This window comes from Chionomys nivalis, chromosome 19 (assembly GCF_950005125.1).
Source record: "Chionomys nivalis chromosome 19, mChiNiv1.1, whole genome shotgun sequence".
Classification (NCBI taxonomy): domain Eukaryota; kingdom Metazoa; phylum Chordata; class Mammalia; order Rodentia; family Cricetidae; genus Chionomys; species Chionomys nivalis.
Genome location: NC_080104.1, coordinates 34209954 through 34281348, shown reverse-complemented (window position 1 = coordinate 34281348; position 71395 = coordinate 34209954). Strand labels below are relative to the sequence as shown.

At 42.2% G+C, this 71395-nt stretch overlaps 2 protein-coding genes and 1 non-coding gene across 7 annotated transcripts; 2 read left to right on the top strand and 1 right to left on the bottom strand.

The window, feature by feature from the left end:
* The first annotated feature begins 14870 nt into the window (after positions 1–14870).
* Rnf149 (ring finger protein 149) lies at positions 14871–44616 on the top strand. 5 transcript variants are annotated; one of them, XR_009055624.1, is made up of 8 exons: positions 14871–15470; positions 26982–27232; positions 28331–28399; positions 31782–31864; positions 33762–33858; positions 36631–36823; positions 39926–42566; positions 42652–44616. XR_009055624.1 is itself a non-coding variant. In XM_057751849.1 (7 exons), the coding sequence occupies exons 1-7, from the start codon at positions 15020–15022 to the stop codon at positions 43314–43316; spliced, it is 1167 nt and encodes a 388-aa protein (XP_057607832.1). In that variant the 5' UTR covers positions 14871–15019; the 3' UTR covers positions 43317–44616. The 5 variants fall into 5 exon arrangements, 2 of the variants coding, with proteins under 2 accessions (XP_057607832.1, XP_057607831.1); XR_009055626.1 differs by having other exon boundaries at positions 39926–42922; positions 43024–44616; XR_009055625.1 differs by having other exon boundaries at positions 39926–43240; positions 44539–44616.
* On the top strand, positions 43312–43426 carry LOC130862496 (small nucleolar RNA SNORD89). The gene has a single exon (XR_009055662.1). It is a non-coding gene; the product is annotated as a small nucleolar RNA SNORD89 (small nucleolar RNA).
* Cnot11 (CCR4-NOT transcription complex subunit 11) lies at positions 44585–57472 on the bottom strand. The gene is made up of 7 exons (XM_057751847.1): positions 56889–57472; positions 55378–55542; positions 52097–52249; positions 51488–51690; positions 49156–49358; positions 47145–47241; positions 44585–47066 (listed from the first exon to the last, which is right to left on the bottom strand). Exons 1-7 carry the CDS (start codon positions 57397–57399, stop codon positions 46869–46871), a joined length of 1530 nt encoding a protein of 509 aa, XP_057607830.1. The 5' UTR covers positions 57400–57472; the 3' UTR covers positions 44585–46868.
* Between the last annotated feature and the right edge of the window lie 13923 nt (positions 57473–71395).

Genomic DNA, 71395 nt, shown 5'->3' with positions numbered 1-71395 from the left:
TTATAACACCCCAAGTGGAAATTTAGCTAGGGACCGGTTTTTGACTTGCCATAAGGCTACCCTCAAGTCAGTAAACTATAATAAACATTCAGAGGTCATTCAAGATGCCTCACTAAAACTATGTTACAATATACTAACTTAGATCCAGAACATGGAAGGCAGACAATTATTCATGACTCATTTTTTTTTTCCTCAGTGCTACCCTGACATTAAGGCTAAACTTAGACATTTGGAGAAAGGCCCCTTGACTCTACAAGTAGAAGTCTTAGGGTCGGCTTTTAAGGTGTACCATGCAAGGAATGACAAAGCCTGCAACCACCACTGTCATGTGCTAGCCATGACCCTCCGACCCGCCAAGATCACAGACCACGCAATCCGTGCTGTCCGTGCTGCTCTCTTGTTCCCCCAGGACTCAAGAACCGCCAGGACCATGTTTCACATGTGGTAAAACTGGGCACTGGGCCCGAGCATACCCTAATCCTCATCTTGGTCCTGGGAGACCTTATTCAAGAAGCCCTAGGAAAGGACTTCTTGGGCAGTCAATTGTCCTTGTGCACATTAGTAGCATGGAGACATCAAACCCAGAAAATTCCCAAGTTGACCTTCTAGTTCTAGCCATGGATGAGCAAGGCTGCCTGAACTCCTTTGACCCAACCACAACCATCATCTGTAACAGGGGGCCATGGGTAAACATCACGGTATCAGAATAGCCCATCTCCTTTCTCTTGGACACCAGAGCTACATACTTGGTACTGAGGGAATTCTGGGGGCTACCTTTCCTTCTAGTTTCCCTATTGTCAAAGTAGGGGGACAGCCTTATCTACCTCAGTCAACCTCACCACTTAACTGTGTTTTTAGGGGTATTTATCTCACTCATTCACTTTTAGTCATGCCAACCTGCCTGATACCTCTTATGGGAAGAGATTTTTTAGCAAAAGTAGGAGCTTCCATTTCATTTGCTCCTTCCATTCACCTTACCCCAGACTCACCAACAGCTCCCCTTCTCGTCCTTCTAGCCTCCCAAGCTCCCAGCTCCAATGTATCTTTTCCTCTACCAACCTCTCAGGTGAACCCCCAAGTCTGGGACACCCAAAACCCCTCTGTTGCTAAACATCATTCTCCCATAATTATTCAATTACAAGATCCTACTAAGTACTTTACCCAAGCTCAGTACCCCCTCTCTCTCTCCAGAGCCTTAGGGGACTTAAGCCTATTATCTCTGACCTTCTAAGAAAAAAGCTACTTCACCCCACCTCTTCTCCCTTTAACACCCCTATACTTGCTGATAAAAAACCTAATGGAAACAGAACCTATCACCTGGTTCAAGACCTCTGGCTCATTAACTCCACAGTGGTCCCTCTTCATCCTGTAGTACCTAATCCTCACACACTTCTTTCCATTATCCCCCCAGGAACCTCCCACTTCTCAGTTCTAGATCTTAAGTATAATTTTTTCTCTATTCCTCCCAGTTCTCAATCTCAAAATATTTTACCTCCACCAGGCTGACCAAGCAGCTAGAACAGCAGCATTCCAGAGCCCAAATCTACCTCCATCACCTCAGAGGGTTCATACAGTACAGCCCACATTCTCACAGATACCTCCTGACACCTGGAAAATTTTGTCCTACCTACATCAGCTCTTTCATCCTAATAGCAAAGCTCTGTTTCATTTTGTCAAGGCTCACCTCCAGCCCATCCCTGAGGACTTAGAGTTTTTAAAAGCCATCATTGCCTCTTGTAAAATCTATCAAAAGTCAGATCCCAAGACCAAAAAACATAGCTTCCCTTTTTCTACCCACCAGGACAGGGGCTCCCAGGAACTGACTGGCAGCTTGATTTTACTCATATGCCCACAGTCAGACAAGTTAAATATCTCCTGGTTTTGGTGGACATCATGTCAGGGTGGATTTAAGTGTTTCCCACCACTAACAAGAGGGCCCAGACAGTTTCCGATGTTCTCTGAGAAATCATCCCCCGGTTTGGAATCCCAACCTCTCTTCAATGAGATAATGGCCCAGGGTTTACCTCCCATATCTCTCAAACTTTATCTAAGGCTTTTAACATTCCCTGGAATTTTCATATGCCATACCATCCTCAGTCTTCAGGGAAGGTAGAATGAACTAACCATTCCTTTTAAAATGTTCTTGTCAAGATGTCACAGGAGCGTCACCTTGACTGGGTAAAACTTTTGCCTCTGGCCCTTCTTAGGCTTAGGGCTCTCCCCAAAAGCCCCCTTTCCATCTTACCCTTTGAACTCATGTATGGGTGGCCGGTTTAAACTCACAGCCTCTCACCAAAAACCTCTCCCCTTCCTGATCACCTGCTTACTCCACTGTTATCCCATCTTCACTCCCTATTAATGGAATTTACCGACTACTCATTACCCCAACCATGTGCCAATTCATGCCCACTGCTGGTTAAAATATGAGATCAGGTACTATTCAGACCAATGCCCGTCACCTTTCCCCTAAATGGCAGGGCCCCTTTAAATCAATTCTTGTAACTCCCACAGCTGCCAAGCTCGAGGGACTCCCTCATTGGATCCACCTGTCTCACCTTAAACCTTTTACTCTTCCAGATCAAGATACCCCCTTGTATACAGTAACTCAAACAGGTCCGTGCTCCCTTAAGTTCCAGAGGACACCAAGATCAGCCACTTTTTCTCCAGTTCCAGAAAAATAAAAGTTTCATCACTGTACTCAACTTTCCTGTGCCAAAAACTTCATATACTCTCCCTCTTCCTCTTTCTCCTATTTGCTTTACTAACTTCTCTATATCTCCAATGTCATACTTAAATTTCCAGTTAACCACTCAGCTGTTATTATAGGGATCATCATTAACATAGAGCTAGAGCTACAAGGATTGCCAAAAAGCCTGGGTGGGAAAAAACAATAACGAGTTTGGGGACATTTACAGCCCCAGACACCAAAACCTCACAAAACAGACTTTAACATAATAGGTTTATCACTGACTGCAGCAGTGTCTCCTGGATGTCAAGGTAAAAACCATGATGCTAAAGAGAACAAGTGCCTTAAGATTTGCTTCAGGCAAAACATTGAGGGGTCTAACAATTCCCTTTTCTAATAATTCCCCCTTTTCCTCCCTTCTCACTACCATCTTCTATTACAACACTATACCATCATAATCAAAAGCTTTTAATATGTCTAAAAATTTTTTTCAAACATTTTTCCATAAGCTCCAGGGAGCAAATTGGACCTATCTAAATGGACCAGACTTGCCCAAAATAAGTATCATTTAATTCTTCCCTTATCATTCCTGGTCTTGGGGACCACTGGGAAATTCCCTCTTCCACCCCCCAAAACCTCTATCTTCCATCTTGGGACTCTCCTCCCTTAATCACCAGGATCTAAATTTTTTTTCAGACATAATTTTCTGCCTTTCCAGCATCTTGCAAGGTTCAAGCTGCCAGCCAGTCAGTTCCACAGAGCCTGGAAAAAAAAAAAACACAAAAGAAATCAGGCACCCTATCTCAACTCTCCAACACCTACAAAATCAGAAAAAAACAGTCTCAAGAGACCTGAAAATGCCCACAAGTCAGCAGGAAGTAGTCACAAGAGACCTTACAATGCTCCATTACCACCCATTAAAGACCCCAAACTCACCAAATTTTTGTACCATTCTAACCCTAAAGACCCTAAACTCCCCCAAATTTTTATAATAAACAAAAGGGTTGAATGTTATGATTTCAATCACAATATGGCCGATACTTCCAGGTTTCAGGGCCACACATGTGCGGACAAGCCCTCGGCATGACCCATGTGTGGCATAGTTGCATCATCTACATATGATGCAGGTGCGTGAGCCCTTGTGTACATGTGTGAGCTCCATCATCTGCGTATAATGCAGCCACGTCGTACCCTGTGCGCATGCACTAGGTGGCCTTTAAAAGCTGGATTGCCACCGTCAGCTTTGTTTCTCCCCTCTGCACACCGACCTACCAGACCTGTACACCCCCACAATAAACTCCTAAGTGGGTTGTTGAGTGTTCCACGTTTCCTTCTCACTCGTGCCAGGTAATTTCACCCACTTTCACAGGTACAATGATAGGACCCAATCATGGGTCCTGCCTGCCTAGGGAGTAGTATTGGGGCGTCAGTACCTTTTGTTTACGGATTTATTCGGGGGCAGTGACATTTGCATCTATTGCCATTCTTAGGTCCTATAGTTCTAATCTTTGAGTACAGCCAATTAGAATCCTAAATGATTTATATAGAAATAATAACAATACCTTTTGGTTTTGCATAAAGAAGGTCAGGTGTCTTATCTTATTGCAGAATTATTTTAGTTAATCCATCCATTGACAGCTCTGGGCCTACTTTCCTGGTAATGGGCATTATATGTAGCCATTTTGTCTCCCATTCCAGGGAGTTCCCTCTTGTCTCAGCATTTCAACCCATTTTGGGCAGGGTGCACAGGACAACGTGTTCTTTTCTGTAACTACTTCAAGCTGACCTTGGGGCATTGGTTTTTTTGGGGGGTTTTTTTGTTTTTTTTGTTTTGTTTTGTTTTGTTTTTTGGTTTTTTCGAGACAGGGTTTCTCTGTAGCTTTGGAACCTGTCCTGGAACTCCCTTTGTAGACCAGGCTGGCCTCGAACTCACAGAGATCCACCTGCCTCTGCCTCCCGAGTGCTGGGATTAAAGGCGTGCGCCACCAACGCCCGGCCTTGGGGCATTGTTATTAGGGCCCAAGAAGGCTGAAAGATTAGTCAAAGGCAAGGAGGGAATTCAGGCAATGGGGCACTCATCAGAAGCATTTGGTTTGCTGACTGCTGAAGGGACAGAACATTCACATAGGTCTATATCAGCCTTCAGCAAGTCCAGGGCTCACAGTCATTTGGAGCAGGTTGTACTCAGCAACTGATGCTTGAATGCATCTGCCAGCCAGGTGGAAACCTGTTGAAACAAGTTCAAACTAGGAACAGAAGTTAAAATTTATAAACTTAAAGGAAAATGTTAAGTTTGAAGCATTCCGGCCCATATTGAAATCCATTAGTAGAAAATGCACATAACAAGTATCTATAAAACAACAGGAATAGACTCATTCCTTTGAGTCGTAGGTAAAAATACAGATTTTGGTTAGAAGCATGTACATTTTTCTTTTGTACAGAAAGCCAGGTATGGATTGGACAGAGATATCTTTGGCCCGATGAGAAGCACCCTAAAGTCTATACCTAGATGACAACCAAAATAAATCTAAAATCTTGAGCTTGTGACTGAACGATCAGTAGTCACCGCTCTGCCAGCTTATCAGAACTACACCATAGAAGGGGAAAGAAATCTGAAACATTTTTAATATCTTAATCATCTATTTATATCTTTGTAACCTGTATTTACATCTTAAATCATTTTCTGAGCCCCTCGAAGCTTATAAACTTTTATATCCTCAGACCTTTATAGATCTTAAAACATTTTTTATCAAGAGACCTAGTAGCTTTACAAAAAGCAAGGCTTGATTTTTATATATAAAATGAGCTAACACTCTGGCTACAGCCTTGTGGGAGGATCTGGTTGTCTGATGCTGCCAAGCTGGCCAAGTTATAGCAAGCCTAATAACCATCAATAGTATCAGAGATCCCAGAAGGATAAATAAATTATACCTGAGTGTAGACCAAGCAGCTTCTGAATCTATTAAAAATGACAGGGACCAATTCATATACAGTTAGCAATACCCAGGTCTCCATGGCACTGGAGGCAGAAGTATCAGAAGAATATCATCAGTCTTTGCCAGGCCCATAAGGTGACTTTTTAAAATTATTCTATGAAAGAAAGACATGACGGGGGGGGGGGGGGGGGCGACTTACTTTGTCTAGGCAAAAGTGGTGCAATCAATTCTCCAGTGTCCTGCTGTTTGTCCCAGTCTGGGCAGGGTCCTGGCAGAAAGTGTTACATAGGGGCATCTTGCTCAGTGACCAGCATTGCCATAATTCAGGTGGAGACTTCATGGTTTTCCATAATCTTCTTTGGAGACTTTGGGTCACTGCTAGGTCTCTGTCTAATATAATAAGCTTTTTAATCATTACTTAAATGCCATATTCTGCAGTCTCTGAAGTATGAGGGCTGTCTAGGAATATCTGATTAGATAAACTTTGTTTAAAGTTACTTGTTTTAAGTTTGACTTTGAAAACATATATAGGAGATTAAATAAGGCCTATCCTAGTAATTAATTATATCGGTACTTTAAGGATGACTGACTTATTTACTTGTATTTCCTAACAGTCTACAATAAGTTAGTAGCTTTCATAAGACTAGGACTTTACATTACATTTCTGTCAGGTTTAGTCTTTAAAATAATGATTTTGAATTGAAACTAAGAAACTAAAATAGTCATTCTGAAGGTAAAAACAGAACAAATTTAAATCCAGCTGCTAATGCAGTCTCCTAGGAAGTCAAGGAAAATGTCCCAAGGTGAAATGGGAACAGGAGAGAGACCAGGGCCTGTCATTGCCCTTGACAAGTTCTCAGGTACCACAGCCAGGCTTTGGGAAGGGCCACAATTTCCTTTTGCCAGAGATAAGGAGGGTGACTCCCTTTTGAGGGAGCAAGAACTTTCTCCAAGCCCCCTGAGGGAATGTGAGCTTTATCTGAATGCCTGACCTTGGGGAAAGGACTTTGTAGTTAAGTACTTAAATGAGTGCATTAAAGAACAACAACTCTGGCCTGGCTACGGTGGCGCACGCCTTTAATCCCAGCACTCGGGAGGCAGAGGCAGGAGGATCTCTGTGAGTTCGAGACCAGCCTGTTCTATATAGAGCTAGTTCCAGGACAGGCTCCAAAGCCACAGAGAAACCCTGTCTCGAAAAACCAAAACCAAACAAAAAGAAGAACAACAACTCTTCAGTTGACGTTCCTTTTAAAATATATGACTCAGTTAATCCAAATAACTTAAGCTTAACAAAGTTAGCAAATACAAGGAGGCTAGATATACATCTTTAAGCCTGAATAGACCTTGAACAAAAAGATACATTTGCAAGCCATTGGTTTTTAATATTTTTAATGCTTTGATCTTTTAATATAGTTTTTCATGTTGCGGTTTCCCCCATTAACAAAATTTTCCTGTAGTTATTTTACAACTGCAGTTATGCCAATGTTGTGAATCTCAATTCAAACTTCTGACAGGCAGGTGGTCCTTGACTACCCCTGTACAACCTCCAAAGGATTGAGACCCATGGGCTTAGAAGCTGTTCCAAGCCCTCTGTCAGACTGCTTAGGTCATTGTCTTGTAGCATCACAAGAAATGAACATCCCAGCTAGTATGGAACCGAGAACAACTTGACCACACTGCTGCCATGACACCTACTAAAAACCAACTGAAAAGTAGGCTTGAGTTTCAATTTACTGGCAGGCAATACTGGGTTCCAGGGAAAGCTATAAATTGTCACCAACCAAGGAGGGCCAGTATCTAAAGGGAAGTACTGGACCACGTTCCAAACCACTATATAAGATTAGATAAGATCACCAGATGTTCCTGAGCTCAGGACTCTCCTGTTCTCCTTTTCTCAAAACCAATCAGGGTCCTGAGTCCTGAAAATCCCCTCACTCCAACCTCTACTTATGATTAAAAAAAAAAAAAAAAAACCTTGCCCCACTATGGCTCAGGGTCTCTCCTACTCCACCCACTGTGTTAGACGAACAGACCAAGGACCCGAGTTAATTCATAATTAAAAAGACTCTTTGCTTTTGCGTTGGACCTGGTCTCTTGGTGATTGTTTGGAGTCCAGACTCTGGGCACAACATACTAAAGCCTGGATCTGAGATCAAGCGTCCTCTTCTGGCACTGATGGACAACAAATGCATGAGATACAAAGGCATATGTGCAGGCAAAACATCATAACATAGAATAAATTGTAAACCTTAAAAATTATGGCAGCCGGGCGGTAGTGGCGCACGCCTTTAATCAGGAAGGAGCCGTTGGAAATGTTTCCTGGTTCCTTGAACAGATTAAGTTTTTGTCAAGAGAAAAATAGAACAGAAGAAAAAGATAGCAGAGTCAATGCAAGAAACCATCACCAGAAACAAAGTGAACGGGGTCGTTGAGGCTAATCAGGCACCTCAACTTGAGCAGACTGCCAGGGAACCGCTGGGGGCCAAGCTCCAGGAAGCACGAGCCCCTCATTTTGAGACGGCCACCACTTAAGAGGCATTTTGTCACACAGGCGAGACAGCCGTGGATGTGGCAGATAAAGGTTGTAAGAGCCAAAGTTGATGGATGACTCCAAGGAAACTTCCAGACACAAGAGAAACAGTGACAGCACACACAAGACCTGCACAGGTCTAACCAGACAAAAATCCCTGGACCAAGAAAAAGATGTAGACACAAAGCCCTACCCTTAAACAAGAAAATACTTGCAACTCAGGCCTGCTGGGAAAGAGAAAACCAGTTTTCCACAAGGGAGTGTCGCTGGGTACATTAACCCCACTTCAGAATAGACCTCATGTCCAGTAGTAGTTGGTCAACACAAAACAGAGTCCATATTTTTGTGTGCTTTTTATTTTGCTTTTTTTTTGTCCTTGTTTTTCAATTTTTTTTTGTTTTTATTTTGAGAGAGAGAGAGATCATGAAGTTGGGTAGGCAGAGAGTTAGGGAGGATCTGGAAGGAGCTGAGGGAAAGAAAGAATATGCTTAAAATATATGTAAAATATTAATAAGTATATAAATATAAATATAATATAAATAGTCTGAAGTCTCTTCTGAAATGCAAATCAATCTCTTAATTATGAACTTCAGTAATTTTTTTTTAAAGAAGTTACTTACTTTCAACATATAATGGCACATAGTAAACAGTCACTCCAAAATGGAAGAATAAGGGCAAAGACAGGACAAAACAAGACTGAAACCAAGCAAAGCAAACACTAAGTCCTGAACATTCATGTCCATTGTCTGGGGCTCATGATGGAATCATCCAGGTTCCAATAGCCTTGGTCATCTTAGTTCCTCTAGTTCTGCCTCCTACAAGCACCCATAGTCTCTCTCTTGATGTAGCTTCACTAAGGGCCTGCAGAATTTTTCTGTTCACATCTCATGTTGTTGACAGTCCCAGCAGCCTAAGTGTGGTGATTTGAAAGAAAATGGCCCACAAAGCCGGGTGGTGGTGGCGCATGCCTTTAATCCCAGCACTCGGGAGGCAGAGGCAGGCAGATCTCTGTGAGTTCGAGGCCAGCCTGGTCTACAAGAGCTAGTTCGAGGACAGGCACCAAAAACTTCAGAGAAACCCTGTCTCAAAAAATCCAAAAAAAACAAAAAAGAAAAGAAAAGAAAAGAAAAGAAAGAAAGAAAGAAAGAAAGAAAGAAAGAAAGAAAGAAAGAAAGAAAGAAAGAAAATGGCCCACAAAAAGAGGAGAGCACATTAGGAGATGTGGCTTGGTTGTAGTAGGTGTGGCCTTCTCGGAGGGAGTGTGTCACTGGGAGGTGGGCTTTGAGGTCTCATATGCTCAAGCTATGCTCAGTGTAGTACAGTTCACTTCCTCTCGCTTATGGATCAAGATGTAACAGCCTTTTCTCCAGCATCACGTCTGCCAGCATGCCACCATGTCCCACCATGTTGATAATGGACTGAACCTCTGAACTGTAAGTGAGTCATCCCGATTCAATGTTTTCCTTTAAAAGAGTTGCTGTGGCCGGGCGGTGGTGGCGCACGCCTTTAATCCCAGCACTTGGGAGGCAGAGGCAGGTGGATCTCTGTGAGTTCGAGACCAGCCTGGTCTACAGAGCTAGTTCCAGGACAGGCTCCAAAACCACAGAGAAACCCTGTCTCGAAAAACCAAAGAAAAAAAAAAGAGTTGCTGTGGTCACAGAGTCTCTTCCCAGAAATAGAAACCTTAAGACACTTGGATTTCATTGCAACTTAGGCTTCCATCTTCTTGGCTTTAAGACTATCAGGTCTTCCTTGCAGGGAATCTAGCCATACTGTACATTGTCTTGTCCCATTGTCTTGTCCAGAACCTTGGTGTAAGCAACTATAGCCCTCTTACTTTGTATATTTCTTGACTATAAAGCAAATACTACATGGACAACATTGCCCAGGTCTGCTATTAGCTTGAGATGTAGCCCATGAGGGGACTCTGGTCAGTCAAGCAGAGCCATGTGACTCTGGCAGGCTTTGCCCTTCACACCCATTCCCTCTGCCTTGCTAAAAATCATTAGATTACATTCTTAAAGCTAACCATCAAGATCTATTCTATTATATGGCCATTTCCTCCTCCTGAAGCTGACTACCAAGCTACAGCTATCAAAGTATTAAAGCCCAACAATCAAAAGTCCCCTTTAGCTCACCTAATTAACGTGCCCAGTTAAAATTAAACACTTTATCCTGACACAGGGGTTTCCCCTTTTACCTTTATTAACCATTTGTCTGTGGGTCACATCTGTCTCTATCCAGAGGCAGTTGCTTGTCTGTACTTCTGGGACAAATACCTCCCCCCCCCTTCCCCTTCTCCCTCATCCTCTATCTCCTGTCTTCGTCTCTTATTCCCTGTGCTCTGTCCCTTTGGGGCAAACAAATCTCCTTGATGCTGAGCACTTGGTCCTGGGGGTCCTGAACCTAAAGGTTCTCTTGCGGCCTGCCACAGCTGTTGTGTCAATCGTGTGTCTTCAGGGCTGGCCCTGGTGAAACACTGTACTAGGTGACCATTTTGAAGCAGGAGACTGCTATGGTGGCATCCTAAGTATAGGGTCTCTTCTTCCTACTAAACTACATTTTCACAAGTTGGAGCTTTCGATGATAAATGTGGTCTTGCCACAGCGCACTTTTCCGATTGTCTCTGTGAAGAATGTGAGGTTTCTTTTTAATGTTGCTAACTTTGTTAACAATTAATAGATGTGTTGTCTGTAACCTCCTTGTCCACAACTCTAAATTTCTTACTTGTTTTTCCTCACCAGACTGCATATTTTTTTTTTATATTGTGCTGCTCTCGCTGTAGCTCTAAATTAAAACACGGTGTGCAGCAGCCCTGCCCCAGCCTGACTTCTTTGCTGTCTTGAAATTTCTTCCACCAAACATTCATTAGTCCATTGCTTTTGAATTCTGCCTCACGTAAATTCAAAGGACTGGGCAGAATGAAGCCAGAGCCTTTGTTGGAGTGTAGCACAAATGGCCTCCAGCCCAATTCCTGATCGTCTTTGTTCCCTTCTGAAACATCTTTTCTCAGCATCCTAGCTCTCCAGACTCCCACAAGCCTGGCCCGTGGAGCTCAGCTTACAGAGTTCCAGGGACTCTGGAATTTTTACTGAGCTCCAAATTCTTCTGCCTTCCTCCCACAAAGCTTCAAAGGCCGTCGGATCACATGGTCAGGCTCATCACAGCAAAGTCCGCACTCTTGGTACCAATCTTCTGGTTCAGACACTTTTCCTTGTTGTTGTGATGAAAGACCTGACAAAGGCTACAAGAGGCACGAAGGGTTTCTTTGGGCCCACAGTTCAAAGGTGCAGTCTGTGGAGGACAGGAAGTAATGATGTCAGCTGCACAGGACAGGTAGTCACACTCCGTCTGCAGACAAGAAGCGGAGAGAGGTGAATTCTACTCTTCAGTTTGCTTCTCCTTTTCCATTCATTCTGGGGTCCCAGATGGTCCCACCCTCAGTCAGTTAGCTCACATCTTCAGTTAGACCTTCCTGGAAATGTCCTAGACAGATCCAGAGGCGTGTTTCCACAGCGAGTCTGAATCCAATCAACTGAACAAAAAGCAATAGTCATGAGTGCATAGTAAAAGTATTACAAAAAAATAATACAATCCTTGGAGTATTCTTCAAAATAATGTAATAGAAGAGAAAGAAAGTTAGCTACATGTCTATCTAAAACTGATGGCCAAGTGCTGGTCATTCTCGAACCTAAGTTAGGAGTGCAGAGAGCTCCATTTGTTAATTTCTCTAGTCTGAGAACTATTTGAAGCGTCCCACACTAAAACGATTAAAAAGTAAGGATAGCGCTGTTCTTTCCCTCCAAAAACAAGTGTTAGTGATAAGTCCTGTTAGCCCTTCTGGGGAAAGGGAGGTGGAGTGGTACTTGGCAGTCAGTACACAAGGAGGGTCTCAGAAGTTTGAGCCAGTGGTAGCGCTTCACAGCAGGGAAAACCAGCTGAGGTGTGGTCTGGTGATGAAAAAGTATAAACCTGCCGGGTAGTGGTGGCGCACGCCTTTAATCCCAGCATTTTGGAGACAGAGGCAGGAGGATCTTTGTGAGTTCGAGGCCAACCTGGTCTAAACGCAAGTTCTAGGACAACCAAAGCTGCACAGAGAAACTTTGTCTCAGAAACAGACAAAATAGAAAGAAAAAGTTAAAAACCAAGAAGTTGTGCTGCCTCATTAGCCAAGTTGACGTTTTTGAGCAAGTGTTTGATTAATCACGAGTCCTTTACTGTGGAATAGTGTTTGACCCACATAAAAAGCTTTCCTATACTCCTAGTTGACAGAGGCGTTGTGGAAAGAGCAACCAAGTAATCCCGGCCCTTGGGAAGACTCTAAACCCTATTTGGAAATCAGCATCAGTAGCATGAAAACAATGTGTGTACATATTGTGCTCAAGTACCATGGGAAACAGAAAGCGCTTCTGCTACCCTATAGGCGACCAAGACAGGTTTTACAGAAGAAACAGCCAAGAGGTTAAAATGTTAAGACCTACGTAGTGTTTGCCAGAACAAAAGGCAGAAGGAGGTCATTCGGGAAGAAGGAAGTAATGTGTCAGACAGCATGAAACCACAATGATGTGGGGACTGCAAGTATTTGCATGGCTGAGACATGTCAGGGGTTCTAGAGCTTGTTCCTCGGGCCACAACATACAACCTTATTCTGGGTCTAAAACACAGGAAAGGTCTTAAGTTTAAAATCCTATTGGCCTCTAAAAATTCCTTCAGCCGGGCAGTGGTGGCACATGCCTTTAATACCAGCACTTGGGAGACAGAGACAGGCAGACTTCTGTGAGTTTGAGGACAGCCTGGTCTACAAGAGCTAGTTCCAGGATAGGCTCCAAAACTATACAGAAATCCTGTCTCTAAAAACCAAAATAAATAAATAATAAATAAAAATTCTTTTACTGGGGCAGGGGAGATGCTCAGAGGTTAAGAGCACTGACTGTTCTCCCAGAAAGCCTAGGGTCAATTCCAAGTACCCACATGTTGGCTTGCAACAGTCTACAGCTCCAGTTTCAGGAATATCCAAGGGCATTGGTGCACAGATAGATATGCAGGCAAAACTCTCATATGCATAAAACAAAAATAAAAGTTACTTTAGTAACGGGAGGGGGAGAAGAAAGTCAACTTCAAAGCTCCTCACAGCTGGAACTCAGGCTGTGTTTTAGACCACAGATGCAATCCAAAAGACAAAAGAGAAGCAAGAGAGGGTTTAAGGTCTGACAGAAAACACATGGTCTGAGCAGCAACAACCAGTCTCCTGTAATCATAGACCCTTGTGCAAAGAAGGAAGAGAAACGAGTCAATCAGAAATCAAAGCTCTAAACTTCATTTTTCAGCTCCTTAGTGGTTTGTTTGGAGGAAATGAAGAGATGAACAAAATATGACTTCGCAAATCTCACAGTTTATTGCCACACAAAGGGAACTTTTGGCCTTTTGCTCACACTACTTAAAATTGGAGAAAAACACGAAAGAATCTCACTGGGAACATACATAGCAGAAGAAGCACAACCACATAGAGTTTTGAAATCTGGAGCTCAGTTGCTCCATCAGGAGAGAAGCAGGCCTCTGCTGGAAGGCCAGTCTAATTAAAGACTTGGGGCACCTTTATGTCAGTGGTTCTCAGGAGAAACTGGTTTAACTCATTCGGCAGAGATCTGTGAGGGTACCTGAGGCCCCTCCGAGCCAGAGGATAGTGTGAGTGTGGCTAAGTCAGGCTTGGGAGATGAGCTGAAGGTCTGTCACAGCATGTTCTTCTCTCCCCCCCCCTCCCCGTGTGTGTGTGTGTGTGTGTGTGTGTTGTCTTCAGAGAAATGACTGACAGTGTATAACTATGCTAAGTTCTTAAAAGTGCCCAATTCTTAGGTTTAAATGTATTTTGATATTCAGTAGCTCGTATATGACCAAGTTTTTCAAACGTATTTTGATATTTGGTAGGTCTTATATGTATGATGGATGTCTCACCTCAGCAGGAAGGAGAAATCTCACATATCCATTGGGGTCCAGTAAGACTTCATATTCTTCAAAGGAAGGAGAAACACTTTCCAATCTCAGGAGATGCTTTACCAGGGAGCGAAACAAACCTCAGTTCTACCCAACCCTCCAAGTTTTTACCAGAGCAAAGAGTTATCATGCATGCGATTAACCATGTTAAGGGTGTTCAGGATCATTTCATGGTACACAAAAAATTACCCACCCTGTTGTCATAGGACTATTTATCAGTCAACATTTATTTTCAAACAGGTCTTCCTCCCTTTTCTCTTTTGATTGATGTGGCACCTTCGTCTTCATGCAAATAGAAGCCTACGCGTTACATATAAACTAACAAAAAGGGGTGACGGGAACCCTTGAGAGAAGAGCAACAAAGAATCAACAAAGTCGGTTAACAAAAAACATCCGGATAACATGCGGGCGGCTTTGTTTCGTTTTGTTTTGAAGTGGTTTAGACAGCCAGGCCTTTGCTGTGTGCCTGGCGCAGGCAACTCCACCCTCTGAGAGATTTTACACAACCGCAGTCCCACGCTTGCCTGCCCGAACCACACAAATTTCCCCAGACTTGGGGACTCTAGACGTCCGGTTACACAAGACGCCTTTAGCTTCGGCAAGCTCCAGCACGGCCGCCCACGGCCCCGGAGGCACAGAAGCCCGCGCCTGCGCACACCTTGAGGGCCGCGGGCGAGCGGGGCCCCACCCCTTCCGTCGCCGCGCCCTCACGCTCACGCCCCTCCAGGTGCGCGTGCGCCGCGGGACCCGCCCCCGCCGCGCAACGGCCGTTTCTTGCGAGCGGCGGCCGCCTCCTCAGAGCTGCGGGTAGGCCCTGGAGCGTGCAGGGCTCTCGGCGCTCGAGCTCTTCTTCTTCGGCAGCCCGGCCGGGCGGCCATGGCGGCGCGGCGATGGCGGCCCGCGGCTGGCGCGGGGGCCCGGGACACGCTGACGTTGCTGGCGCTGGCCTTGTGCGCCCCCGGGGTGGGCGGCGGGGCGCTCGAGTGGTACTCAGCCGTGGTGGGCATCGAGTACGTGGACCCGCTGTCGAACCAGACGGTGTGGAGCGTGTCCGAGAGCGGCCGCTTCGGCGACAGCTCGCCCAGGGAGGACAAGCAGGGCCTGGTGGGCGTCCCGCGTGCCGACGGGGACAAGGAGGGCTGCGCGCCCGACACGCGCTTCGTCGCGCCCGGCCGCCAGGGCGCCGCGCCCTGGGTCGCGCTGGTGGCCCGAGGCGTCTGCACCTTCAAGGACAAGGTGCTCGCGGCGGCGCGGAGGAACGCCTCGGCGGTGGTGGTCTACAACCTGGAGCACTACGGGAACGCCACTGAGCCCATGTCGCACGCGGGTGAGCAGGCCGGGCGCGGGGCCGCGCTCCGGGGCAGGGGCGATCCTGCTGGTTTCCCGGGTGGCGTGGAGAGAGAAGTGCGTGCCCCCACTGGCTCGGAGCTTTCCCCTCGGGGTGGGGGGTGGTGAGAAGGCCGGGAAGCGACCTCGGCAGGGGAGTAGCAAACGGCCTCCGCCGGAGGAAGGTCCTCCCGATTCAAAAGGTCTCCAGATCCCTGATGGCCGGGGTCGCCTAAGGTCGCTTCACCGTCTCCCAAAGTTGGCTGAGTGGTGCCTGTGTGGGAGCGGAGGGAGATTCTTCCCCCGGCGCACTCCAGGGTCGCATCGGCTCCTCACCAGCCTAAAGCGAAGGCTTGCTGGCTCTCTGGTGTCTTCACTTTGACGAGGCGTCTCTGAATATATCAAAACCTCGACTCGGGAAACCTGGGCTTGCTGGGCGCTCCCGACACATGGAGGGCGATCACACGCGCCCATTGTGTTTGGACAGTAATTCGTTCAGATGAAATCGTTTCACCGTATTCATTGTCGGGAGGCCGGACCTTAAGCACACTGTTCCAGGGACAGCAGGTTGCACCTCAGGCAAGGATGAGTTAGCAAAATACCATCCTTGGGACAGAGTTCTCTCCAGGGACCCAAAATTTGATCGGATTTCTGGTGCATCTTCTAAAATCACATTAGTTTTAAGGCCTCACACAGTTGACTCGTTCTGAATTTCCTGTGATTACCGTTTTTTGTTTCTGCTGCTACTAAGTCAGACATCCTTTTCCTGTACTGTGTGCTGTTGTTATTGTTGTTCTGTTTTGGCTTGAATGCAACGCAGAATTTATAAAGTAAAAAGTGACATGGATTTGACCGTTTTTTTTTTACACCTCCACTTGCGGATCAACTCCAGGTTGACTCCAGGTTAGCAGAGAAACGGGTTCAAAGTGTTGGAGCATAGTAGGGTGGAGTAGGAGGAGCAGGTGGGGAGACTTTGAAATTGCATGAAAGTAATCTGCTAGAATGGAGAAATGACTGAAGAAGTTGGGTCTTTGAGAACACAAGGTGTGGTTGGCTGCCAACAGAGGTAGGTAAGAATGAGTACAGATGTCCCCACACATGTCTCCGTGGTGGTGTTGGGTCAAACAGTTTTTGGTGCGGTTAATCCAGCGATTACAAATTGGCTTAATTGTCATTGTCCACACACTCTGTTTCCACAAGACTCCTAACATTATAGATGTGCCCCATCTACAGCGTTCCCAAATTCTGTCAATGAAAAGAGGCCCGGGTGCTGAACCTGATTCCTTGATGTTGGGTGTGTGCACTTCTAGGTGCATACACATCTTCATGCAGACTTTTTCTTTTTAAATGACAGGCTCATCACCCTACAATTTTCTAACTCTACCCTGCTGCATTTTTTGATAATGACATTAACATCCTCCCAAGCAGACAACACTTGTTCTGACCATGGCTCAGCAACCTTTCTTGTTGTTTATATTGTTGACATATAATTTATCCGGTCCCAGAAAACACTTCAGTAATGTTAATTAGAGTCTTCGGTGGAGGGACACTTCTGTTCCCATTATTTGCCTCCTTTCTAGCCTTCTAAGCATGATAATTCTGACGTTTTAAAGGGAAAGTTAGCACCTTTAAAAAAATGTGTGAAAATACACGCATCAAAAAATGTGATGCAGTAAGTGACTGAATCTTCCTGCAGGCCCTTTAAGGTAGATCCCTAACTCCATTCTTCGAGTAAGGAAACATACTCAAAAACCTTTTAAATTTAGCCCAGATTACTTGGTGGCCCTATAGAATGTTTAGCTGTATTCCTGTCTTCCCATATCCTAGATGCTTTCCGCACAATTGTGACAACCAGAAATGCCTTGAGATTTTTGCCAGAACTTACGGGGGCAACAAAATTATCTAGCATTTTGAACCACTGATCTGAAGGAATATAATATTAATTTGGTAGCTGTGCAATTGATAACAGAAAAAGCTAGAAACATTTTAAACTCTGGGTCTGTAGGGACTGCAAAAGTGGGAAGGTTGTGACTCTCATGAAACTTAGCCCATTTGGGCACCAGGGAATGGCAATGGCATCACTTTGTGGCTGGGCAGTGGTGGCGCACACTTTTTTGTTTTTTGAGACAGGGTTTTGGCGCACACTTTTAATCCCACACTCTGGAGGCAGAGGCAAGCAGGTCTCTGTGAGAGGGAGGCTAGCCTGGTCTACAGCGTGAGTTCCAGGACATCTGGGTCTACACAGAGCAACCCTTTCTCAAAAAATAGAAGATGGGAGAAGCCAGCTTTGACAGACTATATTTAAATTTGAGCTGAATATTTAGAGCCACTGAGGCTGTTTGGACTTAGGTTGGTTTCCTCTGTATAGTCAGAATGTAACTGAAGCTAGGAAAATCCTCTGATTCAGCTGTTCTTAGTGCTGATGTGTAACACTGGATTTCTATGAAACAGGTAGGCATGTGCTTCTGAAACTGCATACTGATAATCTTCCTAAATTGTGGGGAGAATTTCTCCCCAGTTCTTAAACCCATGTTTCCTTTCACTGGAATCTAGCTCTAGATAACTTTTAAATTTTAAGTCATTGCTAAAACTGAGGATTGTCTCTAAGTTGTGATGATGCTATCTCAGAAACATCAGTAAGGACTTAGGGTTATGCTAATGTTCTCTCTCTCTCTTTTTCTTTCTTAAACAGTCTTAAGCAGGACCAAGTATTGTACTTACTCAGAGTTGGAAATACCTAAGATGAATGCCTGCCTCTGAAGAGTTTATGGTCTGTCATTAAACATAACTTTCCAGGCCAGAAGAGTTTAAACTTAACTCAATTATATGCACAGGTGCTTAGCCTAAAGGCTGGGTGTTGATGCTGAAAGGTGTAGAAATTATCTCGACCAAGATAGATAAAAATAGATAGAAGCCAAATCATTAAAGTCTTAGTGTTGACCTTACTGTAGTTATGGTAGGTTAATAAGTAACACACTCCTCTAGCTGAAAGTTTGGCACAGCCTTTTAAGAATGGCATTTTTACATCCTTGAATGTTATTTACCAATTGGCAAACGGCTGGAGAAAGGGCTTGAATTGGAAGGAGGATTTCAGAGATAGAGAAGAAATACCCAGCTAAGCCAGCCAGTTTGTTTACCTGAACATTTCTGCAGACATTTAGAAAAAGTTTGCCATGGTGATGCTACATTACAAAGTCTTTTAAGACTTTAAAGACAATACAAGTTTTTTTTTGGTTTTTTTTGGGGGGTGTTTTTTTTTTTTTTTGGTTTTTCGAGACAGGGTTTCTCTGTGGTTTTGGAGCCTGTCCTGGAACTAGCTCTTCTAGACCAGGCTGGCCTCGAACTCACAGAGATCCGCCTGCCTCAGCCTCCCAAGTGCTGGGATTAAAGGCGTGCGCCACCACCGCCCGGCTACAATACAAGTTTTTTAAGATCCCTAAAAATGGCCACAATATTGTAATGATGGGACATAAGGCTTTTAACTAAAAGTTCACTGTGACTAGTTCTAAGAACCTAGTCTTGGAAAAAAGAAAAAGAAATACCCAACTTTAGAGAAGCTATATATTAAGAGGTATTCATTTTGTATTGGCAAAGCATATTACATGGTCTTTTATGCATAGTCAGTTATTGATTATCTGTGATAATGTGCTCTGAACTGACCTACAACTTTAATTTGAATTTAAAATATATCTTGGTGCTTAACTAACCAGAAGTGGCACCCTAACTGCCTCATAGAGGATGTGGTCAACTAGGACAGTTCCCCAGAAATACTGACTTTATGGACAGGTTCAGGACATTGGGGAGTTATGTTGCAGAAGTAATGTTGCAAAAGGCTAAAAGGTTCTGAAGTGAACTAACATGGAAAGGCTGCAAAAGAGTTCTCAGGAGAAGTATTCAGTATAATTTTCAACAAATGCATTTTCAGGGGAGGTAGTGGTGGTGAAGTTTTGTTGTTTGTGTTTGAATGTTTAGTTGGGGTCTTGCTAAGTCGCTCGAGCCTTCTTTAACTCATGATCTTTTCTTAGCCTCCCAAGTGCTGGGGTTATGGGCATGGATCATCATACTAGCCAGATTTTTTTATTGATTTATTTTTATGTGTATGAATGTTTTGTCTGCATGTATGGAAACATACCACATGCATAGCTGGTGCCCATGAAGGCCAGATGAGGGCACTGGAATTGAGTTATGATGGCTTTTATGTCACCATGGGGGTCCTGGGAATCGCCAGGTCCTCTGCTAAAGAGCACCAAGTTCTCTTAACTATTAAGCCATCTCTCCAGGTCTTCCTGCACCCCAATATTTTTGACTAAAACCAAATCATACAAAAATATTTATAATTATGTTGCCCAGTTGTGAATTGTGGCCTCCTCATTCACCCTAGCCAACCTTTTAAATATTTATCTAACAAGATTTAGTGCAAACTCAGCTTAAGCTCTACAGCAAAGAAGACATTCCAGATTACTTCCTCTCTACTGTAATTCTTCTTCCTAGGTCATTTCGGTTGTAGTCCTGGGAGATTAGCTAGTTTTTCAAATCTATTCATTCATGAAGAAACCTTACACAGGCCATGCATGCTCCATGCCACAAACCTGATAAATTAAACAGGTAGTACTTGTTCCATCTAATGAAGAGTGACCTATAAAGAAATGTGAAAAGATTTATGAAAGGAGGCCTAACTGAGGCTAGAGAGATGGTGCTGTGGTTAAGAGTGAGTATTGCTTCTACAGAAGCCCCCCTCCCCCGTTTCAGTTCCCAGAGCCCATGTTTGATGATTCATAGTGCCTGTAGTTAGCTCCAGGGAATCTGATTCCTTCTGGCCTCCTTGGCCACCTCACTTGTATACCTGTGTTTATGTGTGTGTGTGTGTTTGTGTAACACACAAAATAACAGTGACTGCGGGTAGAGCTGAGTTTCACTAAATCTTGGTTTTGTTGAGGATTCTCTTAGGGGATAGAAATGGCCATAATGTGGCAGTTTATTTATAAAAAGAAAAACCTGAAAGTTTAAAAGGTTCTGTTATTGGAACCTCAAGATCAATTATTGCTATTAAATTAGTTTTTTTTCCACCAGAAATTCAATCTACTACTTTAAATATTTCAGTAGTTCTTATCTCCTTCAAGACAATACTGAAGTAAACTTAGTTACCTTGGGAGGAGAAATGGTCCATTACATTCATAAGCCTTAATCCTAAATTTTGAAGTTATTGTCCAAGTGCTAATCCTTTACAACTGCGTTGTTTCTGACAAGGTAGCAAGAGGAGCACAAAAAATTTGAGAAGGAAATGGAAACCATTTTATTTTTGGCATGGGAACATTTGGAATTCTGTTACTGGTAATTTGACTTGCTAAAAATACTGTTCAGTATCTTACTCAACAAGGAGGTTTTATGATGCTGCTCTGTACAATGACATTGTGCTCAACTGAAGACAAAGATAAAACAGAAACTGCCCTTAGGGAGCTGTCTGCCTAATGTAAAGTATAGAGATTACTTTGTGGGCGAGATTGTGCAAGATGACATTTTTTAGTCAAGCAAGAATGATAACAACACTAAGCCCTAGGGAAGAAAAAGAATTCCAAAGGCTCATTTTTTTTATGCTTCAAGTCTCTATGCCACCTGTGAAGAAATTCACCTGTTTAACTGAGATTTTTCTCTCTGTGCCAGTGCAGACACAATTGTACAAAATTACTTGAGCAGATTAGCTCTTTTGGGTTGGATCAGAGAGCCTGTGATTTGGCAGGAAGTAAAGTCTGAGGGACTCAGGTAGATTTGTGTGACATCCCTTAACTTGTGCACAAACTCACTTCAGAGCTTGTACATTTTTACCCATCTGCCTTGCTGCTTGTTCATCTGCCTGCCCCTTCTTTGAGAATTGTTCTTGGCATATTGATCGTGCTGGCCCTGGGGAACTCCTTTGCCCCAGCCTCATGATTAGCTGTGAAAAGTGAATAAATCACAGGGTAGAAGTCATCACTGAGTTTTGTCAATTTAAAATAGGTTCTGGAAGCAGTCTTGCTGCTGAAACTGCTAGATAACAAGCCATCCCCAGTCCTAGGCACTGCCTATACAGGCTACAACTTTTAAAACATGCTATAGTTTTTTTTATTTTTTTTGGTTTTTTGAGACAGGGTTTCTCTGTGGTTTTGGAACCTGTCCTGGAACTAGCTCTTGTAGACCAGGCTGGTCTTGAACTCACAGAGATCCGCCTGCCTCTGCCTCCCAAGTGCTGGGATTAAAGGCGTGCGCCACCACCGCCCGGCTAGAAGAATCATTCTTTTTTTTTTTTTTGGTTTTTCGAGACAGGGTTTCTCTGTGGTTTTGGAGCCTATCCTGGAACTAGCTCTTGTAGACCAGGCTGGTCTCGAACTCACAGAGATCCGCCTGCCTCTGCCTCCCGAGTGCTGGGATTAAAGGCGTGCGCCACCACCGCCCGGCTAGAAGAATCATTCTTAAACTAATTAACAACAACAACAAAGAAGAGAGGAGTTTGTCCTGGAGCACACACCTCCCCTCAGGCAGTGAACAAGATGAGATTTGAGCCCAGGTCTGGCTCTGCAACTACACACCCCATGGAAAACGCTAAAGGAATGAATACTGCCTGGACATAAGCTTTCCAACCCCAAAAACCAGCATTTCGAGGTGATATGTAACATTGAACAACTCCCTGAAGTTTTCTGAGCCCGCAGCTGTAAAATAACAATATGGCAGCTTTCTGCTTTACGCGATATGTTTTGTGATGGGTCTCCCCTGCCCCTGCACACCCCGTCTCTCATTGTCAAAAAGAATGTGATGATATTGGCACCAGAAATTGTTATCAACTGGTAGTGTAGAAGCCACTTGGGTTTCAGTATGAAAGCTTTAAACCAAGATGGCAGAATTATACCATTGTTTCTATTTGAAATGTTCTGCGAGGTTCTTTTTTTATTAAACAGGCCTTTAGCTTGTACTTTGTCATAATGTTAGGTGGGTTATAGCTGTGTTGTAGTTGTTACTATCCATGTTTCTGGATTGCTGGATATTTTCCTGAAGGTAATCAAAACCTGCCTCTCAGTATGTCTTCTCAGTGACAGCAGGGTCATTATTGTACATGTTGAAGAAACCATAGTTTCCTTTAATTAGGCTCAAACTGGTTTCAGCATCATCTTACAGACAGAAGCCACCTTACAAGGGTGCCCTTCTGGCAGTTCAGTAAATTCCTGTGGCTAAGATTATAGTGGAAATCACCAAGATAAAATAGTATGTGCTTTGTTTTCACCAGATGAATGAAAAAAATGAGAACATGCCAGGTGGTGGTGGCGCACACCTTTAATTCTAGTACTCAGAAGGCAGAGGCAGGCGGATCTCTGAGGTCAAGGCCAGCCTGGTCTGCAAGAGTTAGTTCAGGACAGGCTCCAAAAAGCCACAGAGAAACTCTCCCTTGAGAAAAACAAACACACAAAAATGAGAGCTTGATGCCCTATGGTATGGTTGAGGAGATTTATTGTAGATATGAGAGAGAGCACAGCCAGAGATATCTGGGCTATGAGAGGAGAGAATGGGGAGAGCAAGAGAGGGACCAGAAGCAAGAGGCCCAGAGCGAGCCAGGAGGCCAAGAGATCAAGGAAGACATGTAGCCAAAGTGGCTAGGTTTATAGAAACCAGACAATTGTCCTCATTTACGTATGTCCATCAGTGATGCCACAGTTCACTGCGGTAACAGACTGTAGGCTCCTGCCTTTTCTTCAGGAAAAGAATGTGATTTTTTTTAAAAAAAAATAGAATTATTTGTTATTTGTATATGTATGTATTTGCGGTTTTATGAGTTTGTGTGCACCATATGTGAACAAGTGCCCAAAGGGGCCAGAAGGCATCAGATCCCCTTGAACTGGAGTTACAGTAACTGAAATTACTATAAAAACAATATGTGCTCTTTTCTGCTAAGTCATCTCAACCAACCCTCAAGGTGTGTTGTTTAAAATCTGTTAAACTGAGACTAGAGCTAGAGAAAGAACTGATTTTTTTTTTTTTTTTTTTTTTTTTTTTTTTTTTTTTTGAGAAGCATTACTACAAAACTTGTTCTCTTCTGGAAGAAACGACTTTTTTGGTACCACTTAAAAATGGTACCTTCAAATCGTCTGAGCAGTGATATTTGGGGAGACTCATTGCTTATTTTTGTGCTATTTACTCCACACCAGAATTTCTATCATTGTTTACCAAGTAAATGATGTTTATGATATCCCCAAACCTAGGCTTCTTAATTCTTTTATCCCTATCAATATGCCTTGAGTGTGCTGGTGCTGCCTGCAGCCTCATCAGTAAGGGAGCCTAAGGTGTGGGCCCAGTTAACAGCCAAAGCTGGAGGCACCTAGCATCTTGAAGACCTGCTGTATCTCTTTAGCTCTGTCTTGCAGCCAGTTCTTCATGCCTGCTTCCCACCTCTCATTGTTACTGGGGACTGAAGCTGGGGTCTCAAGCATGCTAAGGAGTTTGTCTCATTCATATAGCATGCAATAAACATATGGTAGTTGGGTTTAAATTCTGCCTCTTCCATGCTAAGCACACATTGTATCACTAAACAGCTTCCCAAACCCTTAAACACTAGTCTTGTTTATCCTTTCTCACTTAGATTGGTTTAACTTCAACTGGGTTGAAAACTAACTGAAGGAGAAAATTCAGCATACTGTTGGTATTGATAAGTGGGTGTTAAACTTATTTTCCCCTGGTCCTGGAAATAGAAATCAGCTTTATGCCTGGTAGGTGCACGCTCACTGCTAAGCCATTCCCCTAGCTCTAAACTTTTTTAAAGCAAAGAAAGTGGTAAGTACAGTTACAGTTTTCAGTTGATGTCACCTTATTTTGGTTTCTGTCCTTGAAACTTTGGGAAGGGGGTAGTGAAAAAAATTCATGAGTTTTCTGAAAAGAAATTTGTTCTATTTTTGCCAGGCATCGTAATGCATATTTACTCCCAACACTCAGGAGGCAGAGGCAGGAGGAATTCAAGCCCCGCCATGAGACACTGTCTTAAAAAAAAAAGACACTCAACATTCGAAAAAAGCCTCATGCCTTTATGCAGCATATACCCAAATAGAGAAAGAAATAAGTCTGAAATACCTAAGTTCATTCGTTTTGGATTCTGTCTTATGTGGGGCCGATCTCATTTAGCAATTCTGGAGTCTGAAATTATCAGAACATCATTAGGATGTTTTTGACAGTAAGAATCCTTATTATTGACTTTTAAAAGATTTTTGGTTTTTAACTCACTGAAGGAATTGTAGAGATGGCTTAGTAGTTCAGAGCACTGGGTGCTCTTCCAGAGAACCCAGATTCAATTCTCAGCATCCACATAGCAGCTCACAGCTGTCTGTAACTCCAGTTGCAGGGCGTCTGACACCCTGTTTGGGCCTCCACAGTCACCAGGCACATTTATGGTTCCCAAACATGCATGCAAACAAAACACTAATATGCATTTAATTAAATTTTAAATCACTGAATAAGAATATTTTTACAAATATTCTGCCGTGTTTATATGTGAATACATCTAAGTTTCTAGATACAGTGGTCTCCCACACAAGAGTAATTTATATTCTATCTCTCCTATCTCCCCCCTTTTTCCCTGTCCCCTCTCCCCTGCCCTGTACACACATACACAATATACAAAATGCTGACTTGCGCATATTATTGCCAGTAGAATATATGAAACTTTTACATTTTTGCTAATGTGTTACAGATAGCTGAAAACATGTTTTCATACATTTAAGACTCATTTGTTGGGAGATGACTGCTAATGGATGGACATAGGATTTCTTCTTAAGGTGATGGGATGGTGCAGAATTAGATGGTAATGCTCATCGGTCTTTTGTTTTGTTTTTAGAGACGATTTCGCTGTGTAGCCCAGGCTATCTTGGAACTCGCTCTGTAGACCAGGTTGGCCTGCCTTTGACTTCTGAGTAATGGGATGAAAGTTGTGCGTTATCACCGCCACATTTCTTAACAGTCCTCTAGGTGGATTTTTCTAATTGAATTTTTAATTCTCTTCTTTCTTCTGGATTTTGTACATTTCTTTTTCTTTACATATTTAACATCTTAGATTTAGTTACTTATTTTGGCATGCGTTGTGAGAAGAACATGTAGATTTTCCCCCAGGATCATAACCATTTGCCTTTATCTGTTTTTTTTTTTTTTTAAAGCCATTTCTCTTAAATTGATTTCTGTTATCATTTGCTATCCTGGGTTTATTTCTGTGGATGTCTTCATCTGCTACTACCACACTGTTTTAATACTTTAACTGTAAAGACTAGTCCAGCTTTCATTGTTTAACAAGTTTCCCTATGTGACTTGGAGTATTTTTTTAATCTGTTGATACTTTGTGGTTGCTATATTAATTTATACCTAGTCATAATAAAAGTGAAGCTTTATTTGCACCACCACCCCTTCTTTTGTCTCAGGGCTGCTCCATGTCTTCAAAGGATTGATAATAGTAGTGATCACAAGCTTAGCCTTTAATTCTAACACTGGAGAGACAGGCAGGTGGATCTCTATGAGTTCTAGGCCAATCTGGTCTTTGTAATGAGTTCTATGACATCCAGAGCTATATCATGAGATAAGATGCTGTCTCAGGGCAAGAAAAACAAATGGTAGTGATCACAATAGAGTTCTCATCTTCTCTAATTTTTCTTTCCTTTTTTTTTTTTTTTTTTTTTTTTGACAGGCTTTTTCTTTATAGCCCTTGGCAGTTCTGGAACCCACTCTGTAGACATATTCCCTAATTCTAATGGACATGTTTGAAGCAGTTTACATTCATATTCATAAGTGAAATTAATCTGTATGATTCTTTTGCCTTTTGTTACTATTTTGAGTTTTATAATCCTAGATAGACTTTTTATAGTTCTGACATTTAAACCCTGGACCTTGTACATACTATGCAAGTACTCTATCATTGAGCTACTTCGAGCTCTCAGGGGTAGGTTTTTTTGCGGGGACGGCTGTTGGCGCATGACAAGGGTCTCACTATGTAGCCAGGCCGACCTTCACTTACTGTGTAGTCCAGGCTTATCTTTAAACTGAAGTCTGCTATGTCCACCATGCCTGGCTTAGAGAAAATTGTTAGTGTCCTTTTAATTAGCTATGAAACAGTTTAAATAATACCATTAGTATTTTGTGCTTCTTAAAGGTCTGATGATTCACCTGTGGGTCTAAATGGTGTCCTGGCTTCAGTCAGCCTGTTTTCTCTTTAGGAACCAATTTTGGCAGTTGATGTTTTTCTGAAAATTACTCATTTTTGTTGAAGTTTTCTTTTCTTTTTTTGGTTTTTCAAAATAGGGTTAACAGCCCTTGCTGTCCTGGAACTTGCTTTTTAGACCAGGCTGGCCTCGAACTCACAGAGATCTGCTTGCCTCTGTTTCCTGAGTACTGGGATTAAAGGCGAGTGCCACCACCGCCCAGCTTGTTGAAGTTTTCAAATGTATTTGGTGTAGTAATGAACATACTCTTAATTTTATCTAACTTTTGCCTTTGTTCATCTTTTTGTTCTGTGCAGGAACGGGAAATACAGTTGTCATTATGATTAGCTACCCAAAAGGACGAGAAATTTTTGATCTGGTGCAAAAAGGAATTCCAGTAAAAATGACCATAGGGATTGGTACTCGTCATATGCAAGAATTCATCAGTGGTCAGTCTGTGGTGTTTGTGGCCATTGCCTTCATCACGATGATGATTATCTCATTAGCATGGCTAATATTCTATTACATACAGCGTTTCCTATATGCTGGCTCACAGTTTGGAAATCAGGTAGTTATGGATACTAACTATCCATTTTAATTTATTAATTCAGTTTGATTCATTATAAATGCTAGCTCATCAGTATATTCTATATACTACTTGAAGTTACACTTAAGCGCACTATTTTGTTTTCTTATTTAAGTACTCATAACTTTGATAAATTTTTTAATTGGAATGTATTTTTAAGTCTAGTTCACTTTTTGTACATTTGGTTCCTATAGGTACCCATACCCTCTTTGTCTTTTTATAGACAGAGAGGACTAACAGAAGGGCATGTGACAGAAAGAACATATGTAACCCTGTTTTCTAGCTTGACATAAAGCTGAGGAGCAAAGGGGAGCTCTGTCTGCACTAGAGTAGCTGATAAGCCATTTACCTGAAGGCAAACCCTTTCTTGAGCAGAGAGAAGAGCCAGAGCTTCCAGTAGCACACTCAGTTCTATGCACAGTAGGCTTCCTGGCCTGATAATCAGGCAGGGCTCTTGGAGACTGTTGATGGAGAGAGGGTGGTGCCTTCTTCCTGGGCATCATTACTTTCATGCCAGTGTTTAAGTGTAGGAATTGTTTCTATGGAAGTTGTGAAAGTGTGGCTAAATGGCAGCACATGTTTAAAGTGCTAGGAGTTTCCAGTTCTACTCCAACATAAAGAAAAGAAAAGGAGTGTTCTTTTCCAGATATGGAATTAAAAGCAGCTATTCTTGAACTGGGGATATAGCTCTGTGGTTGGGTACTTGTTCAGCATGTGTGAGACTCTAGACTTAATTGCAAATAAGCAAGTAAGTAAATGAATACATTCTTAGCTGGTCATAGTAGCTCATATAATCCTAGTGTTTCAGAAGCTGAGACAGGAGTTGTTTTGAGCTCAAGACCAAGTAGGGCTTTAGAGTAAAGCATTAGTTCCAAAAAGCAGGGAGGGAGAAAGAAAAGAAAAATAGTAATTCTTACCAAGTAGCTTATATGTTATATGGCTCTTTTATATATTAAAAGTTTTTTTCTAATTTATTTTATAGTAATCATTTAACTTTTTTACTAATGAAATCTTTTGTTTACATTGTATTATGTGGGTTATTTTAAAAGACTACTTAATAATACTGTTTTCCTCCCCAAGAATCATAGAAAGGAAACTAAGAAAGTTATTGGCCAGCTTCCACTACACACTGTAAAGCATGGAGAGAAGGTAATACTTTCATTGTGCTTTGTTTGGGGTTCAAACTGGAGGATGTTTATGTGTTTGAGAAATACTTTCTTTCCAGTCTACTCTTCAGCAGTGACAAGCATGTGAGGCTTTGCTAAGCCTTCATGCATGTGTTTCAATATTTTAAAGAAAGGCTGACAGAAATACAATGAATGAAGAGGCTGTTATAGCAGTCATTAGTCACATGGCTATTAAAATGTAAATGAATTACAGTCCTGGCTCAGTAGTAGAGTCCTTACTTAGTATGCATGAAGTCCTGGATTGACCCCAGTACCCCATCCCCCCAAAAAGGTTAAATGAATTAAATTTAATTTAAAAGATAGTTCCTAGCCGGGCGATGGTGGCGCACGCCTTTAATCCCAGCACTTGGGAGGCAGAGGCAGGCGGATCTCTGTGAGTTCGAGACCAGCCTGGTCTACAAGAGCTAGTTCCAGGACAGGCTCCAAAGCCACAGAGAAACCCTGTCTCGAAAAACCAAAAAAAAAAAAAAAAAAGATAGTTCCTACATTGTATGTACCCAGTGACAACAATGTGCCAATATTCCTGTCATTGAAAGTTATGGTAGGCCAAAGTAAATGACTATAAAGATGATTTGCATTTAAAAGTATGAACCTGTAATACTATAAATTCATCTGTTGGATCTGAGACTCTACATTCTCTCAAAGCCCCTCAATTACAGGGAAAACACTAAACATTTGTAGAGGACAGAAAAGGTATTTTTAAAACTGTACTTTTAAAGGGGAACCATTTTGACATGCTCAGTCAGAGATGTAAAGTCACTGTTCCAGATGCACTGACTCCTCAAGCATACAGCCCTTAGAAGGAAAATTTGTTAATGTAATAACATTTGGTCTCGTAGTGGGCTGTCCTCTGCAGCAACAAGTCACCTTGTAGCTGTGAGCTGAATCAGTCGATACTGTTCATTTATTTAGCTCATTAAGCTTTGAGACTCAATCTGTTTCACCTTCCAGTCCTCCCTTCCCTTCATGGAAGGAAGAATATAAAAGAAACTACTTCCTTCTCTTTCTCTGCCCTACTTACAGGACTTTCTTAAAAGACATTAAATTATAAACTGTATGTTAAAAATTGAAATCTGTTATTAATGGCTTCTGTGGTATATTTAGGATTAAGGTATGCTCGGGATTGTATGGATGGATCATTCCTTCCCCCAATAACTTTTACACTGTAGTATAGTGGAGTTTTAAATAGTTGATAAAGTATTGATTCCTTACACTGCAAATCACCAGGAGAGTTTCCAGTTAGTAACTAGCCAGGCAGAGTATGTGTAGAGTTTTTCATGGGTATTAAATAGGAAATTCTTCTGCTGATTTATAAATTGGATGCTGATCGAGGCTATGAGAATTGATTTCTAAAAATGTATTCTACCCTGGGTGGTGGTGGCACATGACTTTAACCCCAGCACTCAGGAGGCAGAGGCAGGTGAATCTCTGAGTTCCAGCAAGCCTGGTCTACAGGAGCAAGTTCCAGGACAGCTAGGGCTAGTGCAGAGAGAAACCCTTTCTCAAAAAAAAAAAACAAAAAAACAAAAAAAAAAAAAATTTTATTCTTCATTTCATTTTCAGGGAAGAAATCAATACTTTATACAAACTTAAAATTCTACTGGACCTGCTGCATGGGTTTTTTTCCTCCCTCTTTAGCAAAAAATCTCATTGCTTACATGTGAGAAGACAGGTTCATATGTATAACTTACTGATCCAAGCCCTTGAGAATACAAGTAAATTGATGCTGTTCTCTTCCTATACCCAACATTTATTAAAGTATGATACCAGGAACCTGTTTTAAAATTGTCAAAATAATTTTTTAAAAGATCACTAAATGATCTGTGACCTGGATTTGAAAGCATTTCTACATTCTATCTGAACTTACACAGGAAAATGAGTTTTGTAGTCTACATCTTACCAGTTCTGTAGACAAGTGTTTTTAGTTTTTTTTCTTTTCTTGTGATAATGTGGAAGCTTGTAAATTATTAAGGAATTATAGTTTCTTGCATGCCATGAAATAGAAGTAAAAGTATTTTGTTACTTTAATAGAATTTTACTAACATAGAATTTAAGGGTCTGGAGAGATGACGTTAACTGCTTTGCAGAGGACCTGGCTTTAGTTTTCAGCACCCATGTCAGCTCATAACTACCTGTCACTGCAGTTGAGGGAATCCAGTGCTTCTGACCTCTGAGGCTTTGTGTATGTACATGGTGCACATAAACTCAAAGAATACATATAAAAATAATAAGAAAATCTTTCATAAAATATTACAACATAAAATTTAAAATGCTATTAAAGTTAATTTTAAATCTTTGATGATGGTCTGTACATACTAAATAAGGTTTTTACTGATTCTTGGTTAATTGCTACACCTGGCTAAGGGTATGGTTAAATAACAGCTTAAGGATAGAGTGGCTGTGTTCTGTACTGTGAAGCTGCCAACATTGTGGCCTCAGAAGTACACACTGCTTGTGTTCCTGAATCCCTGTGTCAGTATCTTAGCTTGTCCTGGCTACAATGACACCTACTAACTCACAGGAAGTCTATGGCCTATAGATTCTTAGTTGTAGGAATGTTGCCAACTCTGCTACCCTACAGCCAGCAATTTTTGTTTTTTGTTTTTTTATGCCTTTGTTCATTTGTTAGGCAAAAGTGGCGACTCATTCTAATCAAAAGGGGGTGGATGTTAACACTTAATGAAGTAAAATTTCAGATATGTATCCATTTGTACTTTCTCCAAGTTGTAACTGTTCTTTAAGAGAGATACAGATTTCTTTTAAATAATTCCAGAAGACAAATAGCTTCTTTCTTTGAATATTCAAGTTTTATACTTGAAAATATTTTAACTGTAATAGCCAGCAAGATTGGAATGTAGTTAACTGTGTAGAGTGTTTTCTGGCGTTAATGAAGTCCAGTTTGATCTCCCGTCCCATATAAACTTGCTTTGTAGTTCACTGCTATAATCTAAACTTTTGGAAGATGAAGGCAGGACTATCAGAAAATCAAGGTCATAATTGGCTATACAGTGAACCTGAGGCCAGCCTGAAAACAAGAGACCTTGTCTCAAAAAAAGAAAAAAGTATGTGGTTTGTATTTCTACAGTCCTTAATAGTCTATTTTTTCAAACACAACATACTATTTAAAACACTGCTAATGCCTGATTAGGCAATGAATTTTTTTTTCCCTTTTTATTCAAATTCTTTAAATAACTGCTTAATAGTAAATGTCAAGTGTGATTATCTGTGGTTTTGGATCAGATTGTTCCAGCATAGAATAGAATCCATTGTTTTAGTTGACTTTCTTTTTTTCCTAACTTATTATATGTGTAATGTGTGTGTGTAACTCTTAACTCTCTTTGCAGGGAATTGATGTTGATGCCGAGAATTGTGCAGTGTGTATTGAAAACTTTAAAGTAAAGGATGTTATCAGAATTCTGCCATGCAAGTATGAATAAGTTTCTCCTACTAAAATCTAAAAATGACTTAACAAGTTTCAGTTTTCTGACAAAAGAGTTCCAGGCTTTTTCTGATAGGAAGATCTTGTGGTCGTATTTATCTTATCTTTCATATTGTCTTCAAGACTTCTTAAAGTCTCTCTGCTTGAGAGACTTCTAGGTGACCACTATGATCCATTATATCTCTGTTTTAGACTGGCTTTCAGTTTTATCAGGGCTTGTGTAGACTCTATTATAAACCTAGTGAAGCAGAACTTCTACTGAAAGGAATCCAGAAGGATGAAGGACCTAGGGCCTTCAGTGATCTAAAGGTAGGCAGTAGTTTGCTATTATTTATGCCCTGGGTGTGGGTTCCTTTTGAAGCTGTGTAAAAAACATTCCTCCCTTTTTCTAAGGTTTCAGTAGCACAGGTGGAGTTTTAACACTGGGAAGTAGCCATTTCAAAGTCTGATAAATTTCAGTTATACTTTATATATTTTAGAATCAAGTTTCAAGTTAGTGTACTATGGTACGTTTTAGAAGATTATCTTCTTGATACCTCTGTTGAGGAAATAAAAAAATGAGTATCAAAATAATAAGGGTTCCCTGAGAAAAGTGTCTAAAATTTGTCAGCATTTACATAAGGTCAACACAGTAGCCACTCGATGAATTGAGGCCAGTCTGTGTTGATCGTGGTGTGCAGAAAAGCACTGAAAGTAGAGTTAAACATCACCCAGCAAAACTGGAAGTTTCTTGTTTTTTGGAAACCTCTTCTGGGTCAGTCAGTATTGATTTGAGGTCAAATGATAAGCTGGACTAGACTGTTTCATAATTAAGAATTGCTATTAATGGCTCTGCAGCTTTTTGTTTAAAGAAAGACTTTAAATAGGTCAGTGGTGGTGCACACCTTTTATCCCAGTGTTCAGGAGGCAGAGGCAGGTGGGTCTCAGGAAGTTCGAGGCCAGCCTGGTCTACAAAGCAATTTCACAGGACACCCAGGACTATACAGAGAAACCCTGTCTCCAAAATAAAAAGTAATAAAAATGAACAGTTACTGGGTATATACTTGTAGACACCATGAAAAGCTCATGGTGTAACAGAAATTAGGCGATACATAGCTTCTTGTGATCCTGTGGTCTAGTCACAACTGGTGCTTGAGCCTAATCTGTCCTTCTTCAAAGCCTCTGCTTAACTTCATACATAACATGGGAGGGGCAGGAAACCAAGATAAACCAACAAGAAGGGAACATGTATGTGTCCTACTGGTAGCAACAGATGTTTATTAAAGAAGGGTTCATAAAAGTACACAAGAGGAAATATAGCTTCTTCCTGCCACTCACGGGTATTGTCATGTGTTTTCCCTTGAGTCATTTATAGACTTAAAGAAGACATGACCAGTTTAGGATTAGTTTATTAGCGATAGCTTATTTATGGGCTTTACTAGCCTAAGTGGTTTATAAGTATTCTACTAAGGCACATTAAAAGTGGTTGGGCATTGTAGCACATAACACTAATTCTAGTATTTGTGAGGCAAAAGTATGAGGATTCTAAATTAAAGGCAATCTTGGACTACATAGCACATTCTAGGCTAACTTGAGTGTATAGCATGTTCATATCTCAAATATAATGCGCACAAAAGATATGCTTAGTATGTGGTAGAAGTTGATCCATCCTTTTATTTTTGTGGAATGAAGATAAGCTTTCATTTTTTAAAAAACATTTCATTATTAAATCCAAAATCTGTTTAAATGGAAAGTAGAAAAGAAAATAGATATGTGACTAGACTGCAGTGTTGCTGTACTGTTGGTTAACTGTTAATGGAGGGATGTGTTGGTAAAATGCATTATTTCCTTTATAAGAGATGGAAACATTTATTTTAAGACATTAATACATACTTAATTTTTTTAGGCATATTTTTCATAGAATATGCATTGACCCATGGCTTTTGGATCACCGAACGTGTCCAATGTGTAAACTTGATGTCATCAAAGCCCTGGGATACTGGGTTTGTTACGTTTTTGTTTATATTCAATCTCTGCCCCAGTTCTTTCTGAATATCTCATTTTTATCACTGACTAGAGGCAAGAGGAACAGACACAATGCTCCTTCTAGTATCCTTGCTGTTATCTAAAGAAGTTTTCTGTATTAAAAATGAATTTGTAGAGTAGTCCATGAAAGTCAGTGAACTGATTTATGACAGAAAAATTATGCTAGCATATTGCCCAGTTTTTACTACTTAGAGCAGTATAGTTCTGTATACTGTAGTGTCCTCTGTGTGTGTGTGTGTGTGTGTGTGTGTGTGTGTGTGTGTGTGTGTGTATTTGTGTTTGGCTTACGTAAACCTGAATCATAGAATGTATGAAACAGAAGAGCATTGTACATTTTCTGGCTTCAGAGACACATTTTACACATACTACACGCTACAGTTTTTGACATCTGTGTTCACTGTTGCTGGGTTTCACAGTTCATTAATACAGGCTAAATTTGCCGTTTTTGCCTATTATTTTGTGATAGTTTGACGGGCAAGGACCTTTCTTAGGGGATGTAAGAGTAAAATGAAAGAGACTGTCTAGCCACATTTTATCTTCACAGCCTCTGTATGAAGCACTCTTATTGTCCGTACTCTATTAATTTAAAATTTATAGCTAATTGTTAAGGAATTGGCTTTAAACATAAGTTATTTTTTCCCTATGTAGAGAAGATATGGGGAGAGGTCTTCTTTAAGTTTTTTTGTTTTGTTGTTGTTTGTTTTTTAGATACCTACCCATATGATCTATTATTACTCAAAATACTATTGATTAAATAATAAAGTATTTTAGATAAAAATTTGAAGTGACTGGGAATGTAGCTTGCATATCTTGCATTGAAGCCTCAGAGTCAGTTCCCCACAGCACATAAACTAGATGTACATTTTATGCAACTTTAAGCCATAAAAGCCATGTAAGCTTCTATAATGGTGTCACTAATGAACTGCCCATGGAACAAGACTGTCTTCATAGGCTACAGGTGTGACATCATCCTCTAGCTTCTGTGTCCACTTGCTGCTGGCATTCCTTGTAGAATGTTTCACATGGTGGTTCATAATTCTCTTGCAGTAGCCCTTCAGGGAGGAAAGGTTGGCACCTAAGAACTACTGTACCACGACCCCATCCCGCTTTGTCCTGAAATGTCTTTCTTACAGAATACCTAAACTTCTTTCAGTCCCTTTAGCCTGGGATAGCGTAGCTCCCTAATGTGCTTGGTTCTTGCCCTCTACTATAGAAACCACAGTTCAGCAAGAAGCTTATTAAATGAAAAAATATAGAATTTGGTGAAATGTTTTCTTGAAAAAGTCTTGAACTCCCTTTCTTAGGTCCACTCCTAAGCTTGTGCGAAGATAGAATATAGAGAACCAAAGTATATATATGACTTACTTTGTAAAGGACAGAAAGTTATTGTAACTTCAAAGCTAAGAACTTATGTGTCCTTCAATGTTTCAATTTTAAGAGGTCCCTATTCCCTTATAAGCACTCAAGAGTTACCAGTGACCCTTTACGCAGACTTTAAAGGCAGTCCTTTGGTTTGCAGCTGTGTCCACTGCATTCATTGTGAAGACACTGATCAGAGGGATACTATCCAAGATGTTACACAGAGCTTGTGATAAGCAAGGTATAGCTCCTTTGCTAGATAAGGACTCTTGGGGATTTCTCTTGTAGGCCAAATGGAACTAGTACATATCCAGAGATACAGCATAACAAGGGAATATAGTAAATGCCATCTGAATCAGAAAAGAAAGATCTTGTACTGCCTGTTAGACGTGGAAAGATGGAGAGAGTATATTTTAGTGGGACTGATGAGGGCTTTGACTCACTGTGTAGTAGGTAGATGGTATGCACAAGGATATGAACTGTCAGGTTAAAGGTTAGCATGTAGTTGGGTTTGGCAGGTGTTTAGAGAAACAGGTTGGGATGGGGCTGAACAGGAGTTGGCATTTGACATTACAACAGGAATGTGTTAGGAGTTGGTGTCAGGGAAGAACGGTTTTGAGTGTCTAGGATATCTAGTTACCAGTGAGGGAGGAAGGGGTGATTTTAAAATGCTCATAGAGCAGACCAAGAGCATCTTGGGAACCCAAGGAAGTTGAGTGCCTGTGACTCCCATGCTTATAGCTACCAGCCATTAGTTGTTTTCCAGCACTTTCATCTGCCTGCATGCAGCTTTAGTTCTTTGATTAACCAAAAAGAATGTCTGGAATACCCACCCACTGATGTTGAGGTTTTATGTAGTGGTGCTAAAGGAGTCTCTGACCTTCCTTTCATTATCTTCCCTCAAAGCATCAAGTAGAAGAGGGAGGGCACTATATATAAGGAAGAAGACAAACAAAAATCTAAAGCCTTTAGCTGTTTAGAGCCTCGTTATCTCTGATACCCTAGTGCTGTGCTGCAAATTTGTGGCTGTCGTTAGGGCACCTGACTGCCTCTTGGGAGCATCAGTGAGGCTGCACAAGTTCACAGACTCTATAGGAAGACAGTTGGAAAGAGCCACTTGGTGACTAAATAGTTCAAAAGGTCAGATACAACTTTCATGAGACTTGAAAACTGTGTTTAGACTAAGCCAAACCAAACCTTTTAGGTCTTGAGAATTAACCCCTTTTATCATGACATTGGATGGAGAGGTGGTGTGCTTCCCACCAGATCACCTGTAGAAAGTCAGATGTTTTGTGTTAACTTACTAGGAACTGACCCCACACTGTGCTCATGTCACTGAGAAAACCGTTGCCCTTTGTCTGCCTTTCAAGGGGGACCCTGAGGATACACAGGAGCCCATTCCAGAAGCTGCCCCAGGAAGTGTTTCTGTTGGGAATCTCAGTGTGACATCCCAAGATGAGGACAGGAGTGGAGAAAGCAACCTTCCGTCATCTTCCTCGAGTGACTCTGGGCCACACCGCCCCTGTTTTAAAGAAGATGCAGGGGAAGACACAGCGTTACTAGGTATGTGGCTGCAGCTGTGATGGTGTTATCAGTGGTGGAGTGAAATGGGAAGAAAAAATATAAAAGCATACAGTCTCACACTTAGAGATACCGTTTTAACCTTTTGATAAATACTTTCTCAAGAACATATATTTCTCAAGAATGGGGGAATATCATGTAAATATTCAGAAAACTGTTCTTTTCTATGTCATTGGTAGATAAATTTTTATGACCATGTTGTATTTAAGTTTTTAAATTTTCTTCTGAGTTGCTCAGTTTATCTCTATTTTGTGTTTTCTTTGGTTTTCTGTAGTCTCATTGTATTTTGTAGTATAGCATAGCTCACAGTCTTGCCTCTGCTTCTCAACACAACTGATTTTTTCATACTAATTCTTAGTTCAAGCTTTGTCTTAGTTACTTTAATAATGCCCTGACAGAACATCATGACCAAGGCAACTTGAAAGAAAACCCTTACTGGGGCTCACTCTTCCTGAAGGTTAGAATCCATGACCATCACAGTAGGGAGCATGACAGCAGGCAGGCTTGAGAGCTCACATCTCATCTACAGTTCAAGGCAGAGAGAGGAAAAGAACAGGATTTTGAAACCTCAAAGCCCCATCCCCAGAGACACACCTCTAATAAGACTGTACCACTGATGTTTCCCAGGCAGACAGCTCCACCAGCTGGGTACCAGGTGTTTAAATATATGAGCCCATGCACATTCTTGTTCAAACCACCATAGACTCTCTAGAAAATAAGCTTTTTTGTATTGCAGTGATGTCAATCACCTGTGACTTTGGGCTTGCCTAATAAGGGCTGTATGAGCTATATGTTCTTAGCTCCTTCTTAGAACTTTTTTAAATTTAATATTTAAAGTATAAGACCTTTGTCATGTATTTTGTATCTTCTCCCTCCGTTTATTTCTTCTAAGTGCTAAGGATGGAAAACTCTGACATTCAGCCATCTTCCAGTGCCTAATTTCTGTATCCTTCAGTTTCTTTATAATTTTTCTATCTTCCTGGGTCTCCTTAGACCTTTTAGGGCATGCTAAATAGGAAACTCTTCTTTTTTGATGTTGGTTATAGAATTACTGACCCGTGTTTTGCTAATATTTGTGGGTGTTTTTTTTTTTCCCCTTTATTTCAAATTCTTTTTTCAAACAGCCTGGTCTTATGTTGACCACCCTATCCTCAAAATCTATAGGTAGCTGAGGGTGACTTTGAACTTCTGATTATCTGACCACACCTCCCAAGTGCTGAGATTATAGGCATGCATTACCACCAGGGTTTTGTGCAGTGCTTGGGATCAAGCCCGGGGTTGTATGCATGCTAAGCCAGCACTCTACCAACTGAGCTCTGTCCCCATTTCTACCCCCCTTTAATTAATTTATTCATTTATTTGTTGGGGTACCATCATGCAAGTGGTAGTCGGTTTTATCCTTCTGCCATGGGTCCCAGGGATCAAACTCTGATTGTCACTCTTCGCAACAAGTACCTTTACCCTCTGAGCCATCTTATTGACCCTCTTCTGCATTCTCTGTGGCTTTGGAGCCTGTCCTGGAACTAGCTCTTGTAGACCAGGCTGGTCTCAAACTCACAGAGATTCACCTGCCTCTGCCTCCCAAGTGCTGGGATTAAAGGCGTGCGCCACCACCGCCCGGCTCCCTCTTCTGCATTCTTTAAAGACTAATTGTGAAATTATGTTGAGCCTGGTTTGATATCTTTAATCCCAGCACTTGAGAGGCAGAGGCATGTGGATCTTTGTGAGTGTGAGGCCAGCCTGGTTTATATAGGGAGTTTCAGGCCAGCTAGAACTGCATTGTGAGATCCCCCACAAACAAAAGAGGGGGCTCTTAAAGAGATGGCTCCTTGGTTAAGAGCACTAGCTGCTCTTCAGACTCTGAGATCCATTATCAGCATTCACATGATGACTCAAAACCATCTGTAACTCCAGTTCCTGGAAATTCTGTACCCTCTTTGGCCGCTACAGGCACCAGACATGCATGTTGTACGTACGTGCGTACATACATACATACAGGCAAAATACCCATGCATATAAAATAAAATTTTTATATTGTCTGTTAAAAGACAATCCCACCAATATTTTAGAATTGAATTAATCTATAGATTATTTTCATTGAGAATAATTGATGCTTCTAATTTTGAATTTGGCCATCCTAAAAGATTTTCAAAACAGTAGGATTCAAATTGAATCAGTGTGTCTTTTAATGTGTTTAGGAAAACTTATAGAAATATTAGAACTTCAGTTTGTATTGTATACATATATGTGTGTATTGGGAGGTGGACTGCGCATGTGTATGCGGGTGTAAGTGCAGTTATGCACACGTGTGTAGGCCAGAGGTCACCATCAAGGCATTATCTACCTTATTTTTTGAGGCGAAGTCTCCCACTGACCTGGGACTTCCCTCATAAGCTACGCTGACTGGGGAGCCACAGCATCCATCATCCCTGTCCAGTTTTTCTAGCCCTGGGATTACAAGCATACATTACCATGCCCATCTTTTTTATGAGTGTTCTGGGGATTGGGCTGAGGTAGTAAGCACTTATGAGCTGAACTGTCTTCCAAACTCCTATAAATTTTAAATTTAAACCAATACTAGAGGAAAAAGGAAAAGGAATACATCAGAGTGAAAGCACTAGGGAATGGATTTCACAGGATCATAAAGCTGGGCCTTGATCTCACCATTTCTCTGGCTAACACTGAACTGACATTATAGGGCAGTATATTCAGTATAGTAAGGAATTTTGCTTTTAGGAATCCTGTTGAGACAGAGTTCATACTATGATTTGGGCCACTGAGTTCAGAATCCAGAAAAAAAAAAATTTTTTTTTCTCATGTCCCCACTTGTGAGATGTGTAAACATAGAGGTCCTTCAAAGGCAGTCACTGGGTAAATATTGGCTCTGGTAATACTGGAAAGAAAGCCTGTCTATCACACTGAAGGAAGGGGTATTTCTGTATTTCTCTTACTGGCATTCTTTGACATGGTTGTCATTTTTACATGTAAGTTTTATTTAAATGTTTCTATAATTTGTTTCTCCAATGTGTAACTGAGGTTGGACAGACCTACTGACCTAGGGTGGCTTCTGATGCTTTGTTGTAGGAGCCGGCAGGAATGACCCTCAACATGGAGGATCCATCTGCTAGCACACATCCTCACTGACAGCCTCACCGACAGAGCCTTGGCTTGAACTACAGGACATTTAATTTTTTACTCTAGGGCATAGTTTGTATACTTGAAAACAGTGGATATTATTTTACTTTACCTTTCAGATTCAGATTTGATATACAAAGGGCTGAGATATTTTATTCCTAAAAGGAGTTTTAATTAGCCTTGATCTATTTATCTACTAAAGGATGATGTATATTATAAATTTTGTTGTGTCAGACTGTCACAGATGGGGGGTGTTTCTGAGTACTAGACTAGCTTCTGTGGTACTGTAAACCAAGATTCTGTTTTTCGGGCTTTTAGACAAAGCTCACTAAGTTAAAGTAGAATTGTGTAATATAATTCAGTAATTGATCAAATGACTTTTCCCTGAAGCAGAGACTCTTTAGAACTTGTAAAATGAGAAATCTTGCCGTAGGCAGTGTGTGTACAGCTGTAAACCCAGCACTCAGGAGGCTGAGGCAAGAGGATTTTGAGTTCAAGCCAAAAAGAAGGAACTGAGGGAAGAGAGAAATCAACTGTCTTGCACTATATTGTCCATAGAGACTTCAAAACCAAGCATACCTTTTTGTTGTTTGGAATTGTGAAAAAAACACTAGTTGATTTTATGGTTTGTATTTTTACCTTTATTGCCTAATTTTTTTTTTTTAACACTTGGAAGGAGAAGGACATTTATCCATGTTTTTTCTACCAAAAAAAAAAATTGGCAGGAATGCCATATTGCACATTAAAAGTATTAAAATATTGATTCATTGAGAAATTCAAGTAGGCATACTGTGATATTTTTAAATTATAAGTATATTTCAGTGGATCTAATCTTTAAAATTAAAAAGATTTAAGTTAAAATTTTGATTTTTGTTGTTAGACTAACATTTTTCTAATGAGATTTTAACATAGTTCAGTTTCTCTATGACCTTTTATCTGTCTTTGCTTGGTGTTCCTACAGGTAAAGCCTATTAAGGTCATTGCCTGAGTTCTAGAGTGGTCAAATAGACTTTTTAAGAGTGAGGAGTCCTTTGTTGATCTTAAACTTGTGTTGCATGTCTACTTTGTAGACAAAAATAAATGCTTATTGATAAAAATATTTTATGTAACAGATTTTATTTAGCATAGTTCCAACATTCAGCACAAATAGTTTACAAAAGATAAAAAGTCTATTAATAAAAGCCAGTCTTTGCACAAAGGACAGAGAAAAATATATTCTTGATTCAAAATATTTTACACTTCAGTGATAAACTGAGAGTGCTTTTATAAAGTTCATTTGTGTGTATGGGTACTTTCCCTGTATGTATGTCTGTGTACCATCTGCATGCCTAGTTCCAAAAGAGGCCAGAAGAGGACATCAGATCTGATGAACTGGAGTTACAGAAGGTTGTGAGCCACCTTGTAGGTACTGGATATTGAACCTGGGTTCTCCAACCACTGAACCATCTCTCCAGTCCAAGGAAAGAATGCTTTAAGAAGTGTTTCTGGCTGGCACCACAAGTCACTGGAGGTCACTGATCCACAGTCTTTCTTGATGTTTGCATTAATGCTTTCAGCTGGAACTACTTACAGGACAGGAGTCAGAAACACTTCCAGATCTATTACTGTCCTCTCGAGGCTTCTGCTAGGGAAAAGATAAGTATCCTCACGGCATCTCTTCTGCATACAGGTTTAGGAATAACTTCATCAGTATCATTTTCAGATCAATTTTCCATTTTCTCCAGCGCAAAACTTAATTTATCTTTTTTCACAAGTTCTGCTTTGATTAACTTCAGCTACTTTTTATCTAAATTGGTGACCATTTCTTCTAGTTTCCAGTGATCTGTTATGGTCTTTGTTTCAAGGCATTGAATCCTCCCTAGGTATGATGCATTTCCTCCATCTGCCATCTCTGTCACTGACTGCTGAGATGCTCCGATAGTGTCCTTACTGATTGTGTCATCTCTGACCACAGGAGTCTGAAAAGTGGGAACTTGTGGCAGAGTATGGACCACCTGGTGGGTAAGGACAGCTGGCAGAACCACTGGGATTAGGGAGAGGTATCCAAATGAATATAGAAATTCCCTTGGCACGGCTGGCATATAGGTCATTGATGGTCCTGTTTTTAGGTACAGTGGAAAGGATGTAGAAATGGTAGGTTGGAGAACACTGAAAAGGTCCTTCTCGAAACATTACAGTCATAACCTGAATAAGCTCCAGAAGGCTGGAAGGTAGATCTTCCCATTTTGAACCACATGCTTTCAGTAGTCACTGAACTAGTGGGCTTAACAAAATGAGATGGTATGTGTCCAGCAGCCATAGGTATATTGGAATATTATACATACTGCTTCCATAATATATAGGAATTGTTCCAGCCTGGAATTGCTATCGTTTTAAAAATGAGTCCAGTCAGTACAATTTTGAGATTTTTGTATGTAGTAATAACTGACAGTTTCACATACAAATGTCTGTTTATGCATGGATACCATGTCCTACAGCTGGCCCTAGGGCAGCACCATGGCACCATACACCTCCATCTTCACAGGCATCAGCATCAAGGGCTGCCCCAGGTCTCCAGAGAACTGCAGAGGCTATGCCAAGGCAGCACCAAGTAAATACAATTTTAAAGGCTAAATTTATCCTTAGAACTGTATCTAAGACATAAAAGTGTCTTATACTAAGCTATTTTTCTACAGTTGGATTCTAGCTACTCATAGTAAAATGTGGATTTTACTGGAAGAATGTACGACCAGATGAACATGATGAGCTGTTGAAGTAGAAAATCTGTCTTATGTGAAGAGACTCAGAGTTGGGTTTACAAGTTCTTACTGATCCACTGTGGTCAGTGCAAAGAGGAATTCTTTACCAAGTAGATTAGTGCTGTCTTTTAAGACATACCAGGGAAAATGTCATCATTCCAACAGTAAATGAAGCTGGCTTTTACAAAGGATATTGTGATAGGGCGAGGTAAATTGTTTTTAATTATTTACGATTACTGAAGAATTTTTAAGGCAGGGTCTCAGTGTTTAATGAAATTTGAATTTGAATTCACCATCCTTCTGCCTCAGCCTTCCCAGTGGTGAGATTACAAGCATGTGGACCACTTCTGACTCTGAATAGTGTTTTGAAGATTGGAGGCAGTGGTTGAAAGAGGCAGTGTCCATGACAAAGACGGTGGTTTGCTGTGGTTCCTGCTCTCCTGGCTTTTCACTCTGCAGTATTGATTGATATTTTGGCTCTCTCAGCAGAAAACCAGATTTGTGAGCACATGGTCTCACTTGGCAGGTAATTGTTTCTTACATGCTGAATTGATTGGGGTCTTAAACCTTTCTTCCCAGATGATTCTTCCTATGGCTGCTGAGGAATGATGACAATAAAAGGCCGAATTGCAGTGTCTCCATCAACAGTTTGCTCTCTATGTGGGCACACGATGACAAAACCTCCTGAAGCGAATCACTGTCTGACCTCAGTAATGCCAGGGTGGAAGCTTCCTGCCTATGGTCAACTTTCCAAGAGGGGCTAGGAAAAGCCTTCCCACGCTAAGAAAAATAATCAGTCTCACTAACTACCCTGATCAAGCAGAATCAGTGTTCCTTGAGATACACTTACCAAATCAAGGACTGCTAGAATTGTAAAAGTAATAGTAGCCCTTCCAGAGTAAGATAGCTAAATTGGGCAGCAGTTTCCTTGAGGCAAGTTGATATTTGCTCAAGGAAGGATGAGGTTTAATCAGTGTGTATCTATTATTAGCTGGAACTTGAGAACACTGTTTGAGACAAAAGCAGTTCTTAAGGTCAGGAAAACATTGCTTTGCCATTTCCTAAACACTAGGTGTTGGCCTGAAGCAGAGATAGCTTTGTGGTATAATGTGATGTGTTTCTCTGGCACAATACTACATTAGAAAAGCTACCTATGTCTTTTTTTTTTCCAGCTCAATTTTGCTTTTAAAGACTTAGAAACATCAGCATTTCATTTTCAGAAATAGTATCTGAATCACTCATTATAGTGGTATCTGCCACACACTTTGCTGAGACTTCTTTCTCTGCAAAGTCTAGAAAATCATGAGTTGAAGTATCTGTGCCCATTCACTGAAAATATGAGGTCAGTCAGTCTCTATGACAAATGGCAGGTTACGTGCTGGGCTGATGAGAAGAAGTCTAAGAAAAACAGTATTTTCTATGGGCCCATTGTAGTAACCGACTCTCAGGTTTGTGTGTCAGTTCTTTTGTAAGTCTTGGATGTTCCTAATGTAGACAGTTTTCTTAATTGCTAATTTCTCAGATAAAATACTCATGTTAACAAGACCTATTCAGAATATTGTAGACTGCCCCGTAGATCATAGATTCTGAGATCCACAATTACCATGGAAATGTTACCTAAAATATATGAAGTGTGCTACTTAAAATTAGGTATAAATGAGAATGTGTCCTATAAAACTTAGTGATCTCGTTTCTGTAAAGTTGATAAAATTGGTAATAAATGCTGTTGAATAATTTTAAGTGGTTGTATTTTGGGATTCCAAAATGTGTTTTTAAAAAACTTCTATTAAATTGTTACTGATTAGTGTTCTTTTTTTTGGACAGGTGATTTGAAGATTTAAGTTGAACTAAAAAAAATGTCATGAAGTTTAACCTATGTTAAATTAAACTCATTTAATTACACTTAAAAGTTGATTGTGGTTATTCAGTCTCACTTAAGATTATAACTACTTCCTTTTTTGGAGATGATAGGTAACTTGTGGCCCAGGCTGGCTTTAATTTTCCATGTTTACACAATCCTGTCAGTAGTCCCAGATAGCTGGGACGACAGGGCTTAACCAGGGTGTGTACCTAGTGTAAACATGCTAAACCTAGAGTAATCTAGTGGTACTACCAACTTTATGTACATCTAATGTTCACCAACCACAGCTACTCTTTATAGTCTGTTTTCCTAGTGAGACCCACGATTGTGATCTTGACCTCCTCATTGTAGGGTCTGTATTTGAGAATTTTACTTATGGACACTTGATTTCTCCTTTGTGTGCCACAACACAGCTTGTCTTCTGATGTGCACAAATTTTTGAGTTGCTTGTGTCTTTTGTTGCAGCTCTCACTGCAAGGGTCCCTTCCAAACTTGTACCTTAGCAGGGTGGGGATCATTGCATTTGTCTTGGAAGTTACATTAAAATGAATGTGGTGAATTATCTTTATCTGGTGTCAGCTTAACAAGACTGACAGCTTTTATATGTTAATAAGTTTTAGGCATATATTCACGGGTCTCAGTTCTGTCCTTGTTGGCTACAGGTTAAATGTTATTTTCCTAAACTCATGCAACCATCCTTTTGACATGTTGACAGGACACTTGTTCACACTCAAGAACCACACAATCTTTAAAAATGCACACACACCATCCTTGAAATGCTATTTTAAGTTTTCAATTTTGCGTTGGGCTACAGCTAGAGCTACCCTGGGCTAGCTAGAGGTTAGACATGCATATCAGCTATAAAGCTGTTTCCCACAGTGAGTCTTCGAAACTTGTCACTTTAAAACAGTGTTTCCCAAGTGCCATCTTCAAAATGGTGGTGGCCACTTTGGGGCATTGAGAGAAGTCACCTGTTTAGTTCAGATGTGGGTCACTCCTACATGGGCTCAAGGCCCATTCCTCTAATCCTAAGAATAAGAATGTATCAAACATCTGGAGTTTCTGTTCCTTTCCCACTGTCAGAACAGTAATTTGTAAAATAAAACAAAATCACCAAGCTTGGCTTCCTTAAACTCTTGCCAAATGTTGGAGAACAGATTCTATCCCTATAAATCTATTCTAGAAATCATAATTTCTCTAAATAAAAAGGCATGTCAAAGTTAGATGTTAAAAAAAATAACAGTTGGATGTGGTGGCACACACCTTTAGCAGGCAGAGGCAGGAGGATCTCTAAATTCTAGGCCAGCCTAGTCCTTATAGCGAGAACTCCAGGACAGTCAGGGCTCCATAGACAGACCCTGTCTAGGGCACCACTGTCTTAAACACTGACCTTTATCTCCCCACCAAACAGGCATCTAGGGTACACCCTTCTGGTATACCAGAAAACTATAAAACAGAAAACATGCCCATTTTAGGCTACCATTGATAAAGTTCCAGCTATTACAGCCTAGCAAAAGGTCCTTGCATGAGAGTGCCCATGTTTGTTAGAAGTGTATGCTGACCAGGATTATACTTTTAATCTTTTTTTTTTTTTTTTCTGGTTTTTTGAGACAGGGTTTCTCTGTGGTTTTGGAGCCTGTCCTGGAACTAGCTCTTATAGACCAGGCTGGTCTCGAACTCAGAGATCCACCTGCCTCTGCCTCCCAAGTGCTGGGATTAAAGGCATGCGCCACCACCGCCCGGCACGTGGCTTTCTTGAATTTGAGGCTAGCCTGGTCGAATTCCAGGACAGCCAAAGCTGCACAGAGAAACCTTGAATTGTTAAGTCCTTGGTTCAGACTCTGCTTAATAACTACACTCAGCTGCTCTGAGCACAGACTGGACCATGAATTCTCAGTGTCTTCACTTACTCTCATTGAACATGTTTTGTACTAGAAGCTACAAAGGACAATATTTGGCTTTTAGGTTACTCTTCTAGAAAAAAAGTGGGTACTTTGTTTTAAACTAAAAAAAAAAAAGCAAAACACCTGCACTTCCTTTCCTACAATAACTTTTGAGAATAATTATTTCTCCTATGGATTGTCATCAGCAAGAGAGTTAAAAAATACATTTCCCCAAGTTCTTACCAAAATTCACCCATGGGAAACTCCTCTAAGAAAAAGGAAATTTTGCTTAAGTAAATAGTGTCATTTATATTTCTTAGATAAAGCAAGCAATCCACTCAAGAGTTCAACAGTTTTAAAAACCAATCCAAATACAGTTGAGCAACAGAAGGGAAAGTTCTGGTGAGGTATTATTTTGATATTTTGGTCTCTGAAGGGGTTTCCCCAGTATCCAGTGTCTTCAGCAACCGGAATAGGCCTGCAGCTTCCCGTATCCTACTAAATTCAATACAGAAGGCCTGTACCTCTATAAACAAGTCCTGCACGTTAATAATTTTGTTACGGATCAACGACTGGAGAAACACACATACAAGACGCACCAGGCGATTCTGGAAAAGAAAAAGGGGTAAGTTTTAGAAACCTGTTTTCCTGGCAGATGATAATATTACAGCATTTCTACTACTCACCTGCATATATTTATCCTTAATTTGTTCACAAGTAGAGATGCAGTTTGATATGTAAAGGTGAATGAATTCAGGAGGTAGATCAACAGCTGTAGTTAGTCTGTTTCATGAAAGAAAATTTGAGCTGTTAACTGTATTTGCTAATATTAAGAAGTAATAGAAGCATGAAGTCAAAATTTATGTGACCCAATTCTCTACTTTTAAACACAAGAGCCACAGCCACTTAAACCTCTGACCGTCCTGTTAAGTTTATATTTACATATTTTACTCTGTAATTACCCATTATACTGTGTTCCTGGCTGAATCACTGTCAGTCTTGGTCTTACCCACTTCCAAGCTCAACCTCAACAGTTACTATCATCATTTAAAATGTAGAAAAGTCCTGTAAGTATAAGCACTGTGAGAGGCAGTGTGTCTGAGATGAAGGTGGACCAAACAGCACAACATATAATCACATTAAAATGAAGCTTTGCAGAAGTAATATGAACCTGGTAAAATTACTTGAATAGAGACCAAAACAGGCCTTCCTGAGAACAAGACACACAGGTTTAGAACTGACCATTACAAGTCCTGAAGAAAACTTAGCAACTGTGTAACAAGCTTAAGAGTTTTTAAACTCAAGAGAATATTTTCCAAAGCATTAAAAGAAATATGAAATGGGTCAGCCAGGTGGTGGTGATGCACACCTTTAACCCCAGCATTTGAGAGGCAGAGGCAAGCAGATCTCTATGAGTTTGAGGCCAGCCTGGTCTGCAGAGCAAGTTTCAGGACAGCAAGGGCTACACAGAGAAACCCTGCCTTAGGGGAAAATAACCAAATATTCCACACTGAGGTCAAGTTCAATCCAGGAAATATTAAGACACAGGGCTGGCTACTGCAAACTATTTGACCTTAAAACAAAACCTAAGGCACTGAAGTACTTTAAGAAAGCTGCCACCCACGCTCTGCCTTCTGAGATCTGTGCATCAGCAGCAAGGCTGCTTCATCCTTGCGAATGATAAATTATATGGGTGCTAGGAAACAAGCAGAACCAGGAGCTGGTTGGTAAAGACACTTCTACAGGAATGCAGTGAGGCAGAATCCAAGAACACTCAGGTTGCTCCATCCAATGGCAAATTTAGCCAATGCAAAAACAGCAATTGTGACTATGATAAAGGAGGTCCCAGCAAAGAGAACATGCGAACAGCATGTTTTCAACGGGTAGCCAGCCAGCCAGGCTCCACAGTAATTAGAAAGCTCATGCTTCCTTCTCCCGCCTCTTTCTTGTGCACCGAGCTACCTGCCAAGCTTTTGTCACCAGTTGACTTAACACACTCTTTAGTTCAAGTTTAAAATAGTTGTCAACTTATATAGAGATGTTCAAAAAATGTGTTTTGGCTCACACCTATAATCCAAGGTTCAGAGAAAGAGGCATTTTGAACTGCTAAATGAGTTTGAAGCCAGGATACTATTAGATCCTATTTCAAAAGAAAAAGACTACCTCAGAAAAATAATACCCACCCACCTAAGTACATTTAATTCACAATTTACCTTAAAATACATCTGTAAAGAAAATAAAAGATGAAACCTACATAGAAACACACCCTTGAGGGTCACTGAAGAGCAAAGTCAAGAAAGAGCTGGGGGGGGGCAGTCTGGGATACATAGAGACTCTGACTCAAAAAAAAAAAAAAAGTAACAAAAGCTGGGAGAACACTAGCAATCTTCAGGACCGCATGCCTAGAAGTCCAATTCTAAGACCCACAAGTGCATGCTGCCAATACTGGCTGCCAAGGAATGGAATACCTGGATTGCAGAGGGCATAAAAGACAGTGATGTAAATTTAACAACTGAGTTCTTAGAAATGGAGGCTAAATTCACAGATAGTGAATACTAAGATTCAATGTAAGCTAACGGTATCAGAAAAAGGAAAAGAAAGAACAAAACAAAAACTTGCTACAGTCTTTCAAATTTCCAGGTAATTTAACCAGGGTTTGAATATTAACTATACTTCTGGTGGAACATGAAAGCTTACCGATTTACGACCTCCATTGAATGTAAGGACATATCCATGTTGACCAGGACAGAAAAATACTCCGTGATCTGGCTCGACTGCATTAGCTTCAGCAGCATCTCTATAGCAACTAAAGGGTTGTTCTCCACGAGGTCTGGAAGTTTCGCTGGAGTAAGGCCAATATGATAAACAAGTTTGGGATCTTTTTCCAGCTCACCAAGGAGCTAAATAAAACCAAAGTAAGAGGTTCTTGAGTCATATTAGAGTATGTTACCTACATATAAACCCATGTTTTATATAAGAATTATAAAATTATCCTTGTTGAGTTAATCTGTTAAATTTCTTCCCTCAAAGCAATATTCATTATGTCTTGATGCTTTTTCAGATTTGAATTGTGATGATAGAAAAATAAAAGGCAATTTGTAAATCCACTAGTCATTCTTCCTATAGACATGACAGTCTTGATTTTGTCTGGTAGTATACAATATGACCATAATAGTGTCATTCTTAAAATCTCAATTACCAACTTCTCCCAAAACATACAAGCCAAGTTGAGTGTGGTAGCACACATCTGTAATATAAGCATTAGAGCAGGAGGCAGCCAGCATGGGCTACAGAGTGAGTTCAAGGCTATCTGAGGTATATGTAGTAAGACCCTGTTTCAGTTTAAAAAAAAAAAGCCACACACAACTCCATAAACCACAGAATAATTCAGAACAAGAGCCAAGCCCTGTCTTATCCAGAAATAACAGAAATACTCTAGAAAGGGATGGAATAGGAGACACTTCAGGTCTTCTACCTATAGTATTTTACAGTTCAAGTTACACCCACACTCTGCAATTCAAAGAGATGGAAATATTGTTTTCCTTGTCCAAATACACACTTTTTTTGTTTTGTTTTGTTTTTCGAGACAGGGTTTCTCTGTGGTTTTTGGAGCCTGTCCTGGAACTAGCTCTTGTAGACCAGGCTGGTCTCAAACTCACAGAGATCCAACTGCCTCTGCCTCCCGAGTGCTGGGATTAAAGGCGTGCGCCACCACCACCTGGCTCACACTTTTTCTTTAAAACAAAATCATTTATCTTGAGGCTGTCTCCTTGGCCCAGGCTGGTCTTGAGACCCTATCTTGTGAAGCCTGCCCTTTAATTCATGATTTTCTTTTTCTTTAAGATTTTATTTATTTAATTTATTATGTTTACAGTACTCTACCTGCATGTCTGCCTGAAGGCCAGAAGAGGGCACCAGATCTCATTATGGATGGTTGTGAGCTACCATGTGGTTGCTGGGAATTGAACTCAGGACCTCTGGAAGAGTAGCCAGTGGTCTTTTTTTTTTTTTTTTTTTTTTTTTTTTTTGAGACAGGGTTTCTCTGTAGCTTTGGAGCCTGTCCTGGAACTAGCTCTTGTAGACCAGACTGGCATCAAATTCACAAAGATCCGCCTGCCTCTGCCTTCCGAGTGCTGGGATTAAAGGCGTATGCCCCCACCTAATTTCTGATTTTCAGTCTCTACCTTCCAAGTGCTAGGATTACAGGCATGCACCATGCCCTTTTGTCTTTACTGTTACATCCTTCTATCTACTCATATATTCCACACTGGACTACAAACAGAAACTACAAACAATTGCTATTGCATCACTTAAAAAATATTTGTGGGGAAGCTAGAAGATGATTCAGTGGTAAGGAGCACTTTCTGCTCTTCTAGAGGACCAGGGTTTGGTTCCTAGCACCCACATGGAGATTCTCATCTTAACTGCAGCTCCAAAGGATCAGATGCCCTCTGGCATCTATGGGCACTGCACCCATATGGTGCACAGACATGCATGCAAACAAAACAACCATACACCTAAAACAAATCTTTTTAAGTGGTAAGCTGGATTGGAGGTAACAGTTTCTTCCTACCAGTTGTAACTTGAAAGTGTCCAAACCTAATAAAATACATAACCTGGACTGTCTTTGCTCTTCTCTCCAAGGGGTCCATCTAGTAATCTCGAGCAGTAGGAGATATGACCTCAGTCCACCATTAAACACTGTATGCTAAAGTCTTACTCCCTGAACCTCATTGCTTATTAAATATTAGTAACTCCACACATCCTCGAGTTACTGTCCAGCCTAATACAGCAAAGCACATGATATGCCTAGCTGATGATATGCACTGACAGTGCCCCAAATTGAGACCCTTCCTATCCCACCACCTCTCCCTGAGACAAAATGAACAGTCTAGATTTTCAGTCATTAGACTTGTCTCATCAGAGCAAAATTTTCAAATTTTGGAAAGGCCAGAACACAGCTTCAGAGATCGCTTCCTCCTGAATGCCGACTAAGGGAGGATGGGACACTGCTGTAATACATACACACCTGGGTTTGTTGGGGAGAAGATAAAGGGCTTTTGAAGGCTTTGGCCATGATTCGCTTGATCTCCACACCAGTGCTATTCTTTACACACATTGATTTATCCCACTGAATGGCATGCTCGGGTTCTGTAGGATTTAGCCAGGCCAGTTCATCCTCACAAATGTGCAGAGGTGGTGGTGGGCGGATGAACTCTGGTCGGAAGTGGCCTATAATAAGAGTAGTACAGTGAGCTACCATCTGCACACACCTTATATTCATTTCATTCAATGAAGTGCAAGAATGCCTTTAATAAGAATATATGATCAACTTCATGCTTCAAACAGTAATGATATAAAATCAGAGTTCCACTCAAATTATAACTAAGAAAACACACACACAAAATCAGCATGATGCCAGGAACCAAATGTGCTTTTTGGAAAGAGGAAATCATGTGCATGAATTTTTAAAGTCAAGTATGTAGCTTTAAAAAACTGAATTTTACTGTTCATCTCTACTATATTCTAGACAGTAAGGCAGGAAGTCTCTCATCAGATTCAATGAAAACAAGTATTACAAAAACTGAAAAGTTCCACCGAGCAATGCCAGACGTAAAGTTAATTCACATATACCTACTTTCAATAGGTGGTTTTGGTCCACTAACTAAAGACTCTGTGATCCGAGAGGCAACAGAGCTGTCAAATCCAGAGTTAGAGGAATCCGGGTCTGGGTCACTGAGGATACTTGGGAAGCTAGCTTTACTCTGGGTTGGCAGTTCAGACTGACGTTCTGGAAGAGATTCAGACAAACATTTTAAGCCAGACCCGGGGACAAGACACATGCAACCCCAGCATTTGGAAGGTGGAGGCAGGAGGATCAAGAATTCAAGGCCAGCCTTAGCTACTTGAGACGGGGGACAAAGGACATTTTGAAATTGAGAACACCATGAATAGAGCAGGGGTACAAAATAGATACCTTTTAACTCCTATAAACCAAACAACATTAAAATAACCCAACAAGGACAAAAGAACTAATGATTTTTACAGACATTTTACAGAAACTGTAAATGGCCAATAAACATTTGAAGCGATATTAGGAACCAGGATACAAACATGTTTCAGACTCTGACATTTTAAAAATAGAGGGCTAGGGGCTAGAGATGGCTTAGTGGTTAAGAGCACTTGCTTCTGCAAAAGGCCTGGGTTCAATTTCTAGCACCAGTACAGCAGCCTATAACCATGCATAACTCCTGTTCTGGGGATTCCACACCCTCTTCTGACTCTAAGGGCACCAGTCACGTATGTAGTATGCATATATACATGCAGGCAAAACACTCATATGTATACATATAGATGTATATACACATGTGCATAAACATACATATGTGTATATACATCTGTATGTATATAAACTAAATCTAAGAAATAAAACAAAACCAGAAGACTCTAATGATACAATTTTTTGAAAGATATTTTCTTGTAAGATTTTAATCTCTTGTAAGATATCTCTTACATTCTAAGAAACTGGAATTCTTTCTGGACTTCACAGCCCAAGTTAATAATATACCTTGAGGTCACTTAAGACTTGACCTAAGAACTTGCTGTGTACTCAAAGAACAATGTAACAACCAACTTTACTTGCTCTTGGATTTCCCATGTATCAGCTTTACAACATAAACTAAATGCACAGCTGTAATCTTAAATAGTGTGTAGAGACCTTATACAGCCAGGCGCTGATAAGGATTCCTGTTAAGTATCCTCACTCCTTTCCCATGTGATGCCACAATGTTCAAACAGAGTCATGGCCTTTGTTAGAGATAGTTAGACATCAGCAAAGATACACACGACAGGACAATGGGAACACTGGAACAGAGTCACACTCACACATCAGAGAGACTACAGATGCCAGGGCAACTACAGACTACAGGTCAGTGGTAGCTTACACCTTTAATCCCGGCCCTCGAGAGGCAGGGGCAGGCTGGTTTATAGAGGAGTTCCAGAACAGCGAGGACTGTTACACAGAGAAACCCTGGAGGGGATGGGAGGAAGACAACAACATAGACAAGAGGACAGAGAGACTACGGACAAGCCAGACCAAAACTACAGACCGAGGGAAGACATAGAGAAAGAAGGAAAGAAGTCAAACTTGGGTTTAATCTTGGTCAAATTAATCCAAGGTAAAGTGTTCAGCTTTCTTTCCTTAACATGATACTGATGCACTCTGGTGTTCTGAGGCTTAACTGACAAAGAACTAAATTCATGATAAAACGTGCTTTAAAATTAGATGGTAAAGACCATCAACCCACTGAAAAACTAGCCAAAGACATATGAAAAGATACCTCAAACATTCCATATAATATTCAGTCTTAAACCCTGTCTCAAAAAAAAAAAAAAAAATTCAGACTTGTTCAGTCAACAAGAAAAATGCTAACTGAAATAAACCAATGCCACCTTTTCATTCTTGATTATAAAAATAAAAGAAGTTAAATAACAACTATTAACCAAGATATAGAAAAACACATAACCAGTTAAGAGTTAGAAAGCCAGTCAATATATAACAGGTATTTGTTGGGACTTTTAAATCAAACGTCTGAAACGAACAAACTGTTAATGGTAAATCTCTGCTCCGTGCAGTCACTAAAGCTCAACTTGTTTGCTTGTGTTTTTAAAATTAAGAACACACAATAGAAATCACCCACAAACATAACTTTAGTACACAGATCTTACTAAGATATCTGCTTCATGTGTTACACAGATGATCTGGATTTGGGATGTTCGCTTTACCTTATATTTTCTTCACATAGGGTCTCACTATGTAACCCTGGATGGTCTAGAAATCAGAGATCCACCTGCCTCTGCCTCCTGAGTGCTTGAATTAAAGGCCTGTGCTACCATGTCTGGCTCAGAGATGAACCATATGGTGAGCTCTGAGGAGGAAAGGAATTTGGACAGCATTCATCTGAGGGGAGGACAGAAAGCTCCGACTGTCACTCTCTCCTGCAGGCAAAACAAACAAAGAAGGTTCCCTCTCATATACAAATTAACTTTGCTTATATATGTATATGCAGTGTGGTAATGTTTGCAAATTCTGGAAAACTAGAAAGGGGACCTGAGGGAGTAAAAGGAGGCTTTCAGGAGGGGTAAGGACGGTGATACCACACAGTGACACAAATGACTGTGAACAGGGTGCTAGAGTAAAAGGGTCTGCGCAAGGGTGGACAGCAGGGAGGTGGGACGAGAGGATGGATGGGGCATCAACTAAAAGCACACAAAACACAGAAAATAAAAAGGAAAGTGAAAGAGGGGATGCTGGGGTAGAAGGGCTTAATCTGGCATGGTGGTTGGTACACAATACTTTAAGCCCAATACTTAGGAGTCAGAGGCAGGAGGAGCTCTTAGTTAGAGGCTAGCCTGGTCTACAGAGCAAGTTCTACGACAGCCAGGAACAGCCATAAAGAAACCCTGGATCTGGGACTGGAGAGATGGCTCAGAGGTTAAGAGCATTGCCTGCTCTTCCAAAGGTCCTGAGTTCAATTCCCAGCAACCATATGGTGGCTCACAACCATCTGTAATGGGGTCTGGTGCCCTCTTCTGGCCTGCAGGCATACACACAGACAGAATATTGTATACATAATAAATAAATAAATAAATAAATAAATAAATAAATAAATAAATAAATATTTGTAAAGAAAGAAAGAAAGAAACCCTGTATCGCTAGTTCCAGGACAGGCTCCAAAACTACAGAGAAAACCGGTCCTGAAAAACCAAAAAAAAAAAAAAAATACAAACAAAAGGGGGGTGGCAGACGGGGATGGGGGCAGAAGATGGGTAAATTAAAAAAAAATAAAAGTAATAAATCTGGATTTTAAGTAGAGGCTCTCATGAACAGACAAGAATGCCCAAACGGCCCTTCCTTACCTGCCAAAGCTAACTGAAGGCCGCTAATGTCCACGGACTGCCCCATGTTTCCAACATCCATCAAGGCGATCTGGCGAGGTGTCTTTTTGAAGAGTTCCCTTGGGGGTGCCAGCATCAGCTGGGAAAGAAAAAACTTTTCTGGTGGAGTTATAGGAGGCAAAAACCCTGCAAATAAAAATGTACACCGATTTCTCTCCAATGGTTACTTTTTAAAGTTAACTTGAATCTGGTAAAACAGCACTTGCTACTTGCCACACCAAGCTATTTTTATAAACTAAATGTAACTGAGTTCCGGTTAATCAAATATAAAGTCTATAAACAAGTGTATCATTGAGATTCTGCGATCTAGAGAAATGTCAGTGAAACGCATGGCTATAACTCTTCAGAGTTTTCTGTTATCAAAAACTTCGATCCCTGCGTAAGGCTAAAGCTTACATAGGGTAGCATTCAGAAAGGCTTTTTTAGGGCTTGGAATACAGCCCAGTTTAAATACACTTTTTAAAAAAAATCTAGGGGGATAGAGAGAGATGGCTCAGCAGTTGAGAACACCGTCTGCTCTTCCAGAGGACCGGGGTTCAATTCCCAGCACCAACATGGCAGCTCACAGCTGTCTGTGACTCCAGTTCCAGGGCTTCTGACACCCACACAGACATTCATGCAGGCAAAACACCAATGAACATAAAAACAGATTTTTAAAAAAAATCTAAAATGCAGCTTTGTGACAGGGGTGGAAGGTGTGAGTGGGTGGGTGGGTATAGCTGTTCTAGAGTCCTGGGCTAGGCTTGTGGGGTAGAGGGGGTGACCCTGTCCATCTGTGGTACCAAAGTTAACCTACATCTGATGTCGGCAATGCTGCAAAAGTAAACATTCTACAAATCTGTTCCAGGAGACATGACTTAGAGAAGAATGTCATCCTCTGCCCACATGACATTCCAGCAGACCAAGAAGGCAGCTGTGTGATGCGGATTTCAACCTGCCACATCTTCATGTTCTCAACACCGACTTCTTTACTCTGAGACTTAAAAGGGGAGGGGGGTAGACTCGGTCTCACTGGCTTTAACTTCGCATACCCCAGGGTCTTTTTTTTTTTTTTGGTTTTTCGAGACAGGGTTTCTCTGTGGCTTTGGAGCCTGTCCTGGAACTAGCTCTGTAGACCAGGCTGGTCTCGAACTCACAGAGATCCGCCTGCCTCTGCCTCCCAAGTGCTGGGATTAAAGGCGCGCGCCACCACCGCCCGGCTACCCCAGGGTCTTAAAATAACGAATGAGCCGTATTTGACATACTAAGCTATGTGCAGCCCTTCGGTGAGCTGTACGATGTGTTTGTTGGCTTTTTCGGTTAGGAAGGATCATTTGGAGTGCAGCAAATTTAAAAAAAAATAAAAAGCACACAACTTGGAACTTTTGGCTACCTCTTCCCTATTTTAGTGAGAGTGTGGATGGGGCGGGAGGCGATGATCCTCTCTCTCCAAGGAGACTGGACTGTCCTAGCTAGCGAGCTGTGGACGGTACCTGAGAGCGGGGGCCGGTCGGGCTCCTGTCCGCCGCGGGCGGGCGGCGCGGGGTTGAGCAGATGCGCGAAGCTGGCCGCGAAGGGGTTGGCGGCGAGCGGCTCGGTGCGGTACATCTCCCAGAGCAGGTAGAGGGCCGTGAGGCGCTGCGCCGCGCTGGGCAGCAGGTCCGGCTGCTGCAGCAGCATCACCAACACCGAGCCCAGGCGGAAGTGGTCGGCCTTGCTGAAGTAGTGGTGGAAGGCTGTGGACAGGCCCTCGAAGGTGCTGCCGCCGCCCGCCTCCTCGGAGATGATGCTGAGCAGGCTCGAGAGTTCCTTCGGGGTCAGGCTCATCCTGCCCGCGGGGACCCCGGGGCCTCCACTCCCTGGCCCGGAGCCACCTGCTCCGCCTCGGCCTCCGCTCGAGCCCGCGGGGCCGCTCCGGAACGTCGCGGCCGCTTCCCGCGCTCCTCTTGGATCCGCTGCAGAGTGGAGCCGGCCAGACGCCGTGCTCACCCCGCCGCCGGGCATCAACTTCGCCTGCTTGTCTCGCCTCCCGGCCGAAAGGCCCTGGCACCGGTTTGCGGCTTTCCGCCCCAGCCCCCGCCCGCGGCCGTAAAGCGCACCGTAAAGCGCACGACAGCGTCGCAAACAAAACAGCGCCGAAGTCAGACGATCGGAACCGAGAAACAGCGCAGAGCGATCGAGCCAGGCCGAGCCGAGGTTCCGGAGACGCGAGGTGGGCGGGGCGCCGTGTCCGGAAGTGGGGGGACGTTCTGGAGGGCGGGGCCGCATGGTCAGAGAGGGGGTCCACCTAGTCTTTCCCGGCCGGTGCAACTTGGGAGGGGTGAAGGTGTGGTTTTTAAAGCCAGTGAATGCCATCTCTGGGAGGTGGGTGGCGCCAAACCGGCCCAGTTTGCCTAAATTATGATTTGAAAAATGGGTCTTAGATGCTAACTGGCTTAATAGAACATTCTTGATGGTTCATGGTGAAATTATATGCAAATAAAAACAGGTTTCTCATAACCAGTTTAAATAGGCTTACTCCTATTCTCAGAGATGGGATCCTATTGCTAATAAGTGTTTGTACATGGTTAGGTAAACGGAAATCTGGGCAGTACCTGGTGCTAGGGATGCAGAGGCAAGCAGGTATCTGTGAGTTTGAGGCTAGCCCGGTCTGCATAGTGAGTTTCAGGATACCCACGATTACATAGAGAGACCATGTCTCAAAAAATAATAAAAAGGAAACAAAAAGCTGAGAAAGTGTCTCAAGAACTGCTCATTTACAAAATCATTTGCTGTACTTCTTTTTTCTTTACCCTGACCTAAGTAAGATGCCCTTGTCCGAACACTGGAAAATCCTGGAAACTTCCTTACATACCAGCCTCTTGGTTTTGGTATCCTGTGATCTGATTCAGATGTTCAAAAACACCACTGCCAGCTCCCCATACACACACACACACACACACACAGGTGCGGTGTGGTGACCTGTACCCACGCCAGAACTACAGATACACACAGGAACGTCATCAACATCACCTGGCAGCAGCTTAAGAGTTTTCTATTTGCTTGCTGGCGAAATTCTCAAGGAAATTTTGAGGAAGGGGTGCTGGGTACAGCGCATGTTTTAAGGACTTCTTTAGTTCACTGTTAAACTCTTAGAGAAGTCAGACCAGTGAGTGCTACAATCAGCAGAAAATGTAACTTGGCAAATGGGGGAAGTGATTCAAATTAGCTCTGTTCTTATTATAAATCAAGTACGTTCCCTTGGAGCCCTTTACGTTGTTGGCTCTATTTGTGACAGGTAGTCTACAATACTAACACTGATTTGTCTAGGTATTCAGTGTCACAATTTATTAATAATTTAATTGTTAATACTGCAGGAGTGTCTCAAGATGTTTTAAAATATTTGAACATAGCATGTTACCCCCAAATAGAGCTGCTTTTCTATCACAATTAGTGTGGTACCAAGAATTTCTTTCATGTTTCCATTCTGTATTTGTTTCTAGGGCTTCTATAGCATAACCACAAACTGGGTATGTTTTCATAGTAGAAACAAACTTTCATCTCCCTTCCTGGGGCTGAAAATTTTTTTTTTTTTTTTTTTTTTTTGGTTTTTCGAGACAGGGTTTCTCTGTAGCTTTGGAGCCTGTTCTGAAACTAGCTCTGTAGGCCAGGCTGGTCTCGAACTCACAGAGATCTGCCTGCCTCTGCCTCCCGAGGGCTGGGATTAAAGGCATGCGCCACCATCGCCCGGCCTGGGGCTGAAAATCTTGAATCTGGATGTCAGCTCAGCCATTCACCTCTGAGGCATCAAGAGAAGAATCCTTCCTTGTCTTGTTCTAGCTTCTGGCATTTACCCAAAGTCCATGAGATCCCTTTGCTCATAGCTACATCGTTCCAATCTTTGCTTCGTCATCTGGCCTTAATTGTGTCTTCTCTAAGTTTTTTCAGTGACTTCCAGGTAGCAAAAACTGTGCTCTGGGCACTGTATGGTTGTTGCTGTCAGAGCAGCTGCGATAACACCCACATGAAACCCCCCCCACACACACACACACACACAAAACTGGATCCACTAATGTTCCGTTGTGGAAGGGAGAGTGGGCTCATGTGGCTTCTGAAAAAGTGCATTAGACAGATGCACAAAGCATTGTCCCTTTCCCAGGGTGGACCCTAGTTAATGCTTGCTAGAATTATGTAGTGTGGTTGCCTATCAGTTGTCTGTGCTTGCTGTGGAACAGTTAACTATGGAAAGATGTGTTATGTTTGTTTATGCGGTACGATACTATAACTGTGTGAAGGTGTGTTACATTTGTTTATGCTTGCAATATTACTTTAACTGTGTGAAGGTGTGTTATATTTGTTTATGTGGGATTTGTTTAAGGATGCAAGGATGTGTCACTTTTGTTTTACCTTGCCTGTCTAAGGCACCTGATTGGTCTAATAAAGAGCCGAACAGCCAATAGTTAGGCAGAGGAGGAATAGGCAAGACTGGCAGGCAGAAAAAATAAATAGGAGGAGACATCTAGACCCGATAAGGGGGAACGAAGAAGAGAAAAGAGAATGAGGGAGAAAGAGAAGAAGACACCTTGGGCCAGCAGACACAGAGGTAGGACATATAGAAAGAAAGGTAAAAAGTCAGAAGGCAAAATATAGATGAAGATAAGTAGGTTAATTTAAGTTAAAGTTTTAAAAAAGAAGCTATCCAGAAGTGAACAGAAGCTAAAGCCGAGCATTCGAAACTAATAGTGAGTCTCTATGTCATGATTTGGGAGCTGGTTGTTGACCCAAAAGAAAAAGTCTGGTATATATGCTCTGTGGGTTCCCCCTCCCCATGCTCCTGTAAGTATCCACCCCCAACTGAACTCATTAACTCACCCACCTAAACTTGAGGTCTGGTTTTGGTGCCCTACCTGGGGTGAATAGATAGAAAAAGCATGAACTGTAAACAGGGGCATAAAAGAACCAAAGATGTATCTGAGAGGAACATGTGTTGTTTCTACTGTGGGTGATCAGACCTACAACGGAGCTGAGCTGTCTGAAGGTGGGGCAAACCCCAGGCAATTTTTCCCCTGTGCGGCTCTCCTCAGTGACTGTTCCTCGGTGTAGTGGAGAAGTTTTATAGTAGATATTCAGAGAGCATAGCCTGAGGAAGAGACGTCTAAGAGAGACCATGCTGGACATGACTGGAAGACTGACCTGTGCCATGTGAGGAGAGACAGGAAGGCAAAAGGGGAGATGTCAGGGTGGTTGAAGAAAGAAGGCTCTCCAAGATGAATTTTTTTTTCCTACTATTTTGTTTGTTTTTTGAGACAAGTTTTCTCTGTGTAACAGCCCTTGCTGTGACTAGTTCTGTATACCTGACTGGCCTCGAACTCACAGAGATCCGCTTGCCTCTGCCTTTCGAGTGCTGGGATTAATGCGCCACCACCGCCCAGCCCAAGATGAAATTTTAAGGCCTATGTTGTATCAGGAAGGTTCAGTCTCTTTGATGGACTGAAGGCGTGTTTACTGATTGTCACACAAAGTATTTCCTCATTCCAAGGTCCCTAATTTAATTTACATGACTTGCTAAAGGAAAGCATCATGTCTCCACATGAATCTAGTCCTTTACTATGTTTCTTTTGCAATACACATAATACAAGAGCTTCGGGTGTGCTTGAGGCATCTTGTGATCAAAGCCACAGACTTGCCACTATGCCCCTTCTGCCAAATAATTCTACAGAACACGAGGAAACAATCTCTGTTTCCTGTAGGATTCTTCAAGGTCAAAGTACTTTTTTTTTTTGTTTTTTGTTTGTTTTTGTTTGTTTTTTTGTTTTTTGAGACAGGGTTTCTCTGTAGCTTTGGAGCCTGTCCTGGAACTCCCTTTGTAGACCAGCAAAGTACTTCTAAAAGAAAGAAAAAAAAAAGTTGTTCATTTTAATATGTATGCTGGTTACAGTGACTGCTCAATTCCTACAACAGGGAGATCTGGGAGCCAAGATACTAAGAGACAAAGAGGTCAAGGGAACAAAAGAAGTAAAGGGGTCAGAATAACCAAAATGGCTGGATTACATAAAGAAGAGCCACAGGAAGAAGGGCCTCCCACCCCTCAGCTGGAGAGTTCAGGGTAAAGAGGCAGGGTATGCTGTGATCCATACCCTGTAACAGGTAGGGACTGAGGGATGCTGAGAGAACCTGGCAGCCGTGTCGCCTTTGATATGTTTGATAGGCACCTCAGTTAACCATTTGTCCCAGGTTTGAGATCCAACAGAGGGTCAGCAAGGTGGCTCAGCAGGTAAAGGTACTGACAACCTGTGTTTGAGCTCTTGAACTCTCATGGTGGAAGGAAAGAACTGCCTTTCAGCCTGACTTGTGAGGCTGTGGGATACAGAGACTCGGGTGGGATGAATCTGAGTGTGGTGGGTGCTGAGAAACTGAGTAATATAGCTACCCAGCCCTCCCTAGGACAAAGGCTGCATGACCTGAGACAATAGGAGAGAAATCAGTCCCTGGTGGACTGACCCTGTGAGCCCATAGGAATACTTAGCCTTTGGTAACTGAGGTCCCAATGCATATCAGAGACTGGAGAACAATAGAGGAGTTTGTATTTGGAGGGTTTTTGAGGGGGAGCAGAGGGCCAGCATATCCTTAGCAAGTAATCAAGTTAGTTTTGTACTTGCTCTGTAGCACAGGCAATGTTCAATTGTTCCAATGTTCAATCCTCCTGTCTCCACTTTCCACCATGCCCAGCTTTGTTTAGGGTCATTTCAAACTACACACTTCATCGAATGTCTGACTTAGCAGTTCACTATGAGTGTGTGAGAATATCCATTGCATTATTTTTTGTTTTGTTTTGTTTTGTTTTTTTGTTTTTCGAGACAGGGTTTCTCTGTGGCTTTGGAGCCTGTCCTGGAACTAGCTCTGTAGACCAGGCTGGTCTCGAACTCACAGAGATACGCCTGCCTCTGCCTCCCAATATCCATTGCATTATTGTGAGGATTGAGGGAATTTCTAATCCGAGTGTCTAATGAGATGAAAGCTTGGCCATTGAAGGAAACCTCCTTTGTATAAGTGCTGAACTCTTGACTCTGTCTGGAGGACTGGTCCAGCCAAGTCTTGGGACGTGTGGGTGCTCAGCTTCAGTAATGTTCTAGGTGGAGGGACAAGAGAAATAAAAAAGAGGATGTGACTGCTTCTAGGTATGGAGAAGTTTTATCGTAGATATGAGGAGAGCATAGCCATGTGAGAAGGGGAGTCAGGTCAAGAGGTCAAACATGCAAAAAGGGTAAAAAGAACTATCACAGCAGGAACAGCTGGATTATGTAGAGAAGAGATGCTGAGGGAAGGGCAGCCCAGTTGTCTCTGGGCTGGAGATTAGGGTAGGGGGCAGGGTATGCCAGCCAGGAATGCACCTGTGGGGCCTGAGGGATGCTGAGACAACCTGGCAGCCAGCGTCTGCTTTAACAATAGGCACCTCAGCCTTTTGTTCCTGGTTTGAGACCTAACACTAGGTGCTTTCTGCTGCTGTGATAAAATGCTGACCAAAGCCAGCTTGTCAAAGAAAAGGTTTATCAAGAGCTAGTTCCAGGACAGGCTCCAAAACCACAGAGAAACCCTGTCTCGAAAAACCAAAAAAAAAAAAAAAAAAAAAAAAAAAAAAAAAGGTTTATTTGGTTGACTGGATTGCTCCCCAAGGCTTGCTCAGTCTGTTTTATTATACCATCCAGGACTACCTACCTGGGGTGGCACCACCCACAGTGGGCTGGGCCCTTCCACATCAATATTTAATCGAGAAAATGCCCCCACACTTGCCCACAAAACAGTCTGATGGTCCAGTTCCTCATGGAGCTTCCCTCTTCCCTGGTGACTCTAGTTTCTGTCAAGATGCAAAATAAATAAACAAACAAAAAAACAAGTAAATAATAATAATAAAAAAAACCAACCAGCACAAGTAAGCCGTAGCAAATAACCTTCCCGAAGTTCCACCTCCCCCAGCAGTAAAGAAGAATACCAGCTGGACCACATCGCTTTGTAGCCTTTCCAGCTGGTGGGCAGCGAGATCCAAGATGCTTTTTATTTTCACTTCCCAGTCAGGTGTGGTGGCACATGCCTCTGACCTCAGCAGAGACAGGCAGATCTCTGAGTTCAAGGCCAGCATGGTCTACATAGCAAGTTCCAGGACAGCTAGCATTATGTAATAAACTCTTTTTTAAACGTTTTTTTTTTTTTCACTTCCCTAATGACTAATGGCATGGACTGTTTATTGTGTGGCAATTTCTGTTACATACTTCTCACTGCAGCTTCTGCCCAGTCTTATATTTGTCTTCTTATTAATTTGCATGATAAAAACTCTAGGTATGATGTCTCTGTAAGATTTATGTAGTGCACCAGGAGGTGGTGGCGCACGCCTTTAATCCCAGCACTCGGGAGGCAGAGGCAGGCGGATCTCTGTGAGTTTGAGGCCAGCCTGGTCTACAAGAGCTAGTTCCAGGACAGGAACCAAAAAGCTACGGAGAAACCCTGTCTCGAAAAATCCAAAAAAAAAAAATTATAAAAAAAACTTATTAAAAAAGATTTATGTAGTGCAAGGAACTTCTACAACTCATAAACACTTTCAGTAGTGTAGCAGGATACAAGATTAACTAAAAAAAATCAGTAGCCCTCCTTTACACAGATAAATGGGCTGAGAAAGAAATCGGAGAAACATCACCCTTCACAGTAGCCACAAATAGCATAAAATATCTCAGAGAAATTCTAATCAAACAAGTGGAAGACCTGTATGGCAAGAACTTTAAATCTTTGAAGAAAGAAATTGAAGAAGACACCAGAAAATGGAAAGATCTCCCATGCTCTTGGGTAGGTAGAATTAACATAGTAAAAATGGCAGTCTTATCAAAAGCAATCTACAGATTCAGTGAAATGCCCATCAAAATCTCAGAAATATTCTTCACGGACCTTGAAGGAACAGTACTCAACTTCATATAGAAAAGTGGTTTGGGGACAAAGTGGCTGTCAACTGAACCACAAACCCCAACTTCTTTCTGATTTCAGCTTGCATTTTGTTCTTCTTATTTTATATACTGTGTATACAGGTGTTTTGTCTGCCTGCATGTTTGAGTACCATATACATGCAGTGCCAATGGAGAACAGAAGAGGGCGTCAAACCCCCTAGAACTAGAATTACAGACAGTTGCATGCCTCAATGTAGGTGCTGGGAATTGAACTGTGGTTCTCTGGAAAAGCAGCCAGTGCTCTTAACTTGTAAGTCATCTCTCCTGCCTGTAGTCAGACATTTCTTGTCCCTACCACCTGATCCCAAATAACCACTCAGAGACTTAATATTTTTTATAAATGCTCGGCCAATAGCTCAGGCTTATTACTAGCTCTTACATTTAAATTAAACTATATTCCTAGCTTTGCCACATGATCCATTCATCTCCTACTCCCTCTGCATCTGTTTGGCAACTCCTGACTCTGCCCTTCTCCTTCCCATTTCCTTAGTTTGGTCACCCCACCTATACTTCCTGCCCAGCTACTGGACAACCAGTGTTTTGCTAAACCAATTTGAGTGACAGATCTTTTTCTTTGAGACAGGGTTTCTCTGTTTAGCAGTCCTGGCTTTCCTGGAACTTGCTTTATAAACCAGGCTGGCCTTGAACTCACTGAGATCCTCCTCCTCTGCCTCCCAAGTGCTGGGTGGGATTAAAGGCATGTGCCACCACTGCCTGGCAAGGCTGGATTTTTTTTATTTGACAGACGATGCCCATTTTCAAGGTTTTTGTTTGATTCTTTTTCAAAGTCCCTGCTTTTTTGTTGATTTCTCATTTATTTCCTGCATCATCTAATTTCTTTTAAGTCCTTATCTCTATTCCAGTGACCTTTTAAAGTTTGTGTGTTTGTTTATTTATTTTGTGTGGAGGGAGGTCACACATGATTTATGTATGTTCAGGGGACCGAGGACAGCTTGAAGGAGTCATTTCGCTCCTTCCACCATGTGGGATGCAGGAACTGAACTCAGGGTGTTGTCTTTTAGCTGCAAGCTCCTCTACCAGATGAGCCCTCTACCAACCCTCATTGGAATTTTTTTTTTTTTTTTTTTTTTTTTTTTTTTTTTTTTGGTTTTTCGAGACAAGGTTTCTCTGTGGTTTTGGAGCCTGTCCTGGAACTAGCTCTTGTAGACCAGGCTGGTCTCGAACTCACAGAGATCCGCCTGCCTCTGCCTCCCGAGTGCTGGAATTAAAGGCGTGCGCCACCACCGCCCGGCTGGAATTTTTTGTAATAATTCTTTAGAATTTTTTTTCCTTTGAGACAGGATTTCTCCGTGTATTGACCCTGACTCTCTTGAAACTCGCTTTGTAGACCAAGCTTGCCTCAAACTCAAAGAGATCCACCTGCCTCTGATTTCTGAGTGCTGAGATTAAAGGCATGAACCACCACGCCTGACAATTCTTTAGAATCTTTATTGAGCAGTTGGACAGTCTGGTTTATGTATGTGTGTTTTCTTTTATCTTACAAGAGAGTAATTGAAATTGTTGTGTCTTGTCTCCTTGAGTGTGTCTGTGAACGCATTTATTGTGCTTGTACTTTGAGATTTGTTTATCTGGTGGATTGAGATTTCTACCATGTTTTTGTGGGTGGCGGTCTTCTGGAGATGTGCCTTGGGGTGTCAGCTTTACTTCCAGCTGGGTGTTTCAGTGCTGTTTCCCTTTAGCTTTGTTGGAAAAGCCCACTGCCTATGGGACCCATGCAACAGTCAGGATGGTCTAGCTGGCTGTTCAAGCAGCTATGGTATAAACAGGAAAGTATGTCAGGGGAATCATGGGAATAAGAAGCGGTATCAGGAGCAACAGCACCCCCTTGTGGGTGGTGCTCATACCTAGTCTTGAAAGCTCAAACAAGGGGCAGTGGTAGCCTTCAGGGCTACCACTATGCTACACTATGCTGGTGACTGGCAGCAGGAAGTATAGTGTCCCTATGTGCTGCTTTCACGGGGGAAGACAGCCCTCAGCATCCCTGCAGCTCGCCTTTGGCTGTGCACCCTGTGGGTAGTGTGACATCAGAGGGGCACTGCTGGAGACAGAAGAGGGACCAATGCTATTCCCTCGCCCTGTCAGCAGCATGCATGGAGGATGGTGTGTGGGAAGTGTATGGGCGGTGCCCGTCAGTCCTGGCATAGTGTGGGGCACATTCGACTTGTCTCCACCCTGGTCTCAGAGGCCAAGTTCCCAGTTCTCCAGGGTGGCACACTCCACGTCCCCCTGTGGACTACAACAATTATCCCTTACCATGCAGGGCACCCAGTGAGTTTAACTTTGCTGGACCAGTTGGGTTTTGAAGGCAGCTACCTTCTGAGCCAGTGCAGGGGATATGTAAGCAACCCAAACTCAGACAACAGTTCCTTTCTCAGAGTGGCTCCTCTCTGTACCACCCTGAGAGTGGCTGAGAGAGGATGCTGCCTCTCCAAAAAAGAGTGACAGTATAGACCTCAGGTTACTGCACTCTTTGGAGCACAAGCCAGTGAGGATGGGGAAACCTGCCAGGAGCAGTGTTCGCCCTCACCACTCTGCTAGAGTTTGCTGGGATTCACTCATCCTTAGAGGGAAGACACCACACTGCTAGCTGTGGACAGGGAATGCTAGATGCCTTGCTGGGTGCTCTTTTTCTCTCTCTCATTTTTTTCTTTTTAGAGATAGGGTTTCTCTGTGTAGTCCAGGCTGGCTTTGACTCAGAGATCCACCTGCCCCTGCCTCTATTGGATTAAAGGGTTGCAAAGGCATGCACCACTCCTGCCCAATGTGTTTTTTCTCTTTCTATGCTGTAGTCCCAGGTCTCTGGATCTTTTGTTTTGTTTTGTTTTTTTCGAGATAGGGTTTCTCTGTAGCTTTGGAGCCTATCCTAAAACTAGCTCTTGTAGACCAGCCTGGCCTGGAACTCACAGAGATCCACCTCCCGAGTGCTAGGATTAAAGGCGTGCACCACCACTGCCTGGCAGGTCTCTGGATCTTTTTTTTTTTTTTTTTTTTTTTTGGTTTTTCAAGACAGGGTTTCTCTGTGGTTTTGGAGCCTGTCCTGGAACTAGCTCTGTAGACCAGGCTGGTCTCGAACTCACAGAGATCCGCCTGCCTCTGCCTCTGAAGTGCTGGGATTAAAGGCGTGCGCCACCACCGCCCGGCCAGGTCTCTGGATCTTACAAGCTCCCAGTATCTCCCAGATTTCTAGTGTTCCCCCACAGCCACTCAGCTTAAAATGCAGCTAATACACTTGTTTTGGCTGATGTTTTGTGAGAAGGTCTCATGGAGTCCATGCTGGCTTTGAACTCACTGTGTAGCTAAGATTCACCTTGAACTTTCTCCTATCCTTCTACCTCTACCTCCTAAATAGTGGAATTACAGGTTTAGGCAGTGCTGAGGTGCAGCACAACACCTGTCAATGCTCTATGTGCTACCATACAGTTCGTGAGCTTTGGGCAAGGGGCTGGAGGTTGAAACACACAGAGAGACAGAGACATGGACCTCTAGTCACTGGTAAGAAGCCCTTTATTCAGTAGCGCCATGGAGGCTTATATACCCAACAGTCAGGTGGGCCAACAGGTGAAAACCTTATCCTCTGATCCTCAAGGCCAAGGCAACACGTGCTCATGAAGCAGAGCTGGTAAACAACTTTGACACAGCTTTCAGTGACTCAAATCAGAAAGAAACTAAAGATCACTAGCAGGGAAGAGCAGCTGGAGGTCAGGACTCCAAATGGTTCCAGCACTGAGGATTGAACCCAGGCTCACATCCCCTTCACCCCTGCCCCGAGACAGGGTTTCTCTGTGTAACCACTCTGGCTCTCCTGGAAGTCACTCTTATAGACCAGGCTGACCTCGAACTCACAGAGATCCATCTACCTCTTGCTCCTGAGCGCTGAGATTAAAGGTGTGCATCACCACCACCCATGAACCCCGGGGCTTTTTATGTGCTAGGCAAGCACTCTACCAAGTGAGCCACCCCTAGTCCTGTCCCTTTTTGCTTTCTGTGAGTGCTCAGCACTTGCGGCCATTTTGAAAGTCTCCTATGTCACACTGAAACAGTATCTCTTTAAAGGTCAGAGGTAGAAAACAGAGTAGTAGTTCCCATGAGCTGGGGATGGGGAGACAGAGAGAAAGGTCTGAGCAACCCTGAAGGCTCACATAAGGAAACATTGTAACGACAAAACTGTGGCTATGTTTACACATGTGATAAGTTCTCAATTACACACCCACACTGTGACTGCTAGTTTCTGAGTCGTGACTGTATGCTGCTGTTCTAGACGGTGTTACTTTACCATCAAGGGAAACTGGTTAAAGTGTATTCTACACATTATCCCCTAACTTCCAGTAAATTTGGGATTATTTCAAAATAGACATTAAAATAATCTGGCAGCGTTATTAAAGAATAATGTTAACTAAAAACAAAAAAAATATGTAGAATAGTATGTGTCTGAATGTGTGAGTGTGTTTGTTGTCCAGTCAAAATGAAGCCGCGATGGTGTAGGGCACTCAAATCCAGTCTTGAGGCCGTTAGTCAGGGCTGACACATCCCTGCTGAACTCCTGAACTGGGTCAAGCCACAGTTTCCTGAAACATTGTTTCCTAACCCCTGCTGACCTCCAAATTGCAGGGCTCTTCCCCAAATCACCCAGAGACTGCCCACACCCATCCCCTTATTTACCAATTGCTTAACTTTTGCCGCAACAATTATAATTTCTATAATAGGTGAATTAGGTAATTAGCAACCTCCACCCTGTGCAGTTCAAAACTGTAAATACAGCTCTACCATTGAGCAAAACCACAGAGAACTCTCTCTCTCTCTCTCTCTCTCTCTCTCTCTCTCTCTCTCTCTCTCTCACACACACACACACACACACACACACACATATGTTTACACACACACATGTTTTGTCTAAAGGCATGCCTGTGTCCCATGTGCGTGCAGAAGCCAGAAGACAGCCTGGATCCCATTACAGATGTCGGAAAATGGAAACTGCTACATGGGTGCTGGGAATCGAACTCGGATCCTCAGCAAGAGTAGCCAATGCTCTTTTTTTTTTTTTTTTTTTTTTTGGTTTTTCGAGACAGGGTTTCTCTGTGGTTTTGGAGCCTGTCCTGGAACTAGCTCTTGTAGACCAGGCTGGTCTCGAACTCACAGAGATCCGCCTGCCTCTGCCTCCCGAGTGCTGGGATTAAAGGCGTCCGCCACCACCGCCCGGCAGTAGCCAATGCTCTTAACCACTGGTCTCTCCAGTGCTAAAATGTACGTAATGGTGCGTGCTCAGTTAGAGATCATAATAGAAGAGAGAAAGAAAGCAGATAGAAATGCTTCTGGCCATGCTCGGCTTCTTTTCCCAAGGAAAGTTTTCGGTGTAGCCGCTAGAAAGAACACTTTGGAGGTGCGTGGATATGGGGACTTTCCCCTAAGGGCTCCAGTCCCGCTCAGCTGCCGTCTTCTCCAGTGTGAACTGCAGTTCCCTGGAAGAGCTGCATCGGTGTTCCGTCTACAGGCCGATCAGACCGCGAGGGTTATGGGAGTGTCGCAGACCGCCTGTATTCTCTCTGGCTGTCTTTTGACCCTAACAGCTATTTGTCATACTCATCTGTGTCTGATCTAACATCGCCTCCCTTCCAGGTAACCTGCTTACAAAGGCTCGCTCAGCTCGGTGTGCCGCCAGCAACTGAAGGCTAAATTAAAGCCAGATAGCACCGGAAACCTATCGCGGGGACTGCTCCACTTTGCCTGAAGCGGCCTCGGAGGTATCCACCCTGACGTGTTTGGTTTTGATTTGATTTTGAAGTGCTGGGGATTGTATCCAGGGCCCTGAGCATGCTAGACAATTCTCTACCCCTGAGCCCCACACTCAGTAAAGTGTTGGTAAACACATTGGTTGTGACTGTATTTTGTTCTAAGACTGTATCTTAGATTTGCCTCAGAATAGTGAACATTTTCTTGCATTTCATGTGTTGGCCCTGTTTGTGTTCTTTTCAAAATCATCCAGTTTATTTTCTCCTGATTTGATTGATTGAGGTATTTGTTCTTGGGATGTTTAATTTTTCATTCTTTATATCCTCTGGTTGGTTATTAATCCCCGTTAAGTCTCAAACCTGGAACAAATGGCTGAGGTGCCTGTTTAACATATCAAAGCAGACCTCCCAGCATCCCTCAGTCCCTACCTGTTCCTAGTCCTCCTGACTGGCATGTCCCACCCTCCACCTCGAGTTCTTCAGCCCAGGGCTTGGGCTTGGCCCTTCACTGCGCTTTCTCCCCTCTCCCCTCCAGCTCAGTCTGGTCATGCCCACTCTGGACTCTCCCTGTGTCCCTGCCTCTGGCTATGCTCTCCCACATGTCTGCAATAAGCTTTTCTCCTCCACCATCCTAAGAGCGGTCAGGTCCTTTCCATTTTATTTCTTTTTTTCACTCAGTCTCCCTCTGGATGAATAGCTAACAAAGAACAGTCCTTCTGTAGGCCTCACTCTGCTATTGCTTCTTTTGATGTGAAGAACCTTTCATTCCCTCATACCCCATTATTGGTGTTTGTTTCTCCAGTTGTCGAAAGCCGTTCAGAAAATCGCCTATGTTTATAGAAGTGGTGCCCCCTGGTCTTTGATGGATTTTGAATCTTTCTTCGCACAGGGTTAGAGTTAGGGACCTCGTCTCATTCTGGCCTGGAGACTTCCAGTTTTCCCAGCATCATTTGTTCAAGTGATCAGAGTTTGCTGAGACTCTGATGAATGTAGCTATTTATTTCTAGAGCCTCTGTTCTATGGACCCACACAATCAATACCTTTTCAAGATTGCCTCATTCTGAGTCTGTCACCAAACAAGGCCTGTTTTGTACACCCCCACTCCCAGCCTGTTCATCACTGAAACTTCAAATTTTGCAGAAGAAAAGCCTACTTCGAGACATGCCAGTCCTTAGGAGGTGGGACCCGGAACCTTAACTCTGCCTCCCAGACTCATAGTTTCAGGAATACAAGGATTTGTGGGATGCAAAAGCAGGGTGGTTTGAGACATGGGGGAACATGAGA

Bases quoted from the DNA above. Each gene is read 5' to 3' on its own strand.
- Rnf149 (XM_057751848.1), top strand. From the start codon at position 15,020: ATGGCGGCGCGGCGATGGCGGCCCGCGGCTGGCGCGGGGGCCCGGGAC. The intron at 27,233-28,330 runs GTAGTTATGGAT...TTCCTCCCCAAG, and splicing joins GCTCACAGTTTGGAAATCAG to AATCATAGAAAGGAAACTAA. The intron at 33,859-36,630 runs GTTTGTTACGTT...CTGCCTTTCAAG, and splicing joins TCAAAGCCCTGGGATACTGG to GGGGACCCTGAGGATACACA.
- Cnot11 (XM_057751847.1), bottom strand. From the start codon at position 57,399: ATGCCCGGCGGCGGGGTGAGCACGGCGTCTGGCCGGCTCCACTCTGCA. The intron at 55,543-56,888 runs GTACCGTCCACA...TTTTATTTGCAG, and splicing joins CGACCGGCCCCCGCTCTCAG to GGTTTTTGCCTCCTATAACT. The intron at 47,242-49,155 runs GTAAGCTTTCAT...TTCATGAAACAG, and splicing joins TCAATGGAGGTCGTAAATCG to ACTAACTACAGCTGTTGATC.